Consider the following 72,089-nt stretch of genomic DNA (forward strand, 5'->3'; position numbering starts at 1 on the left):
CGTTGAACGAAGCCGAAGTCAAGCGAGCGGTACCTACGACGACACGAGGCTTACCTTCTTTCCAACTCATTTAACACCAAGGGAAGTGCTTTCTTAATATAAGCACATTCTCTTTTCTTTCGACTACCAATGAGAAACAATTGCTCTTTCCAAAGTATAAGGGAACAACTCACTTTTCCTTCATATTTCTTTCCTTCATTTCCCGTTCACCAACCTCCAATCCCAACATAATAAAATAATGTACTTTCAAGGGAGCATTACTCCCTAATAATGTAGCATTATCTACCAAACTACTAGAGCTATAACATGCCATTATTTTTCTTTCAAAAATAGTTCCTAAAATATCTACCCGAAATTCTTTAGAGGCAAACATAGATGAACTATCAAATTGCGAGTCCTTTCAAAGAGCTTTTGTTTACCGCCTTCCTTCGCAAGGAGGTCTGTCACCTAATTCTGCTCACAATAGATAGGTTTGATGATTGGATTCCCCAGACTGTTATTTACTTAAATCAGTATTGAACTGAACAATGCGTCATAACTCAACTTACTCATGTTTGAGCAGTTTACATGGTGAAATAGGCGTGCTAGATAAGTTAAAACTAAGACAAAAACATATCATTAAATATAGACCAAACTTAATTTAGCTTAAGGTGGTAAGATTATTAAGAAAATGGTAATTCGAAAACAAAGTCACTATTTTAGTTGTTGTAAATCTTACGGAAAATACTTGATCACGAAACTTATAAGGAATTCTTCAAAGTTTGAGGCGTGTTAAAGACACTGTCCTTAAGGATATTTCACCCGGTTTGGGTGTATCCCTCAGGATTTAACAAGCTCTTCTAGTATAAAATTAGGAGTATAAACTGACAAAGATTTATAGATAGAAATCCAACAAAAGGAAGGAGAGTATTTTCTGTATACTTAGTCTCTCTCAATAAAAGGAATAATCTTGTCCTTTTTCATAAGAAGAATGGAAATGTATATATGGCTAAGGAAAGATAACAATATTTTAATGGGCTAACGGCTAGAATATAAATAATTACCCATTATGTGAAATAATAAAGACACGCTAAATGCCAATAGAAATGAATTTAGACATTTTAAAGCAAGAATTTGAACACTTCCTTTTGAGATACTAAGTCATTTTCTAATAATCCCCCACGTATCTCAAAAGGAATAGAAGGATAGAATATTTTGCTGGATTCTTTTATATATAAGTACAATGCATCGAATCTGGTGTCTTGTAGACTATGAACCATACCTATATAAAATAAGATTAAGCTTACAGAACAATTGGTGAAGTTTAGAACTTCTATGAACCAAAAATTCTTTTGTAAGCCTATAATCTTATCTATCACATTATACTCACACAATCTTTGTTGTTATCGCGGTTCTGCGCTAAAAGGCCATGTGCACGCCTGGTTTTCATGAGTGCTCTAGAAATTTTGTCACAAATTTTATAGGAGCGGCCCCACTCTACACTCATATAGGTCCATCCATCAAGTGTATTTTGCAGCGCAATACACCACCTATAAAAGGCTATGGATTATTGGATTAAGAGTTTAATAACTTAGCCTCACATTTCTTGCAATCTTGCACTATATACACACACACCATAGGAAGAGACATAATTTAATAGTGCACTTTTTATCAACTAATAACTTGTTATTACCCATATGAACCTATTTCATGGGATCTCCAATCACATATGTTGGGTTACCATCATTGTTGATATATCTCAAATTAGCAAAAGTCTCAACCCCTCTATGTTTCACTTATAAGTCAAAGGATCGGCCAAAACCTCTTTTGACTACACATTATATGTATGAAAAAATTCTCATCTCTAAGCAATAGCTTTATCACATTATATCTTAAGAAAATGTGTCTACTCTTCCCATTCAAAGATTTATTTTTCTTACAATGGTTATTGCGCCTTGGCAATCACAATTCATTGACATAATTATTGTCGGTTTAACTCACCAAGAGGTTGCTTAATCAACCTCACTTCCAGGCAATTTTAATACCACAACACCCACCAAAAGGTGATCACACAATCACTATTGAGTTTTTATCATATTAATCAGAGATTCAATATCATCACTGTATCCTTCTAATACAATGAAAAATCTACATACAGAATACTAACTCATAGTACTTCTCAAGTTAGGCATAAAATTATCTCAAGTGCCTTTTAAAATATTCAACACATAATAGAATTTATTTTCTTTTGGTATCTTTCATATTCAAATACCAAAGTAAAATTTTTAAACATAAAAGCAACTTTAACTTCTATAGAAATATTTTAAATAGGAAACGGGTTATAATTCAACAATTTTCTCACACCAATATTTAAGAAACCCAAAGTAAAATACTGTGACCCCCACATTTTCGAAACTTTTAAGGTAGAGGGATAATATTTTTCATAATTTATAAGAAGTATTACCAAAATAAATAAATCATTCTTCTTGTTCTTCAACTTGGGTGTAGGACACGAAATTAACTTTGTTAGCACATATACGCTTAGTAGCACACGAGTCTAACATCCAATCCCTTGCATTAGCCATAAGATTTGCTTGAGAAATGTCCACAACAATTATATCATCCGCTTAGTCAAATTTATTTTTGACTTTACAAGATTATCATTTCTCTCGAATCCTCTTCTATATTGAAAAATTTATTATGGCTTATTGTCACGAACCAAAACCTAACCCGTCGTGATGGCACCTATCATGGTACTAGGCAAGCCAACCTTTCCAAAACACTTTTAAAATTTAACAAAAAAGAGTTAAGACATTTAAAATAACCAGAGTTTTCTATAAAACGGGGGTAAAATCCAAATAAAATATAAGTGCGAAAAAATAGCCCGACATCGGGGTGTCACTAAGTCATGAGCAACTAGACTCTAAATCTAAAAGACAGTGTCTAAAATAGTCTGCATCTAGATATCAATACAGAGAAATAAAGATAATAAGGAAGGAGCACAAGTTCTGCGAACGCCGGCAGCTACCTCGTAAATCTCCTGAAAATCACCTGCGCAGGAGCTCAATGACCTCCACGTCCGGTCACACCTGGATTTACACACAAGATGCAGGAAGTAACGTGAGTAATTCCAACTCAGTAAGTAATAGAATTAAATAAGTAACTGAGAAGTTGTGATGAGCTATACAAATACAGTTTATTTCAGTAAGAAAAATAGGCATGCTTTCAATCCGATGTTTTAAATCAAAATATTTCGAGCCCAGGTACAACAATATAACCCCTCCAGAAAATTTTACAAAAACAATAATTAGCAACGAAGTGCAACAACAAATAAGAAAAAGTACAGCCTCACAGGTCTACTGTCACTCATCTATCTCAACAGCTCAGTCACTCGACTCTCAGCCTCAATACCCACAATCAAATGTACATGCGCTCACTCGGGGTGTACAGACTCCGGAGGGGCTCCTAAAGCCCAAGCGCTATATTGCTGCGGCGTGCAGCCCGACCCAAATACTGCTGCGGCGTGCATCCCGATCCATATATTGCTGCGGCGTGCAACCCGATCCAAGTACTGCTGCGGCATGTAACCCGATCCGATATATGGCCTGAAGGCTTGTTGCGGCGTGCAACCCGATCCAATATTGCGGTGGCGTACAGTCCAATCCAATATATCTCACATAGCTCTCAACCCAGCACTCAGGCCTTATCTCAGTCACTAGCCTCTCCAACCTCACTGAATATCACAATAAATAGCCCAAACAGAGAATATAACAAGTATCCACAAGAAACGAGAGGGAATGGAGATATAACACACATGTAGGACTGTGACTGAGTACAAGACAGCAATTAGCAGTCAATTCAACAAGTATTCGACCGCTGCGGGTCCCAAAATTGATATCATATGTCCAAGTCACAATCCCTCACGGTGCACGCTCACACGTCTGTCACCTAGCATGTGCGTCACCTCCAATATTCACATCCTACAAATTCTCGAGGTTTCATACCCTCGAAACCAGATTTAAGACTGTTACTTACCTCAATCCAAGCAAAATCCTACTTCGCGATGCCTTTGCCTCTCAAATCGGCCTCCAAACGTTCCGAATCTAGCCACAAGTAATACCACACAATCAATAAAGGCTAAAGGGATCAATTCCACAAGAAAACTACTAAATTAGAGCCAAAATCCAAAATCGACTCAAACCCCCCTCCCCCCGGGCCCACATCTCGAAATCTGACAAAAGTTACCAAACTCGAAAGCCTATTCACTCACGAGTCTAACCATACTAAATTCATCAAAATCAGACATTGTTTGGTCTCTCAAATCCCCAAAATTCACTCTCCAAAATACCAAGCCTTAACCCCCAATTTCACTCCCAAACCACACTAATTAGATGATGAATAAAGCCATGGATTCACGAAATTAGACCAATGCGGGTTAGAATCACCTACCCCAACGTCCTTCTTGAAAACCTTCGAAAAATCGCCTCTCTCCCGAGCTCCCCAAGTCCAAAATTGAAAATGGAAGACAAAACCTCGAGCTGGGGTTTTCTGCCCAATTAAAACCGCACTTGCGGTCCTAGTTCCGCACCTGCGGAACCGCATCTACAAACCGGGCTCCGCTTCTACGGAAATTCATTAAAAGCCTGACTGTGCTTCTGCGATCACGTGACCGCATCTGCGGTTACCGCAGATGCGGGACCCAACCCGCACCTGCGATCCATCTGCGCTTCCCAAACTGCTCCTGCGACCACCACAGATGCGGGATTTCCATCGCACCTGTGGTCTGAGCCCAGGTCTCCCTTAGCCACACCTGTGGCTCTTCTTTCGCTCATGTGTCCTCGCACCTGCAGTTCCCACTCCGCAGGTGCGGAAAGCACCAGTAGCAGCAGCTTCAGCTGCACTTCTCCAACTCCAAACCTTCCGTTAACCACCTGGAATCACCCCGAGGCCCGGGGGACCACAACCAAACATACCAACATATCCCAAAATATCATACGAACTTAGTCTAGCCTTCATGTCACTCAAAACAACATCAAAACACCAATTACACCAGGTTTCAAGCCTAAAGAACTTCTAAACTTTCAAATTCCACAAACGATGCCGAAACCTACCAAACCACGTCTGATTAACCTCAAATTTTGTACACAAGTCATATTTAACTTTACGTACCTACTCCAACTTCCGAAATTGGAATCCGACCCCGATATCAAAAAGTCAATCCCTCGGTCAAACTTCCCAAAAATTTGACTTTCGCCATTTCAAGCCTAAATTAGCTACAAACCTCAAACTCACAGTCTGGACACACTCTTAAGTCCAAAATCACCCAATGGAGCTAACGGAACTGACGGAACTCCATTCCGGAGTCGTATTCACACACTTCCGACTACGGTAAAATTCCTGAGACTTAAACCTCCATTTAGGGACTAAGTGTCCCAAAACACTCCCGCTCTAACGGGTCTAGAAACATACCTAGAGTCTCAAATAGGTGTGGATATCTGCTCTGCATCTCCCGCTCACTCTCCCAGGTGGCCTCCTCCATAAGCTGACCTCTCCACTGCACCTTCACCGAAGTTATATCCTTTGACCTCAACTTCCGAACCTGCCGATCTAAAATGGCCACCGGCTCCACATCATAAGTCATATCACCATCTAACTGAACTGTGCTGAAGTTCAAAACATGGGACGGATCTCCAATATACTTTCGGAGCATAGAAACGTGAAACACTGGATGCACACTCGACAAGCTGGGTGGCAAGGCAAGCTTATAAGCTACCTCCCCTATCCTCTGAGGCACCTCAAAAGGCCTAATGAACCGGGGGCTCAACTTGCCCCTCTTCCCAAACCTCATAACACCCTCTGTGGGTGATACCTTCAGCAAAACCTTCTCTCCGACCATGAAAGACACATCACGGACCTTCCTATCCGCATATCTCTTTTGCCTAGACTGCGCCGTGCGAAGCCGCTCCTGAATTAATTTCACCTTTTCTAATGCATCCTGGACCAAGTCTGTACCCAAGAGCCTAGCCTCACATGGCTCAAACCATCCTATTGCAGATCTACACCTCCTTCCATATAAAACCTCATACGGAGACATCTGAATGCTTGACTGATAACTGTTGTTATATGCAAATTCTGCAAGCGGTAGAAGCTGGTCCCATGAACCCCCAAAGTCAATGACACAAGCGCGTAACATGTCCTCCAATATCTGGATAGTGCACTCGAACTGTCCGTCCATTCGAGGGTGAAAGGATGTGCTCAACTCAACCTGAGTAACCAACTCTCGCTGCACGACCCTCCAAAACTGCGATGTAAACTGAGTGCCCTATCTTAAATGATAGAAAGTGGGACACCATATAAGGGAAAAATCTCTCGGATATAAATCTCAGCCAACCATTCTGAAGAGCAAGTAGTACCAACTGGAATGAAGTTCGCGGACTTGGTCAGCCGATCCACAATAACCCAAATAGCATCGAACTTCCTCGAAGTCCGTGGGAGCCCAACTACGAAGTCCATGGTGATCCGCTCCCACTTCCACTCTGGGATCTCTAACCTCTGAAGCAAGCCACCCGGTCTCTAGTGTTCATACTTAACCTGCTGATAATTGAGACACCGAGCCACAAACCTAACTATATCCTTCTTCATCCGCCTCCACCAATAGTGCTGTCGCAAATCCTAGTACATCTTCGCGGCACCCTGATGGATGGAATACCGCGAGATGTGGGCCTCCTAAAGAATCAACTCCCAAAGCCCATCCACATTGGGTACACATATCTGGCCCTGCATCCTCAACACGCCATCATCACCAATAGTCACATCTCTAGCATCACCTCGCTGAACCTTATCCCGAGGAACGAGTAAGTGGGGGTCATCTTACTGACGCTCCCTGATACGATCATAAAGAGAAGACCTGGAGACCACACAAGCCAGTACCCGACTCGGCTCCGAAATATCCAATCTGACAAGTTGGCCAGCTAAAGCCTGAACATCCAATGCCAAAGGTCTCTCTACTGCTGGAAGATATGCTAAACTCCCCAAACTCTCCACCTGACTACTCAAAGCATCGGCCACCACATTGGCCTTCCCTGGATAGTACAAAATAGTGATGTCATAGTCCTTGAGAAGCTCCAACCATCTCCGCTGGCGCAAATTAAGATCCTTCTACTTGAACAGGTGCTGCAAACTCTGGTGATCAATAGAGATCACACAATGAACCCTGTACAAATAGTGCCGCCAAATCTTTAAGGCATGCACAATAGCCACTAACTCAAGATCATAGACATGATAGTTCTTCTCATGAGTCTTCAACTGACGCAAGGCATAGGCAAAGCATCACAATACACAGTGTAAGAACCTGAAGCTGACGGTAGAACTAGAACTGGAGTCGTGGTCAAAGCAGTTTTGAGCTTTTGAAAGCTCTCCTCGCACTCATCCGACCACCTGAATGGAGCACCCTTTTGGGTTAATTTGGTCAAGGGCGATGCAATAGATGAAAATCCATGCACGAACCGATGGTAATAACCAGCCAAACCAAGAAAGCTCCGAATCTCTATAGTTGAGGACGGTCTAGGCCAACTCTACACCGCTCAATCTTCTTCGGATCAAACTGAATACCCTCACTGGATACCACGTTCCCCAAGAACGCCACTGAACCAAGCCAAAACTCACACTTGGAGAACTTTGCATAAAGCTTCTCCTCCCCCAACCTTTGTAACAAAATCCTCAGATGTTGGGCATGCTCCTCCTAGATATGAGAGTACACCAGGATATCATCAATGAATACAATAAAGAAAGAGTCAAAATAAGGCTGAAACACTTTGTTCATCAAATGCATGAACGATACTAGGGCGTTAGTCAGCCCAAAAGACATCACAAGGAACTCATAATGACCATATCAGGTCCTGAAAGTTGTCTTAAGAATGTCTGAGCCTTGAATCTTCAGCTGGTGATACCCTGGCCTCAAATCAATCTTGGAGAACATCATCGCTCCCTGAAGCTGCTCAAACAAATCATCAATACGCGGCAAAGAATACTTGTTCTTGATTGTGACCTTGTTCAACTACCTGTAATGAATGCACATCCTCATGGAATCATTCTTTTTATTCACAAATAGCACCGGTGCACCCCAAGGTGACACACTAGGCTGAATAAACCCTTATCAAGGAGTTCCTGAAGTTGTTCTTTCAACTCCTTTATCTCCGCCGGTGCCATACGATATAGTGGAATAGAAATGGGCTGAGTGCCCGGCACCAAATCAATACCAAAGTCAATATCCCTATCAGGCAGCATGCCCAGTAAGTCTAAAGGAAACACATCCGGAAAGTCACGCACCACCGGAATCGAATCAATGGCAGGAGTTACTGCACTAATATCCCTCACAAAAGCCAAATAGGATAGACAACCCTTCTCAACCATGCACTGAGCCTTCAAATATGAGATCACCCTACTAGGTACATAGTCTATAGAACCGCTCCACTCAACCCTCTGCAAATCCGACATCACCAATATCACCGTCTTAGTGTGACAATCTAGAACGGTATGGCATGGAGAAAACCAATCCATGCCCAATATCACATCGAGGTCAACCATACTGAGCAGTAAAAGGTCTACTCGGGTCTCCAAATCCATAATAGACACCACACATGACCGATATACGCGGTCCACAATAATAGTATTGCCCACATGAGTAGATACATGAACAGATGAAACTACAGAGTCACGAGGCATATCCAGAAAATGAGCAAAATACGAGGTAACATATGAATAAGTGGAACCATGGTCAAATAATACAGAGGCATCTCTGCGACAAACTGAGACAATACCTATAATCACAGCATCTGAAGCAATAACATCTGGTCTGGCAGGGAGGGCATAGAAACGGGCCTCGCCACCCCCTTATGTGCCCCCTCTCGGGCGACCCCTAGCTGACTGGGCTCCTCCCCTAACTGACTGGGCTGGTGGTGGAGGAACTGATGCTGATGACAAAGACTGGCTCGTCTGCGAAGCGGGACCTCCCACTAGACAGGGACACATTTCTCATGTGACCAAACTCCCCACACTCATAGCAACACCCCGGCATAGACGAACCCTGACCCGATGGAGCACGAAAAGAACTCTGCGCTGGAAGGGCACCAAGAGATGAATGGCCATGCTGATAACTGTGAGAACCATGGCCAGATGATGCACCACGGTGAACTGGACGAGCTGTTTGAGCATGTCTGAATGGACGGCCTCTACCGTGCGGAAACTGACACCTAGAAGAAGTACCACTAATTCCAACCTGTCCACGAGGCCTTTTATCCTCCCTCTCAACCCTCTCCTGACCGCGAACCATCTCAATCTGTCGAGCAATGTCGACAACCTCATCAAAAGTAGCACCAGACACTCTCCCTCTGCTCATAAGCAATTGCAACTGATAGGTGAGGCCATCTATAAACCTCCTAATCCTCTCCCTGTCTGTGGGAACCAACCAGATAGCATGACGGGCCAACTCTGAGAATTGCATCTCATACTGCGTCACAGACATATCACCCTGATAAAGCTGCTCAAACTGTCTGCGCAGTTCCTCTCTGCGGGACTGAGGCACGAACTTCTCCAGAAAGATAATGGAGAACTGCTGCTAAGTAAGGAGTGTTGTGCCGACTGGCCTACGCCTCTCGCAAGCCTCCCACCAATTGAATGCAGCCCCAAAGAACTGAAAGGTAGTGAACGACACCCCACTGGTCTCCAGAATACTTGTTGTATGGAGTATCCTCTGACACCTGTCCATGAAACCCTGTGCATCCTCTCCCTCTGCACCACTGAAAGATGGAGGTTGGAGTCTCCCAAACCTCTCCAATCTACGCTGCTCATCCTCGGGCATAGCAGGAACCACATAGTCCTGAGCAACTGCAACCGGCTGGGCTGGTGGTGCCCACGGTGTCTGGAATCTCTGTACCACCTGCTTTGGTGTGCGGGCAGTGGGAGTCTGAGCACCTCCCCCGGCCTGAGAAGTGGCTGCTGCGGCCGAAACAGAGACCGCCTGAGCAAGACTGGTACACGCGGTCAGAATCTGAGCTAAGGCCTCCTGAAGGCCTGGAATCACAATAAGCACAGGTGGTGCCTGGGCTAGTCCCGCTGAAACATCTACAACTAGGATGCGGTCCTGAGCTGGAGAAACTGGTGGATCTGCAGGTACTGCCCCAGCTGCTGTGCGGCTGCACCTCTGCCCCTACCGCAGCCTCTATCGCGACCTCGGCCTCTCGCGGCCCTGACTGGTTGTTGTCCATCCTGTCCCGTAGTACGCATCCTCACCATCTGTAAGAGAATGAAACAACAGATTTTTAGTTACTAGAGTCAACAGATTCGCACGACAAGAATCCAAGAATGTGGAGTTTCCTAAGGGTTCTACAACCTCTCGAAGATAAGTACAGACGTCTCTGTACCGATCCGTGAGACCTATGTAACCTAGGCTCTGATACCAACGTGTAACGACCCAAAACCTAACCCATCGTGATGGCGCCTATCGTGGTACTAGGCACGCCGACCTTTCCAAAACACTTTCAAAATTTAATATAAATGAATTAAGACATTTAAGATAATCAGAGTTTTCCATAAAACGAGGGTAAAACCCAACTAAAACATAAGTGCGAAAAAATAGCCCGACATCGGGGTGCCACTAAGTCATGAGCAACTAGACTCTCAATCAAAAAGATAGTGTCTACAACAGTCTGCATCTAGATATCAATACAGAGAAAGAAAGATAATAAGCAAGGAGCACAAGGTCTGCGAACGCCGGCAGCTACCTCGTAAATCTCCTAAAAATTAGCTGCGCACAAACTCAATGACCTCCACCTCCGGTCACACCTGGATCTGCACACAAGGTGCAGGGAGTAACGTGAGTACTTCCAACTCAGTAAGTAACAGAATTAAATAAGGAACTGAGAAGCAGTGATGCGCTACACAAATACAGTTCATTTCAGTAAGAAAAATAGGCATGCTTTCAATCCGATGTTTTAAATCAAAACATTTCGAGCTCAGGTACAACAATATAAGCCCTCTATAAAATTTCACAACAACAACAATTAGCAACGAAGTGCAACAACAAATAAGAGCAAGTACAGCCTCACAGGGCTACTGTCACTCATCTATCTCAATAGCTCAATCACTCGGCTCTCAGCCTCAATACCCACAATCAAAGGTACATGCGCTCACTAGGGGATGTACAGACTCCGGAGGGGCTATATTGTTGCGGCGTGCAACCCGACCCAAATACTGTTGCGGCGTGCAGCCCGATCCATATATTGATGCGGCGTGCAACCCGATTCAAGTACTGCTGCGGCGTGCAACTCGATACGATATATGGCTCGAAGGCTTGTTACGGCGTGCAACCTGATCCAATATTGTTGCGGCGTGCAGCCCAATCCAATATATCTCACATAGATCTCAACCCAGCACTCAGGCCCTTTCTCAGTCACTCGCATCTCCAACTTCACCGAATATCACAATAAACAGCCCAAACAGAGAATACAACAAGTATCAACAAGAAATGAGAGGGAATGGAGATATAACACACATGTAGGACTGTGACTGAGTACAAGACAATAATTAGCAGTTAATTCAACAAGTATTTGACCGCTGCGAGTCCCAACAGTGATATCATAAGGCCTAAGCATGGTTTCTAACATGAAAGGTAGCCAATTGCTCAAGGCGAGGAAACATAAGAAATAACAATGGCTATTCGACTTTACAATCTCACGGGACGGACCAAGTCACAATCCCTCACGGTGCACGCTCACATGCCCGTCACCTAGCATGTGCGTCACCTCCAATATTCACATCCTACAAATTCGTGGGGTTTCATACCCTCGAAACCAGATTTAAGACTGTTACTTACCTCAATCCAAGCAAAATCCTACTTTGCGATGCCTTTGCCTCTCAAATCGGCATCCAAACATCCCGAATCTAGCCACAAGTAATACCACACAGTCAATAAAGGCTAAAGGGATCAATTCCACAAGAAAACTACTAAATTAGAGCCGAAATCCGAAATCGACTCAAACCCGACCCCCCGGGCCCACGTCTCGAAATCTGACAAAAGTCACCAAACCCGTATGCCCATTCACTCACGAGTCTAACCATACTAAATTCATCAAAATCCGACATCATTTGGTCTCTCAAATCCCCAAAATCCACTCTTCAAAATCCCAAGCCCTAACCCCCAATTTCACTCCAAAACTCCACTAATTAGATGATGAATAAAGCCATGGATTCATGAAATTAGACCAATATGTGTTAGAATCACTTACCCTAACGTCCTCCTTGAAAACCTTCGAAAAATCGCCTCTCTCCCGAGCTCCCCAAGTCCAAAATTAAAAATGGAAGACAAAACCTCGAGCTGGTATTTTCTGCCCAGTTAAAACCGCACCTACGGTCCTAGTTCTGCACCTGCCACTACAAGAAAGTACGGAATTTGCAACAGTATTTTAGCAATAATTGATATATTGTTGGCTAAAATGGATAAATGGCAACAACTTGATAAAATTGTTGCTATAGTATAGATGTTTTGGCATCAAAATTTTCTTATTGGCAAACATGTTAATTTGGTTGCGATATTCTATGATTTAGCAACGACTATAGTATTGTTGCCGAATTTTAATAAATGGCAACAACTAAAATAGAATTTTTAATATAATAAAATTAAATTATAAAGGGAATTGGCGACAATAAAGTTTTTTGTTGGCAATACACATTAAAAATTGCCATTGAGATGCGTGGGTTGTGGCCTAAAATTTTCAATTTTTCGCCAAAATCAAACGCGGCAAACCTTTCACCTTTTAATTACTTTTCCAGGACTTTTAGCCCACTCTCTAGTAACCAATCTTGCTAGGGTTTTTCTTATCAGTTCTACTTGAAAGAACCCTTCCCCTGCCGCGTCCTCCTTGTTGCGTCATGTTGCTACTGATTGGAGAAGAAACGGTAAGAACTCTATCTTCAATTTCTTTACCCGATTGCGTTTTCACTAAATTATGGAAAACTAATTTCTGTGATTTTCTTTTATTAATGAAGTACGTATGAGTATCTTAAATTCTTCTATGTCAGGGTAGGATTTGTACCTTTTCTCCTCTAATTCCTTATGCTTCAAAAAGCAACTTTGCATACGTTTTTCTTTTATTGTTGTCCAGTTTCTTTTCCCTTTTTTTTAATGGACCTTTTTCTATTGTTGGCATAACAAGAATGTGAAATATTATTTCTGCGAAGGATTATGTGACAAGATATTAGATTGAAGGTTAACAGTTCCACACATCTAGTTTTAAATACCAATTTCATGAGAAGATTATCAATTACTTGTTATTTGTGGTATTGGATCTGTTTGGTCAGGAATTGCTTTATGCCCGTCGTGATGGCGCCTATCTCAATACTATACAAGTGAAAAATCTCAACAAACCATAATTTCTCTCAAGATTGAAAATATAATATTTAAATACAATACAAACACTTCCCAAAACCTGGTGTCACTGAGTACATGAGCATCTAATATGAATACAAGTCTGGAAAATACTCATACTATAATAGTCTGAGACCAAATACAGTAAACAAAGAGATAGAGAAGGAGAGACAAGGTCTGCGAAACACGGCAGCTACCTCAAAATCTCCTGAAAATCAACCGCACGAAAGGATCAACACCCGCTATGTTCGGGAACACCTAGATCTGCACACGAAGTGCAGGGTGTAGTATGAGTTCAACCAACTCAGCAAGTAACAATAACAAATAAGGAACTGAAGATAGTAACGAGCTACACAGTTATGGTTCATTTCAAGTAATTCCAGCAAAGAATAGACATGCTATCAAATCTGGCAGATTAATGTCAAATCAATTTTTATACAGTTCCTGTTCATGTAATATATATATCAACAATCTTTAAGAGATTTCACAAGAATGACAGATAGCAACTAAGTGCAACAACAAATGAAAATCAAGTACAACCTCTTAGGACAACAATCACTCACTGGGCTCCAAGCCCTCATCACTTCCTGGGCTCCCAGCCCTCATCACTCCCTAAGCTCCCAGCCCTCATCACTCTCTCAATGGGTACCCGCGCTCACTGGGGATGTACAGACTCCGGAGGGGCTCCTAAAACCCAAGCGCTATAATCTGCACGGACAACTCACGTGCTGTACGGATAACTCACGTGCCATAATATAAATATCTGGATCTGCACGGCCAACCCACGTGTTGCACGGCCAACTCACTTGCCGTAGTATAATATAAGGATCTGCATGGCTAACTCACGTGCGGTTATATAATATAAGGATCCGCACGGCCAACTCACGTGCTGTAGTATAATATAAGGATCCACACGGCCAACTCACATGTTCTAGTATAATATAGGGATCTGCACGGCCAACTCACGTGCTATAGTATCAATATCTCACAATCAGGCCCTCGGCCTCACTCAGTCATAAATCTTTCCAGTCTCTCGGGCTCTCAATAACCATTAAATCAGCCCAAACAACAATAATATGATGTATCAATAATAATAACAGAGACTGAGATAAAATGTGCAAGTAAAAACTGAGACTAGGTACATATAGCATTTAGCAGGCAATTCAACAAGTACGCGACCGCTATGGGTCCCAACAGTACTATCACATAGCCTAGGCATGATATCTAACATGATTTACAGTCAAATTTTATCAACACATAGAGAGCACATAGCTAAAAATAAATTATTCAACTTTACAGTTTCCCGGGACGGACCAAGTCACAATCCCTTCGGTGCACACCCACACGCCCGTCACCTAGCAAGTGCGTTACCTCCAAAATAATCACATAATACCAAAATTCGAGGTTTAATACCCTGAGGACCTGATTTAAAACTGTTACTTACATCAAGCCGTGAAATTCCTATTCTGCAATGTCCTTTCCTTGTGAATTGGTCTCCAAACGCCTCGAATCTGGTCATAAATATTTCGTTTCAGTCAATAAAGTTCATTGGAATTAATTCCATAAGAAAATAATGAATTTCCATAAAAATCCAAAAATTAGCTCAAAAATCACCCGTGCGGCCCACGTCTCGGAACTCGACAAAAGTTACAAAATCCGAAAGCCCATTCAACCATGATTCTAACCATACCAATTTTATCAAAATCCGACCGCAACTCGACCCTCAAATCTTCAATTTAAACTAAGAGAGTTTTCAAACTTTTCCAACTTAATTCACCAATTAAATGATAAAAACAACCATGGATTCGTGTAATTTAACCAATATTGAGTTAAGAACACTTACCCTATTGTTTTCCTTGAAACACTCCCGAAAATCGCCACTTCCCGAGCTCAAATCCGTCAAAAACTGAAAATTTCAGAACTTAAACTCTCTGCCTAGACATTTGCTCTACGTGATCGCGAACATTCCCACACGATCGCGAAGAACAATTTTTCATCGCCTAGATTGTACTCTACGCGATCGCGGACTTTTCCACACGATCGCGATGCACATCACAGACATACGCAATCACGGACTAGTCCACGCGATGGCTAAGCACAAAACGCGTGACTTCTACTCCGCTTCACTTACTCTACGTGAATGCGACCTTCTTCACGCGTTCGCGAGTCACAAAATTCCAGAGCTACGCGATCGCGAAGCACAAAATGCCACTGCCTCACATTAACCCTACGCGATCACAGATATCCCCACGTGATTGCGTAGAACAAAACCCTCACTGACCAAATAAGCCTACGCGATCGCAGACGCATTCACGCGATCGCGTAGAAGGAAGACATCATCAGATATCAGAAAATTCCAACAGCTGTTCAAGTCCAAATTTTTGATCCGTTAATCATCCAAAACTCACCCGAGCCCCTTGGGACCTCGACCAAATATACCAACAAGTCCTAAAACATCATACGTACTTAGTCGAACCCTCAAATCACCTCAAACAATGCTAAAACCATGAATTACACCCCAATTCAAGCCTAATGAACTTTGAAATTTCTAATTTCTACAAACGACTCCGGAACCTACCAAATCATGTCCGATTGACCTCAAATTTTGCACACAAGTCATAAATGATATACCAGAGGTATTCCAATTTTCAGAATCGGATTCTGACCCCGATATCAAAAAGTCAACCCCCCGGTCAAACTTCTCAAAAATTAAACTTTTGGCATTTCAAGTCTAATTCCTCTACGGACTTCCAAATAATATTCCGGACATGCTCCTAAGCCCAAAATCACCATACAGAGCTATTGGAATCATTAAAATTCAAATCCGAGGTTATTTATACATAGGTCCATATCCGGTCCACTTTTCTAACTTAAATTTTCAATTATGAGACTAAGTGTCTTATTTCACTCCGAGTTCCCTCCGGACCCGAACCAACTAACCCGATAAGTCATAAATCAATTGCAAGACATCAATTGAGAAGTAAATGGCATCAGAGAGTGCTTTCAGTCAAGCAAGACTTCAACTCGGTGATTATAGAGCGTCTATGAGGGAGAGCTTGGAAAAATCAGTACTTTTCAGAGATTGGATCCGTTCGGAAAGAAGAAATTTTGGACTTGCTGAATCACAACCAGAGGTAGACGAAGCTTATGAAGAAATGCTAGCTGAACTTGGGGGGGATGATGCTTCGCCTGGAAGCGGTGATGACCAAGCTTCATTTCCGCCACCACCAACGAAAATTCCTCCGGACCTTGAAGGATTTATGAAATTTGTAAGAGATACCATGTAAATTAATATGTAACTTGTATTTTGGCACATCTTGATTAGTTTCTTTTTCTTCTCAATGGTGGTATTAGCACCTTGTTGTGCTCATTCCATAGGGGGAGGAAGACTAAGAAAGATATTGCCATGATTTTTTAATGCTATAATAAAAATATAACGCATTGCTTTGAATATCTCTTTACAATATTTTTGTCTTTTTATATACCTTAAGCTATACATATAGTATAATATAGTATATACTATACTATATATATATATATATATATATATATATATATATATATATATATATATATATATATATATATATATACATCTTACTATATACATAGTATATAAGCCATATTCGATAGTATACATCTTACGATATACTATATATACATCTTAATATAGTAAGATGTATATATAGTATAGTATATATATATATATAGATAGATAGATATCTTAAGCCATATTCGATAGTATATAAATATATATATCGAATATAGCTTATATATATACCATACTATATATACATCTTAACTTAATATAATAAGATGTATATATATATATATATATATACATATATACTATATATATACTATACTATATATACATAGTATATAAGCCTTATTCGATAGTATACATATTACGATATACTATATATACATCTTAATATAGTAAGATGTATATATAGTGTGTGTGTGTGTGTATATATATATATATATATATATATATATTTATATACTATATATATTTATATACTATCGAATATGGCTTAAGATATCTCTCTCTCTCTTTCGATATCTTAAGATATCTCTCTCTCTCTTTCGATATCTCTTAATATAGTAAGAGATATCTTAAGCCATATTCGATAGTATATAAATATATATAGTATATATATATATATATCTTAAGATGTATATATAGTATATAAATCGAATATTAATGTATAAATCTTAAGATGTATATATAGTAAATCGAATATAGCTTATATATCTTAAGATGTATATATAGTATAGTATAGTATATATATATTATAACGCATTGCTTTGAATATCTCTTTACAATATTTTTGTCTTTAAATTTGAATTAAAAAATTTAGGTGACAATTCTATAATATAATTTACTAGGAATTGCCTTAGATATTTTTATTATCATTTTTTTCTCTAACTTGTATAAAAATAATTTAAAAAATAGAAAGTTTCCGTTGGGCCCTCTTAGGACCGTTTGGGCCCGCTTAGGCCCGGGACCGGCCCACTTAACACGGGACCGCTAGTTCGTGGTCCCGGTCCCGGACCGGTTCCAACGAGAAGCCTGCAAAGACCGGGACCGCTTAGGACCGGCTCGCCGAGGACCGGCCCACTTAGGACCGGCCCACTTAGGACCGGACCACTTAGGACCGGGCCCGCGAAGCCCACTTAGGACCGGGCCCGGCCCACATACCACCCCTAGTCTAGACTGTGCCGTGCGAAGCCGTTCCTGAATCACTTTGACCTTCTCTAAAGCATCCTGAACTAAGTCAGTACCCAATAATCTAACCTCACCCGGCTCAAACCAACCCATCGGAGACCGACACCGTCTCCCATATAAAGCTTCATACGGAGCCATCTGAATACTTGACTAGTAGATATTATTGTAATCAAACTCTGCGAGTGGCAGAAATTGATCCCAAGAATCCCCAAAATCAATGATACAAGCGCGTAGCATATCCTCCAATATCTGAATAGTGCGCTCGGACTGTCCGTCCGTCTGAGGGTGAAATGTTGAACTCAACTAAACCTGTGTGCCCAATTCTCGCTGCACTGCCCTCCAAAACTGTGAGGTAAACTGCTTACCCAGATCTGAAATAATGGACACCGGCACACCGTGTAGGCGAACAATCTCGCGAATATAAATCCCAGCGAACCGCTCCGAAGAATAATTAGTACCGACTGGAATAAAATGCGCAGATTTGGTCAACCGATCTACTATTACCCAAACAGCATCAAACTTTCTCAAAGTCCATGGGAGTCCAACTACGAAGTCCATGGTAATACGCTCCCACTTCCACTCCGGAATTTCAAGTCTCTGTAGCAATCCGCCCGGTCTCTGGTGCTCGTACTTTACCTGTTGACAATTTAATTACCGAGATACAAACCCAACTATATCGTTCTTCATTCGCCTCCACCAATAGTGCTGCCTCAAATCCTAATACATCTTTGCGGCACCTGGATGAATAGAGTACCGCGAACTATGAGCTTCCTGGAGGATCAGCTCACGCAAATCACCTACATTAGGCACACATAGCCTACCCTGCATCCGTAATAAACCGTCGTCTCCAATAGTGACTTCCTTGGCATCATCGTGCTGAATTGTGTCCTTAAGAACAAGCAGATGTGGATCATCATACTGACACTCTCTGATGCGATCATATAAAGAAGACTGAGAAACCACATAGGCCAAAACTTGATCCGGCTCGGAAATATCCAATCTAACAAACTGATTAGCCCAGGCCTGAACCTCCAAGGCTAAGGGCCTCTCTGCTACCGGTAAGTATGCTAAGCTGCCCAAACTCTCTGCCTTACGATTCAAGGCATCGGCCACCACATTGGCCTTTTCGGGATGATAGAGAATGGTGATATCATAATCCTTAAGCAACTCCAACCACCTTCATTGCCGCAAGTTAAGATCCTTCTGTTTAAACAAATGTTGTAGACTCCGATGATCGGTATACACCTCACACTGGACACCGTACAAGTAATGCCGCCAACTTTTCAAGGCATGAACAATAGCTGATAACTCAAGATCATGGACTGGATAATTCTTCTCATGTACCTTTAGCTGTCTGGACACATAGGCAATCACCCTACCGTCTTGCATAAGTACTACGCCGAGACCAATCTGCGACGCGTCACAATACACAGTATAAGACTCTGAACCTGTAGGCAACACCAATACTAGAGTTGTAGTCAAAGCTGCTTTGAGCTTCTGAAAGCTCTCTTCACATTCATCCGACCACCTGAACGGAGCACCTTTCTGGGTCAATTTAGTCATAGGCAATGAAATAGACGAGAAACCCTCCACGAAACGACGATAATAACCAGCCAAGCCGAGAAAACTCCGAATCTCAGTAACTGAGGATGGTCTGGGCCAATTCTGAACTGCCTCTTTTTTCTTCGGATCCACCTTTATACCTTCACTGGACACTATATGTCCCAAGAATGCCACCGAACTAAGCCAAAACTCGCACTTAGAGAATTTGGCATAAAGTTTCTCCTCTCTCGGCCTTTGTAATATAATACCCCAGGTGTTGTGCATGCTCCTCCTGGCTACGTGAGTACACCAGAATATCATAAATGAATACTACGACAAATAAATCAAGATATGGCTGAAATACACTATTCATCAAATGCATAAATGCTGCTGGGGCATTGGTTAGCCCAAAAGACATCACAAGAAATTCATAGTGGCCATAACGAGTCATGAATGCCGTCTTTAGAATATCCGATTCCGAATTTTTAATTGGTGATACCCAAACCTCAAATCAATTTTGGAGAACACCCTCGCTCCCTGAAGCTGGTCAAATAAATCATCAATACGCGGTAATGGATATTTATTCTTGATTGTAACTTTGTTCAAGTGCCTATAATCAATGCGCATCCGCATAGTACCATCTTTCTTTTTCACAAACAGAACCGGTGCACCCCAAGGTGACACACTAGGCCTAATAAACCCCTTTTCAAGGAGTTCCTGAAGTTGCTCTTTCAATTCTCTTAACTCAGCTGGTGCCATACGATACGGAGGAATAGAAATTGGCTGAGTGCCCTGCACCAAGTCAATACCGAAATCAATATCCTTGTCGGGTGGCATACCCGGCAGGTCTGTAGGAAATACATCCGAAAAGTCTCGCACGACCGATACTGAATCAATAATAGGAGCATCTGCATCAACATCTCTCACAAAGGCCAAATATGGCAAGCATCCCTTTCCAACCATACGTTGGACCTTCAAATAAGAAATTACCCTGCTAGGAACAAGATCTAGTGAACCCCTCCATTCAACCTTTGGCAACCCCGGCATCGTCAACGTCACAATTTTTGCGTGATGGTCTAGAATAGCATGACACGGAGACAACCAATCCATACCCAGGATTGCATTGAAATCAACCATATCGAGTAATAAGAGATCGACTCTAGTATCCACTTCCCCAATAGTTACTACACACGACTGATACACATGATCCACAGTAATAATATCGCCCACCGGTGTAGATACATAAACAGGTGAAACTAAGGACTCACAGGGCATATCCATATAATGAGAAAAATACGATGATACCTATGAATAAGTGGAACCCGGGTCAAATAATATAGAAGCCTCCTTGTGGCACACTGAAACAATACATGTGACCACTGTGTCTAAGGCAACAACATCTGGCCTGGCAGGAAAAGCATAGAATCGAGCATGCCCGCCTCTTGATCGGCCTTCCCCTCTTGGGCGACCCCTAGCTGTCTGACCCCTACCCCGAGATGGCAGGGCGGGTGGTCTAACTACTAGTGCTGGTGCTGTCGGTCCTGAACTCTGCTATGAAACCCCACTCAACAGCCTAGGACACTCTCTCTTGAAATGGCCAAATTCTCCGAACTCGAAACAACCCTTCCTCTAACGGAACTGTTGCTCCTGATAACTCGAGGGATGACCTGCAGAAGCCTGTGTGGACGAGGCATGATGGTAGTGCACTAAATGAAGACTGGCCTGAGTGAGCACTGTAAGAACCATGGCTAGCGGATGCACCACGATGAGCTGGATAACCCGTCTGAGCGTGTCTGTAAGAACGACCCCTACCACGGTGAAACTGACCCTCTAAAGGAACACCGTTGTAATCACCCAGACCACGAGGCCTCTTAGACTCTCTCTCTCTCCACATTCCTGGCTACGAACCATCTCTATCTGCCGATCAATGTCCACTACCTCATCAAAAGTAGCACCAGATACTCTCTCCCTAGTCATAAGTAACCGCAGCTGATATGTGAGGCCATCAATGATGTCACGCCTCAACCTTGGGGAGCACGACCGGCGCTCAACCGAGTGAACCCGGTCAAGCAAGCCTATTAAACCTTCCCTACCTGACTCATTCATAATCCATAAAGGGATCGCATCACTATTTGTAAAACAGGGGGGAGATCGGTTATATAAATATATAAACATTGCTAGTTCATTTTTCCTTATATACATTATGCCATAGTTTAGTTCCAAAAATACAACTCGATCCAACAACCACCCCAACATACATACATAACCCATATAAATGTCTACGGAGCCTCTAATAGTACAAAAGAGCAACATGACAATGCCGGCAACAAGGCCCCGGCTATACCTCAAAATATAAAAACTTATACAAAAGAAGGACTACATGACACCTGGAGAAATGGGGCTCACCAAGACTGCTATGAGGAGAGAAAGAGAGCACGACTATCTGCGATCGGCACTATCTGCGATGCAACCACCTACATCCATTAAAAGATGTAGCGCCCCCGGCAAAAAGGATGTTAGTACTGTCAAATAACACTAGTATGTAAGGCAAACACCAATCTTAGTAGAATGAACAGTGAAACAAAGAGAAGACAGTCATAATAATCAATAAGAGTTTCATAGAAATACAAAGAAAACACCAAGTAAGGGTCACATAGTTTCCGATTCAATCTTTCCATCTTTTTAGATTAATTATCTTTAGTGCCAAAGCCACAACTCACAATGCCACCGTGTTTTTACACGGAGTCCGTTCTCGGCCCGACTGGCTAAGCCATCTTAAGTGAGACATATCCATATCCACAATGTAAATCAATAATTCTAACACAAATGCCACCATGTGTACAGCATGGCATCTGATCTCGGCCCGATCGGCTAAGCCATCTCACTTGAGACACAACCTCTTTAAATTGTTCACTCAATTCACATTTCTTTCCCATCTTTCGTTACATGGCACAAACAGTCTCATTTATTAAGTAGTTCTTGGCACTTGGGAACATTTTACAATTCAAGTCTTTCCCTTTTTATCCGTTCAAATAACATCATCATTTATGTCGATAAGTACCATCACATAAGGCATTACACATATAAGGGAAGGGACTTGGAAAATCATAATAACATTCTCAAGTAGCATGATGACGTGGTAAACATCTAAAACAATTAGGGAACATGAATCTTTCAACCCAACACACTAAGGCAAACAATTCTAGTATGATCAAGTCGGAACTTACACTAATTATTCGGACACCAGGAGTTCGATTCTAAGAAGAAGAGAGTTAGCCATACATACCTCAATTGCACTTCTTTAGACTCTACAATTATTCGGACCCCTTAGCAACCTCAATCTATTTTAGTAATATACAAATTGAGCCCAAAATTAGGAAAACATTCATGGTTCTAATTCACTTTTTTTTTCCACTCTTTATCACATGCATGCAAGATGAACCACCCTCATACCCATGAAGTATCACACTAATACCCCATTATAGCTATGTTTGAAATTAAGAGTTGGGGTGATGAAGTCTTACCTTTTTGGATGAAGAATTTCGTGCTCTACTTGAATATTTCCAAAGCTTTAAGTGATGATTGAAGATCAATTTGATGAAAAATTAGGCCCTCCCTCTAGAACCCTCTCTCTCACTCTAGAAATATCAGAAATGAGCTTCAAAATAGACTAAAGGGGTGTTTTAACAGAATAGGGGTTAGGTTTTAAATTAAGAAAAATGTGCCCCGACACAGGTCTGCGGTCACATATGCGACTGCATAATGGTTATGCGGTCCGCAAAGTGACCGCAGAAATGGCCCTCAGGGGACTAAACATTCGGCTTAGGTATGCGACCAGTATGCGGTCCGCATACTTGTTCTGCGGTCGCATAATGCACCATAGAACTCCCTCCGCAGAAATCCAAGAGAAATTATGCGACCGATATGCGGTCCGCGTATCGATTATGCAGTCGCATAATCGACCGCAAAACTGGCCTCAAATTGGCCAAACTTACTGCTTCACTCTGCGGCCATTATGCGGTCCGCAGAGTGATTATGCGGCCGCATAATGGGCCGCAGAAACGCTTTCTTCTGCGAAATATTTTCCTCTAAGTCCGTAGGAATCTATCTTGGCACCACGAAACACCGAGTTTTTTGTTAAAATTTTTATGGGTCCTTACATCCTCCTCCACTTAAGATCATTCGTCCTTGAATGAGGATCAAGGTTCACTTAATATAGCTTCAGTTATGCCACATACCATCAGCCCCAAATTTGCCTAACTTCCTAATTTTCTGAAAATTTTGCTAGAGTTTCCTTTGTATTTAGGCCTATCCACCTGTCAGAGAGCCCCCGAAGCACACCTTAGCAACATATATAGAATTAAATGACACAACAAAATACAAAATAACACCAACCGAAGCCTCATGGGGGACATATAGCTAGAAATGAGTGTCTTTATATTAGCCGAACAAGTGATACAAACTTTAGGGGAAACAACTTCATAGAACTATTACATGGCTATTCAAACAAATGAGGGTACTTCTCTTTCATTTCATTCTCGGCTTCCCAAGTAGCTTCTTCGACTTGTTGGTTTCACCATAACACCTTCACGGATGCAATTTCTTTGTTTCTCAACTTTCAGACCTGCCTATCAAGAATAGCAACCAGAATTTCTTCATATGACAATTCTTCACTAACCTCGATGGTCTCAACCGGCACAATAGCGGACGGATCTCCAACGTTCTTCTTCAACATGGACACATAGAATACCGGGTGTACTAATGACATCTCAAGTGGTAGTTCAAGCTTGTACGACACCTGACATATCCTTTGAATGATTCAATATGGCCCGACATACCTTGGACTTAATTTCCCTTTCTTTCCAAACCTCATGATCCCCTTCATGGGAGATACCTTCAAGAACACTCAATCATTTTCTTTGAAGTCTAAGACTCTGCGACGAACATCCGAGTAGGATTTCTGATGACTCTGAGAAATTTTCAACTGCTCTTTTATGATCTTAACCTTTTCCATAGCCTGATGCACAAGGTCTGGTCCTATTAGTTCAGCTTCTCCAACCTCGAACCACCCAATTGGCGACCTACATCTTCTACCATACAAGGCCTCAAATGGCGTCATCTGAATACTGGCATGGAAGCTGTTGTTATAAGAAAATTCTATGAGCGGCAAATGATCATCCTAGCTACCCTTGAAGTCAAGTACACACGCACGCAACATGTCCTCAAGCGTCTGAATAGTCCGCTCTGTTTTCCCGTCAGTCTGTGGATGGAAAGTCATGCTAAGATTTACCTGCGTACCCAAACCTTGCTGAAATTTCTTCCAGAAATTAGCTATGAATTGGGCCCCTCGATCAGAAATGATGGAAACTGGAGTGCCATGAAGCCTGACTATTTCCTTGATATACAATTGAGCATATTGTTCCGCAGTGTCGGTGGATTTAACTGGTAAGAAGTTTGTTGATTTCGTGAGTCGATCCACGATCACCCAAATTGAGTCAAACTTACGCGGAGTGCGCGACAACCCTACCACAAAATTCATATTGATCATTTTCCATTTCCACATTGGAATTTCTATACTCTGTGCTAACCCACCGGGCCTTTGATGCTCGACCTTCACTTGTTGACAGTTTGAACATTTTGCCTCAAAGTCCGCCACACCCCTCTTCATGTCATTCCACCAGTAAACTTCCTTGAGATCATGATACATCTTTGTAGAGCTTGGGTGCATGGAATATCTAGAAGTATGAGCTTCTGCCATGATTCTTTTCCGAAGACCATCTACATTTGGAACACATAGTCGTCCTTGGTACCATAATGTACCGTCATCCATGCCAAGAGAAAAAGCCATAGTCTTATGTTTATGAATCATTTCCTTCAGCTGCACCAACACTGGATCACTGTATTTCTTTACTATAGTAACGCACGAATCTATCTTGGCACCACGAAACCCCGAGTTTTTGGTTAAAATTTTTAGGGGTCCTTACAAATGAACCTCCTAATCCTCTCCCTATCTGTGGAACTAACCAGACTGCGTGACGAGCCAACTCAGAAAATCTCATCTCGTACCGTGTCACGAACATATCACCCTGGCAAAGCTGCTCAAACTGTCTGTGCAGCTCTTCTCTACGGGACTGAGGTACGAACTTCTCCAAAAAGACCACGGAGAACTGATGCCAAGTAAGGGGTGCTGCGCCAATAGGCCTACGTCTATCGTAAGTCTCCCACCATCTGAGTGCAGGCCTAGAAAACTAAAAAGTAGTGAATGAGACCCCACTGGTCTCCAGAATACCCGCTATCCGAAGCATCCATTGTCACCTATCCAGAAAATCCTGAGCATTCTCTGACTCAGTACCGCTAAATGGTGGAGGTCAAAGCCTCTCAAATCTCTCAAGTCTCCTCTGCTCATCATCTGCCATAACAGGAACTACCGGGGCCTGAGCAGCTACAACCAGCTGGGCTGGTAGTGCCCCCGGTATCTGAAGTCCCTGTACTACCTGGTCTGGAGTACGGGCAACGGGGGTAATTGTACCTCCCCCAGCCTGAGAAGTGGCAGGTGCGGCCTGAGCCGAAACTACCTGAGCAAGGCCAGTGCAGGCTGCCAATATCTTGGCCAAAGTCTCCTGAATGCCTGTAATCTCAATGGGCACAGCTGGTGCCTGAGCGATCCTGCCGGCTAACCTATATCTGGAATCTTCTCCTGTGCTAGAACAACTGGTGGTACTACAGGTGCTATTCCAACTATGGTACGAGCTACACCTCGACCTCTACCTCGGCCCCGGCCTCTACCACGGCCCCGGCCTCTCACGGCCCTAATTGGTGGCACTGGTGGCTGACCGTCCGACCCGGTAGTACGTGTCCTCACCATCTGTGAGAGAATAGAATAGCCAAAATTTAGTTTCCAGAATCAACAAATTCGCACGACAGAATATAAGAAAGTGAAATTTTCCTAAAGGTTCTGCAGCCTCTCGAAGATAAGTACAGACGTCTCCGTACCGATCCGCAAGACTCTACTAAACCTGCTCATAACTCGTGAGACCTATGTAACCTAGGTTCTGATACCAACTTGTCACGACCCAAAATCTCACCCGTCGTGATGGCGCCTATCTCAATATTAGGCAAGCCGAAAATCTCAACAAATCACAATTTCTCTCATGATTGAAAATATAATATTTAAATACAATACAAACACTTCCCAAAACCCGGTGTCACTGAGTATATGAGCATCTAATATGAATATAAGTCTGGAAAATACTCATACTATAATAGTCTGAGACCAAATACGATAAACAAAGAGATAGAGAAGGAGAGACAAGGTCTACGGAACACGACAGCTACCTCAAAATCTCCTGAAAATCAACTGCACGAAAGGATCAACACCCGCTATGTCCGGGAACACCTGGATCTGCACACGAAGTGCAGGGTGTAGTATGAGTACAACCAACACAGCAAGTAACAATAATAAATAAGGAACTGAAGATAGTAACGAGCTACACAGTTATGGTTCATTTCGAGTAATTCCAGTAAAGAATAGACATGCTATCAAATCTGGCAGATTAATGTCAAATCAATTTTTATACAGTTCTTGTTCATGTAATCTGTATATCAACAATCTTTCAGAGATTTCACAACAATGACAGATAGCAACTAAGTGCAACAACAAATGGAAATCAAGTACAACCTCTTAGGACAACAATCACTCACTGGGTTCCCAGCCCCCATCACTCCCTGGGCTCCCAGCCCTCATCACTCCCTGGGCTCCCATCCCTCATCACTCTCTCAATGGGTACCCGCGCTCACTGGGGGTGTACAATCTCTGGAGGGGCTCCTACAGCCTAAGCGTTATAATCTGCACGGACAACTCACGTGTTGCACGGATAACTCACGTGCCATAATATAAACATCTAAATCCGCACGGCCAGCTCACGTGTTGCACGGCCAACTCACGTGCTATAGTATAATATAAGGATCCTCACGGCAAACTCACGTGATGTAGTATAATATAAGAATCTGCACGGCCAACTAACTTGCTGTAGTATAATATAAGGATCCGCACGGCCAACTCACGTGTTGTAGTATAATATAAGGATCCGTACGGCCAACTCACGTGTTGTAGTATAATATAGGGATCTGCACGGCCAACTCACGTGCTATAGTATCAATATCTCACAATCAGGCCCTCGGCCTCACTCAGTCATAAATCTTTCCAGTTTATCGGGCTCTCAATAATCATGAAACCAGCCCAAATAATAATGATATGATGTATCAATAATAATAACAGAGACTAAGATAAAATGTGCAAGTAAAAACTGAGACGGAGTATATATAGCATTTAGCACGTAATTCAACAAGTACACGGCCGTTGTGGGTCCCAACAGTACTATCACATAGCCTAAGCATGAGTTACAGTCAAATTTTATCAACACATAGAGAGCACATAGCTAAAAATAAATTATTCAACTTTACAGTTTCCCGGGACGGACCAAGTCACAATCCCTTCGGTGCACGCCCACACGCCCGTCACCTAGCATGTGCGTCACCTCCAAAATAATCACATAATACCAAAATCCAGGGTTTAATACCCTCAGGACCAGATTTAAAACTGTTACTTACTTCAAGCCGTGAAATTCTTATTCTGCAATATCCTTTCCTCGTGAATTGGTCTCCAAACACCTCGAATCTGATCATAAATAATTCGTTTCAGTCAATAACATTTATTGGAATTAATTCCATAAGAAAATAATAATTTTCCATAAAAATCTAAAATTAGCTCAAAAATCACCCGTGGGGCCAACGTCTCGGAACTCGACAAAAGTTACACAATCCGAAAGCCCATTCAACCATGGGTCCAACCATACCAATTTTATCAAAATCCGACCCCAACTCGACCCTCAAATCTTCAATTTAAACTAAGAGGGTTTTCAAACTTTTCCAACTTAATTCACCAATTAAATGATAAAAATAACCATGGATTCGGGTAATTTAACCAATATTGAGTTAAGAACACTTATCCCGTTATTTTTCTTGAAAAACTCCCAAAAATCGCCTCTTCTCGAGTTTAAATCCGTCAAAAACTGAAAATGAGACCAAGTCCCATTTTCAGAACTTAAACTCTCTGGCCAGACATTTGCTCTACGCGATCGCGAACATTCCCACGCGATCGCGAAGAACAATTTTCCATTGCCCAGATTTTACTCTACGCGATCGCGGACTTTCCCACGCGATCGCGATGCATAACATCACAGACATACGCGATCACGGACTAGTCCACCCGATCGCGAAGCACAAAACGCATGACTTCTACTTCACTCCACTTACTCTACGCGAACGTGACCTTCTTCACGCGTTCGCGAGTCACAAAATTCCAGAGCTACGTGATCGCATCCCGCTTCACCCGATCGCGAAGCACAAAATGTCACTGCCTCACATTAACCCTACGCGATCGTAGATATCCCCACGTGATCGCGTAGAACAAAAACCCCCTACTGACCAAATAAGCCTACGTGATCGCAGACGCATTCACGCGATCGCGTAGAAGGAAAACATCATCAGATATCAGAAAATTCCAGCAGCTGTTCAAGTCCAAATTTTTGATCCGTTAACCATCCAAAACTCACCCGAGCCCCTCGGGACCTTGACCAAATATACCAACAAGTCTTAAAACATCATACGGACTTAGTCGAACCCTCAAATTAACTCATACAATGCTAAAACCATGAATTACACCCCAATTCAAGCCTAATAAACTTTGAAATTTTTAATTTCTATAAACGACTCCGGAACCTACCAAATCACGTCTGATTGACCTCAAATTTTGCACACAAATCATAAATGACATAACAGAGGTATTTCAATTTTCAGAATCGGATTCCGACCCCTATATCAAAAAGTCAACCCCCCGGTCAAACTTCTCAAAAATTAAACTTTCGGCATTTCAAGTCTAATTCCTCTACGGACTTCCAAATAATATTCCGGACACGCTCCTAAGCCCAAAATTATCATACAGAGCTATTCGAATCATCAAAATTCATATCCGAGGTCATTTATTTATAGGTCCATATCCGATCCACTTTTCTAACTTAAATTTTTAATTATGATACTAAGTGTCTCATTTCACTCTGAGTTCCTTCCGGACCCGAGCCAACTAACCTGATAAGTCATAAATTAATTACAAGATATAAATTGAGCAGTAAATGGGGGAATGGGATTATAATATTCAAAATGACTGGCCGGATCGTTACAATAGGTGTATATGTGTAGTAACTCATTCCCTTCTATTGTTTTACTAAGGGATGAATATGGATTCATATGTGTAGATGTGATACAACTTCATTACACAAATGATCCATTCATTTTAGGCTCACAAGCTCAATTTGTGTATTATGTTAAACATGATCAAAATGAGAAATGGCATGCAGTGTTTAGAGTAAGACCACAGAATTTGGAGCCGTATCAACTGATTAACTTGGTTGAAAGGGAGAAGCAGATCTTCAAGTAGAGTGGGACAATAATGTCATTAGAATACAAACAAAAAATATTGATGGAGTGAGTGCTGATGCACCTTCTCTGAATAACAAGGAAGAAGTAGACTTGGAAGCTTTTGATGAATCTGATCATGAAAATGGAGATGACTTTAGTACTGATGAAGAATATTTTTCTGATGAAAATGATGAAATTGAGGATGATGATTGGTTGTAATTTTCAACTAGTCTTCAAGACATTTTTGCTTATGTCAATGCTTTCTTCACATAAGTTCACCTTGCCAAAATGGTTAATTTGTGATTTTCAACTAGTCTTAAAGAATGCAGATATAATGTGATTTTGTGGTGCTATGCAAAATCACCTAATTGATATATTATGGCCATAACATGCTATGCTTTCTGTGTTCGTTTATGTGAGATGCGCAACTGTGGATGCTAAAATACCATAAGTTAAATAGAAATACATCAACAGGGTATAACTAAATTATTTTGTGAACAGTCCCCCAACCTTTACAAATTATAACAGTGCATTGTAGCAGGAAAGATCACTACAACAACAAAAAAGCATAGTTTTGCTTAATAGTTTGATAAAGAAAAAAAATTGGAGTGCCTTGAAAGCTACCTGTAATTGTTATTTGTCTTGGTCCTGATACTGAAAAATTGATTAGTCAGGCCCTGGAATTTGGGCCACTACAAGTATAATAACCATGTATAGTACATGGTAGGATTTCTATAGTAAGTAGTTAGCTCTTTTCTTTTATGTTACATGGTGCAGGTTCTTATTTGATGATTTCTTAACTTTTGCTTGGTTATAAGAAACTTTTTATATCATTCATGATCTCTACTTGTATACTTTATAGTTTTCTTTTATAAAAATTATAATTATAATTTACCTTTTTTTGTAGGACGAAGATGAGTAAACCAACATAGCTGACAATATGGTTCATCTAAAGGTCAAGCTACTGAAAGAAGATTGACTTTTTGGGTTGTTATTAGATTAGAAATTATGACCCTGTCGATGCTCTTTTTTTTTTTTAAGTAAGAACATATGCTTTAGTAGCATTTAGTTTTTAAAAATATGTAAATACTTTGTGCATCAGTTGTATTGACCTTTGCAAATAAATATCATATATTGGTTTTTATATATATATATATATATATATATATATATATTAGTGATATTTTAAAAGAAAATATGAATTGTGTATGTAACAACTACACATTTATTATTGCTAGCTGTACAACAGAAAATATAATATTGTTGGTAAAAAGTAGTTTGTGCCCACAACAATACTTGTTGCTAAAGGCCTTTATAATAGGTTATTAACTACGCTCCCGCCAATGTTTTGCCACAAGTAATATTGTTGCGAAAATAATACTACTTTATCGCAACAATAACTTTTGTTGCTAAATATTTTTATAAGCCACAAGTGTGTAACCAAATTATAATTTATGGCAACAATACTTCTTGTTGTGTTAAGTTAGCTTTTAGCAACGACATCTTTTGTTGTTGCAAAAACTTTTCCTATCAGCACTTATTGCAACGGCATGCAACAACTTTCCTGTTGTTTTCAAAAGTACTTTTCGCAACAATATACAATATATGGCAACGAAAAAAATTGTTGCAAATTTTACACTTTCTTATGGTGTGCGGAACCGCATCTACGAACCGGGCTTCGCTTCTGCGAAAATTCATTAAAAGCCTGACTTCGCTCCTGCGATCACGTGACCACATCTGTGGTTACCGCAGATGCGGCGGTTACCGCAGATGCGGGACCTAAGCCGCACCTGCGATTCATCTGCGCCTCCCAAACCGTTCATGCGACCAACGCATATGCGGGATTTCTATCGCACCTGCGGTCTGAGCCCAGGTCTCCCTTAGCCGCACATGCAGCTCTTCCTTCGCTCCTGCGGTTCCCACTCCGCAGGTGCGGAAAGCACTAGTAGCAGCAGCTTCAGCTGCACTTCTCCAACTCCAAACCTTCCGTTAACCACCCGAAATCACCCCGAGGCCCTGGGGACCACAATCAAACATACCAACATATCCCAAAATATCATACGAACTTAGTCGAGCTTTCAGATCACTCAAAACAATATCAAAACACCAATTACACCCGGATTCAAGCCTAAAGAACTTCTAAACTTTTAAATTTCACAAACGACACCGAAACTTACCAAACCACGTCCGATTGACCTCAAATTTTGCACACAAGTCATATTCAACATTATGGACCTACTTCAACTTCCGGAATCAGAATCTGATCCCGATATCAAAAGGTCAACCCCCCGATCAAACTTCCCAAAAATTTAACTTTCGCCATTTCAAGCCTAAATTAGCTACAGACCTCAAATTCACAGTCCGGACATGCTTCTAAGTCCAAAATTACCCAACGGAGCTAACAGAACTCCATTGCGGAGTCGTCTTCATACACTTCTGACTACAGTCAAAATCCTGAGACTTAAACTTCCATTTGGGGATTACGTGTCCCAAAACACTCCAAAAACTAAAAATAAAACCTCCCGGCAAGTCACAATAGCAGAAATAGATATGGAAGAAATAGTAAATAGGGGATCGGGGCTATTACTCTCAAAACGACCGGTCGGGTCGTTACATTTAGTGTGCTCCAATAAATAATTATTATTTCAAATAAAGTTTGATCTCAAATAAATAACTCATAGTTATATGAAGAAAAATCAATTATTATTTAATATTCACCCAAATGATCAAGAGATAAGCAAAGATTATTTTTAGAACATAAAGTACTTACACCAAAATACAATATACTTTAGTTCTCCAATATATAATGTCGCCACAAGAATCACAAATTTCGTAAGGCTCTACCATATTTACATTAAGAAATTATTCTCAGCGACATAAGGGCGGACAAAAACGATTAACAACAAAATACATACATGAGTTCTTTTAGATATACGTATAATAACTATTTTGATAAAGTCATATTTAACGACACTCAATTATTCATTCAGGATCTCTAGCAACATAAGTAAACTGTAAAATATTGATGCATTGAGAAATTAAGTTTTACCACTGCTAAAAACAAATAACATATTTCCTCTTTAAAATGTTAAGAGAGAAATTTGAAACATTCAAGATAAAAGGAACTACAAAAGCATCACTTATAAGACTAAAGAGATAACTTGCATTCTCTTTCACAATACAAAATGCACATAAATAATAACACGCTACAAATTCACTACAACAAATAACGCATAGCCCGAAACACTAATAAAATTAGAGGAGATTATATTTATCATCTTATGGCCAAAGTTTATCTGCCTATTAATATTTTCACAAGAATAAGCGTAAAAGAATAAATGTTGAAGAGGTATATATTAGTTCAATTATGCATACCTGATAATTAGATATAATGTTACACAAAAATATATCAAGTGGAAGATATTACTGCATGTTTTTAAAGTCCATCAGAATTCCATAAGTAGTAATATTCTCCATAAGAACAAAGTGAAACATCCTTAAGATTGTCGTAAATCTTATGGAAAATACTTGATCACGAAACTTGTAGGGAATTCTTCAAATCTTGAGGCGTGTCAAAGACACTCTCTTTAAGGATATTTCGCCCGGTTTGGGTGTATCCCCAGGATTCAATAAGCTCTTCTAGTGTAAAACTAGGAGCATAAACTGACAAAGATTTATTATTGGTAGAAATCCAGCAAAAGAAAGGAAAGTATTTTCTGTATACTTAGTCTCACTCAATAAAAGGAATAATGTTGTCCTTCTTCACAAGAAGAATGGAAATGTATATATGGTTAAGGAAAGATAAGAATACTATAATGGGCTAACGGCTAGAATATAAATAATTACCCATTATGTGAAATAATAAAGACACATTAATAACCAATAGAAATGAATCTAGATATTTTAAAGCAAGAATTTGAACACTTCCTTCTGAGATACTAACTCATTTTCTTACATTAGTAACCGTTTATCTGTTACTAGTAGTTGGAAGATTCAGTGTAATAAGAGGACTCCTCTTTGCTTTGTGGTCCACCATATATCCAAAAAGTCATTAAGAGTTAGCCCATCTTAAGATCTTGTATTGAATTATTCGGATCTTTGGATAATGTCCCATCACTTGACGATAACTTTAACAGTAACATACCTAGTATACTTTTACAGTATCGCATTTGAGAAGGGTAACGTATATTCAGACCTTACCTTTAATTATCTTATAGAAGTTGAGATGTTAGTTATGATAGACCATCAACTCAAGACAAGCATTTCTCAATATGCTTGAATAAGAAAAAACAGTAATAAAAAATTCATATTAAAAATAGTAAAGGCAAGAACAGTAATAAAGCAAATTAATAACAAAATTCGAGTACAACTTTAAGTTCATCCAAATTCAACACCAATTAGTTCAAGCTGCAAGAGTAGCAAAAGTACTTTATTGTATTTGTTATTTGCACCAACTATTCGAAAATGACTTCAAGATATTTCTTCACTCGGCAATATGGACCTTTTGCATGAAACAAATAATACTATAACTAAACTAATCACTGACTACGTCAAGCTGAACACGCATCATCTTTCATAGTATTACTATATTATAGCACATAGAATTAGTCCGAACACATGATATAATAATAATAATAATAATAATAATAATAATAACATTTTGCATAGTATTGCGACATAATTTTTTAACAAGGAAATTGAACACTCACTAAATGGAGAATTTATGACAAGTACTCGACATAGTCAAATCTTTTCATCTATCTTATTTTATGGGTTTAATTCAATAGCGTCGATTTGCCATTACAGCGATAGTTATTAATTTGCTGGCACTAAGAAAAAATGTATGAGTTCGTGTATGGCCACTACTTCTCTCTTTTTCTCTTTTTCTCTTTTTAAATAATAGTACAGACTAAAAAGGGAACAATTTAGAAAGAAATTAACGTGACGTGGTCCTTATAAAAAGAAGTACTTAAATAAACTAATACTTGAATCTTTGATATCGAGGACCACAATCATTCCAATGGCTCGTTTACTAAAAAGTAAAAAAGATAATTTAATTAAACACTTTACATGGAAGTTTCTTTGCTTCTTATTAAAAAAAAAAAAAAAAAAAAAAAAGACCCATCAGTTGTTATATTTAATTGCAACGCTACTACCAACCTGAGGTCCTCAACAGACTATACTATTGTTTACTAGTTCTAATTATTAATTATAACTATGCTCTGAAATCCTTTAAACTGGAAGTCTATGGGTAGAATATTGTTATTGACCATTCAGATTTGAACGTTTAGTAAAATCGTCATTTAGCTATTTTGAAGAAAACTATATTAAAGTTATTGTAGTTGTGTGTATATTGAGAATTTTGATTAAACTCGGTATTTTACACCAAAATATATGAGTTTATCCTAGTATTTTATATATTGAGATGAAATACATATTCACTAATTACCATTTAGTGATAAAATCTTTAGCCGATGTTTGTCATGTTATTTTAAATTCGGGTAAAATGGATTTACGTAATATGTGTTTCCCTCTAAGAGACTGAATTTAACCAATTATATTACAATCGGTTTTTTATAAAGTAAGAGAAGAGTTTCTATCCAAATCATCTAAGTCCGAGGTATCTACCAAGTGTGTTTCTTATCTTTCAAGTCATAAATTTAACATAACTATAGTGATAAACTTTTGGAATTAAATATAAATAAGATATAAGATGTATATGTTATGAAATATAGCTCAAAGTAACAATATAGAACAAGGAAAAACAAGCTAAGAGATATTCTTATTTTTTTTTCAATTGTGTGCATTTTCCTATCTATTACAAGTCCTTTATATAGGCATGAAAAGTGAAGAAAAATATGTCATTGAATATTTCATTAAGCATTTGAGATGAAGATCATGGAGGAAGATCATGGAGGAAGAGTAGACATTCACCATAATTTGATTTTTCTTATAATATTCCCCCTTGGATGTCCATAGATAATGTACCTCGTTAAGACCTAATTAGGAAAAACCCTCTAAAACATCCTAGTGAAGGAAAAAAAGTACACATGTTTATAAATACGCCTTTTGGTTGGCTCGTTAAAAACCTTTAAGAAAAATTCAGTGGGACAAAATCATGTAAGGGAAAAAGAGTACAACACGTATTAACTCCCCTTGATGAGAACATCAATTCACATCATTGAGCCTTCGCATCCCAATCTTGTATACTAGTTTCTTGAAGATTGACGTCGGTAAAGATTTGGTGAACAAATCAGCCATATTATCACTTTGAACGAATTTGTTGCATATTGATATCACCATTCTTTTGAAGATCATGTGTGAAAAATAACTTTGGTGAAATGTGCTTTGTCATATCTCCTTTTATGAATCCTCCCTCCAATTGGGCTATGCATGATGCATTGTCTTCATACAAAATTGTGGGTAGTTTGTTATACTTTAAACCACATTTGTCTCAAATAAAATGTATTATAGACCTCAACCATACACATTCTCGACTTGCTTCATGAATAGCAATTATCTCAGCATGATTAGATCAAGTAGTCACGATTAATTGCTTAGTCGATCGCCAAGATATTGCAGTGCCTCAACATGTAAACACATAGCCTGTTTGAGATCGAGCCTTGTGTGGGTCAGATAAATACCCATCATCGGTATAACCAACAAGATCAGGATTGCAATCATTGCCATAAAATAAGCCCATATCGGTAGTCCCTTTTAGATACCGCAATATGTGTTTGATTCCATTCCAATGTCTCCTTGTAGGAGCAGAGCTATATTTTGCTAAGACATTAACTGAAAAAGTTATGTCATACCTTGTAGTGTTAGCAAGATACATTAGTGCACCAATTGCACTAAGATATGGTATTTCAGGACCAAGAAGCTCTTCATTATTTTCATGGGGTCAGAATGGATCTTTATTTATATTAAGTGATCTCACAACCATCAAAGTACTTAATGGATGTGCTTTATCCATATAGAATCGCTTTAAAATCTTTTTAGTGTATGTTGATTGATGGACAAAAATTCCATCTTTCATATACTCAGTTTGTAGACCAAGACAAGATTTTGTCTTTCCAAGATCTTTCATTTCAAATTCTTTCTTTAAACAGTCTACTGCTTTAGGAAGCTCCCCGGGAGTTCGAATGATATTTCAATCATCAACATACACGACGATTATAACAAATTCAGATCCAGATCTTTTTATAAAGACACAATGACAAATTGAATCATTCTTGTACCATTCTTTCAACAGGTACTCACTCAGGCGATTATACCACATGCGCCCTGATTGTTCAATCCGTATAAGGATTTTTTAAGCTTTATTTAATAAATTTCTTTGAAACCTTAATATGCTTCAGAACAATTTAAATCCTTCAATGATTTCCATTATACGCATATCAAGTTTTTCATGTTTTGCTAGATTAAAACCTGAAATGACGACATCCACCACAGGAGAACACGTCTCTATATAATTAATGCCAGGATATTTACAAATCTTCTTGTGACACAAGTCATCTTTATGTCTATCGACTTGACTTTTTTTTCACACAAGAACACATTTATACCTGCACTGGCTTTATACTTTCAGGTGTTGGGACTGTTCGTCTAACTTTATATTTTTCAGGTGAAATCAATTTTCATTGCGTATTTTTCATTTGGCCAATCATTTATCTGTCCAAATTTCATGACAGATTTGAGCTCAAGATCCTCGTAAATATTAATAATATTGAGCGCTACATTATTTTAACAATATCGTTGACGATCATTTTATATCGGTTCTATTATTACCCAATAAAGACATGACTTATTGAGATCTCTTTATCTCATTATTTTCAGGTACCTGAGCCTCTCCCATGAGGTCTTATGAAGTGTTATGTCGTGGTGCTATTTTAGAGCACTTGTGTCCTTATTATGACCATCTTGAACATTTGTTCATCTCCTTCTTCAAGGAGTTTTATCTTTGGAACCTGTCACGACCCAAAATTCTCACCTTCAGGATCGTGATGGCGCCTAACATTTTATTTGCTAGGCAAGCCAACGTTAAAATAATCTTAACTATTTTTAAGCAAATTTAATTAAATAGAAGTCAAATTACTGAAATAAAGTGCAGAAGACTATAAATACCGAATTATCAAAATACATCCCTGAATCTGGTGTCACAAGTGCACGAGCTACAAGGATAATACAAATAAAGGTCTGAATAAAATTCAAGCTGTTTGAAAGATAGTACACAGCAGATAAAATAGAAAGGGACTTCAGAACTGCGAACGTTGTGCAGTTATACCTCAAGGCTCTTCTAAATAGCTGAATATGAGCACGTCTATGGTACGCTACTGGGACCAACTCCAAAATCTGCACAAGAAGTGCAGAGTGTAGTATCAGTACAACCGACCCCATGTACTGTAAGTGCCGAGCCTAACCTCGATGAAGTAGTGACAAGGCTATGACAAGACACGTACATAATCAACTTTTATAAGTATATACAAATACAAAGTAACAATAATACAATAAATAACATTTTATCAATTGGGAGGAAACATGCTAAGGGGAATGATATAATAATTTTAGCAGGAGAAGTGTCACTTAGCAGCCAATTAATTCATCAATAATAAAATGAGCAAATGATAATATGAAAGTGGCACGGCAGCACTCTTCGTGCTTTTACTCTCATTTGGCACGGCATCACCCTTCGTACTTTTACACTCTCTGAAAATGACACGGCATCACCATATGTGCTTTTACACTCACAAATGGCATGGCAACATCCTTCGTGCTTTTACACTCACAAATGGCACGGCAACACCCTTCGCGCTTTTACACTCTTCCTTACCATGACAATGATATTATGAATAATTAAAATGGCATGACATCAGCCTTCGTACTTTTACACTCTTCCTTACCATGAAAATAATAATATAAATTCGGAAGAGTATTTAAATACGGGAATATACACTTATCAATCAATTCACTACCAGAATACCGACTTTACCTTCCAAAATATTCAACAATAATTAAATGAATAATAATTTCACGACTAATAATCAAATAATCAATAATAAACTTAAGCAGGAATATCTTAATTAAATAGACAATTATTCACAATAAACAAATTCCACACGCATGCTTTGACTCACCCATAACGCATAAATACTCGTCACCTCACATATACGTTGTACCCGCACATCAAATCATGTAGAAAATAGACAAATAAGTCCTACTCTCTCAAATCAAGGTTAACCACAACACTTACCTCGCTTGCAACCATATTCAAGAATTCAATAAACCTTTGCCTAGCGAACTCGTGTTCGAAATCTTTAAATCTAGTCATAAACAATTTACTATACTCAATACAAATCGTAGGAATTAATTCCATATGAATTTACTAATTTTTCGGATTAAAATCCGAAATTCATCTCAAAATTTATCAGTGCGGCCCACGTCTCGAATCACGGAAAAACTTATGAAATCCGAACACCCTTTCCGAGATGAGTCCAACCATATAACAATTACCAAATTCCGATGTCAAATGGACTTTCAAATCTTAATTTTTTATTTTTGAAAAGTTTTACAAAAATTCCAATTTCTTCCATATAAATCCGAAATAAATGATTAATATAGACATGGATTTATGAAATATAATCACTTTTGGTTATAGAACACTTACCCAATTAAAAGGCGTGAAAAATCCCCTTGGAATCTCCTAAATCCGAGACTCAAAACTCAAAAATGAGTAACAATGGCTAACTTCCGATTTTATGGGTTCTGTCCAGGCCTTTCCGCATCTGCGGACGCTTGACCGCATCTGCGGTTTCCGCTTTTGCGAAAATGGGGCCGCTTCTGCGGGATGGGCGCTTCTGCGGACAAGAAGCCGCTTCAGCGGACAAGAAGCCACTTCTGCGGCTTCGCAGATGCGGTAAAAGTTCCGCACCTGCGCACACTACCCAACCCCTTTCGCTTCTGCAAGGCAAAACTCGCTTCTGCGAGCTCGCATCTACGGGCTAAAATTCGCAGGTGCGATTACACCAGAAGGCAAAATTTCAAATTTTTCCTTAAGTCCAAATTTTGATCCGTTAACCATCCGGAATCCACCCGAGGCCCCCAGGACCTCAACCAAATATGCCAACAAGTTATAAAACATAACACAGACTTAATCGGGGTCTCAAATCACATCAAACAATATCGAAATTACAATTCACACCTCGATTCGAACTTTTAAGTTTTCAAACTTTTCAATTTATAAATCTTGTGCCGAAACATGTTAAATGAATTCAGAATGACTTCAAATTTGGCACACAAGTCATAAATGACATAACGGAGCTATTCAAATTTCCAGAATCGGATTCCGCCCCCAATATCAAAAATCAACTCCATGGTCAAATTTGAAAATCTTTAGCCTTTAAATTTCTAGTTTCTGTTAAATGGTCATAACTTGAGCTAGGGACCTCCAAATTAAATTCTGGGCATACGTGCAATTACCAAATCATGATACGGACCTATGGGAACTGTCAAAACACTGATCCAGATCCGTTTACTCAAACTGTTGACCAAAGTCAACTTAGTTGAGTTTTAAGGCTCTATTTCACATTTTAATCCATTTTTCATATAAAAACTTTCCGAATAATTATACGGACTGCGCATGCAAGTCAAGGAATGATAAATAGTGCTTTTCGAGGTCTTAGAAAATAGAATTAATTATTAAATTTAAAGATAAGCTTTTGGGTCATCACATTCTCCACCTCTAAAACAAACGTTCGTCCTCGAACGGAATTAGTAAACTACCCGAGTTGGTTAAAAGGTGTGGATAATTACTCCACATGTCCGACTCGGACTCCCAGATAGATGCTTCTACCGGCTGACCTCTCTATTGCACTCGTACTGAAGGGTAACTCTTAGACCTCAACTTTCGGACCTGCCGGGCTAGAATAGCCATCGGCTCCTCCTCGTAAGTCAAATCTTTGTCCAATTGGACTGAGCTGAAATCTAATACATGGAACGGATCACCATGATATTTTCGGAGCATAGACAACACCGGATGAATCGCTGAGAAACTAGGTGGTAGTGCAAACATGTAGGCTAACTCACGCTGTACAGCCCTCCAAAAGTGTGAGGTAAACTGTGTACCTCGATTTGAAATAATAGACACGGGCACACCGTGAAAGCGGACAATCTCACGGATGTAAATTTCAGCTAACCGCTCTGAAGAATAGGTAACTGCCAATGGAATGAAATGTGCTGACTTAGTCAACCTGTCCACAATGACACAAACTGCGTCGAATTTTCTCTGAGTCTGTGGGAGCCCAACAACAAAATCTATAGTGATACACTCCCACTTCCACTCAGGAATTTCTAACTTCTGAAGCAAACCACCATGTCTTTGATGCTCGTACTTAACTTGCTGACAATTCAGACACCGAGATACATATGCAACTATATCCTTCTTCATTCTCCTCCACCAATAATGTTGTCGCAAATCTTGATACATTTTGGAGGCACCTGGATGAATAGAATACCTGGAACTGTGGGCCTCTTCCAGAATTAATTCACGAAGCCCCTCCACATTAGGCACACAAATACGACCATGCATCCATAGAACTCCATCTCCCCCCACAACAACCTGTTTGGCATCACCGTGCCGCACCATGTCCTTGAGGACAAGCAAATGAGGATAATCATACTGCCTCTCTCTTATGCGCTCATATAAAGAAGACCGAGTGACTGTGCAATCTAAAACCCGACTGGGCTCTGAAACATCTAACCTCATGAACTGATTAGCCCAAGTCTGAACATCTGTAGCTAACGATCTCTCACCAACTAGAATATATGCAAGACTGTCCATACTCACAGCCTTTCTACTCAAAGCATCAGCCACCACATTGGCCTTTTCGGGGTGATACAAAATAGTGATATCATAATCTTTCAACAACTCCAACCATCTTCTCTGCCTCAATTGAGATCTTTTTGCCTGAACAGATACTGCAGGCTATGATGATCAGTAAATACCTCACACGAGACACCATAAAGGTAATGTCTCCAAATCTTCAAAGCGTGGACAATGGCTGCCAATTCTAAGTCATGAACAGGATAATTCTTCTCATGAACTTTCAACTGTCGCAACGCATATGCAATCACCCTGCCATCTTGCATCAATACTGCACCAAGCCCAACGCGAGATGCATCATAATACACCATATAAGATCCTGAACATGTGGGTAATACCAACACTGGCGCCGTAGTCAAAGCAGTCTTGAGCTTCTGAATGCTCAAATCACACTCGTCTGACCGTCCGAATGGAACACCTTTCTGGGTCAGTCTGGTCAATGGGCTTGCTCTAGATGAAAACCCCTCCACGAACTGACGATAATAACCTTCCAAACCCAGGAAACTCCGGATCTCTATAACTGTAGTAGGTCTAGGCCAATTCTGAACAGCCTCAATCTTCTTAGGATCCATTTTTATGCCTTCTGTCGATACAACATGCCCCAAAAAGGCAACTGAGTCTAACCAAAATTCACATTTTTAAAATTTGGCATATAACTGATTATTCTTCAAAGTCTGAAGCACACTCCGAAGATGTTGCTCATGCTCTTCTCGACTGCTGGAGTAAATCAAGATATCATCAATGAATATAACCACAAAAGAATCCAAATAGGGTCTGAACACCCGATTCATCAAATCCATAAATATTGCTGGGACATTTGTCAACCCAAATGACATCACTAGGAATTCGTAATGCCCATACCGAGTCCGAAAAGATGTCTTAGGGACATCAGATGCCCTAATCTTCAACTGATGGTAACCAGACCTCAAGTCGATCTTTGAAAACATCTTGGCACCCTGAAGCTGGTCGAATAAGTCATCAATTCTTGGCAGTGGATACTTGTTCTTGATAGTAGCCTTGTTCCACTGCCGATAATCTATATACATTCGCATTGAACTATCTTTCTTCTTTACAAATAATACTGGTGCACCCCGAGGCAAGACACTGGGTCTAATGAATCCATGATTAAGAAAGTCTTGTAACTGCTCCTTCAATTCTTTCAACTCCGGCGGGGCCATACGATATGGTGGGATAGAAATAGGCTGAGTGCCCGGAGCTAAATCAATACAGAAGTCAATATCTCTATCGGGTGGCATCCCCGGCAGATCTACAGGAAATACATATGGAAATTCGGACAACTGGAACTAAATCCATAGAAGGAACTTCTGCGCTGGGATCGCGAATATAAGCCAAATAAGCTAGACACCCCTTCTCGACCATACGCCAAGCCTTCATACATGAACTAACCCTGTTGGTGGAACGACCAAGATTTCCTTTCCACTCTAATTGAGGTAACCCCGGCATGGCAAGGTTCAACATCTTGGCATGCCAATCCAATATAGCATGATAAGGTGATAGCCAATCCATACCCTAAGATGACATCAAAATCTACCATATCAAGAAGTTGAAGATCCACACTAGTCTCAAGACTCCCAATAGTAACCACACACGAATGATAGACATGATCTACCATGATAGAGTCTACCACCGGAGTGGACACACACACAGGAGCACTCAGAGAATCATGAGGCATCACCAGATATGAAGAAAAATAAGATGATACATAGGAATAAGTAGATCCTGGATCAAATAGAACTGAAGCATCTCTATGGCAAAGTGGAACAATACCTGTAATCACAGCATAGGATGACTCGGCCTCAGGCCTAGTTGGAAAAGCATAAAATCGGGGCTGTGCCCCACCACTTCGAACTGCGTCCCTGGGATGGCCTCTAATTGGCTGGCCTCCACCTCTAACAACCTGACCTCCACCTCTAACGGTTTGACCTCCACTTGTAGCTGGCTGAGCAGGCGGTGAAGCAACCGGTACTGGAATCATACATGAGAGCCCTGCTGCTGCATGCTACCCTAAGATCTGGGACAGAATCTAGCAATGTACCTCGAATCACCACAAGTATAACAGGACCTTGGCTGCTGTGACTGCTGACCCTGAAATTGTCCCTGTCGACCTGAGTAAGCACCCTGAGAAATCTGGATCGGAGGTGCACTGATATGAGCTGGTGGTACACTGTAGGATGCTTGGAGTGCTGAATGAAATGGCCTGGGAGGATAACCCCTACCAAAATTACCCCTGCCTCCAGACGAGGCACCACTGAACCCACCGAACTGACGAGGCCTCTTATCAGACCCCTGCCCTTTCTCCTGTGCAAGAACCACCTCGATTCTCCTAGCAACATTAGCAGCCGCCTGAAAAGAAATCTCATTTCCGGTCTCCTTGGCCATCTGAAGCCTAATATGGTGAGTAAGTCCCTCAATACACCTCATTACTCTCTCTCCCTTAGTAGGAAGTAAAAGGAGAGCATGACGGGCTAGATCTACAAAACGGGACTCATATTGAGTAACAATCATACTGACCTGTTGTAGACACTCAAATTACCTGCGGTAAGCCTCTCTCAATGTGATAGGGAGGAATTTCTCTAGAAATAGCCGTGAAAACTGCTCCTAAGTCAGTGTAGGCAACCCAGCTGGTTTGGTCAACATAAAATCTCTCCACCACCTCTTGGCGGAACCCGTCATATGAAATACAACAAAATCGACCCTATTGGTCTCAACTATACCCATGTTCCGCAGTACCTCATGGCAGCGGTCAAGATAATCATGTGGGTCCTCATAAGGTATACCACTAAAGTGAACTAGAAAGAGCTTAGTAAACTTATCCAGTCTCAATAAGGCCTCAGAAGACATGGCGGGCCTATCATCAGTATGTGCCGCAATAACTGGCTGTACTACCCCAACTGGTAGGGATGCTGGAGCCCGATACTGTGGAGCCATCTGCTCCGGAGCAGGGGTAGTGGAAGTCTGTGCTCCTCCCCCGGTATTTGAGATGGCTGGTTCCACTGGAAATGTACCATTCTGGGCCACGCCCTCCATAAGACTCACCAAACTGACTAGAGTGTCCTGAAGTACTGGAGTAGCTATAAATCCTTCCGAGACTTGAACTGGTCCTACCGGTACAGTCTGAACGGGAACCTCCTCCTGAAGATCTACCTGAGGTTGTACAATAGGTGCTGCTGCTCGAGCTCTAGACTGAGCTCTACCTCTGCCTCTGCCTCAGTCTCTAGCACGACCTCGGCCTCGAGCTCTACCCCTGGTCATAGTTGCCACTGGGGGTTCTGGTCCCTGTCCATCAATTGATGTATTATGTATCCTCGCCATCTACGAGAGAATAAGAATAAAATGGTTATCGATGATAGAATAAGATCGCATGACAGAATAAGAAAGAAGTGATATTATTCCTAAACTTTATAGCCTCTGAAAGATAAGTACAGACTTCTCTGTACCGATCCTTCAAACTCTACTAAGCTTGCTCGTGACTCGTGAGACCTATGTAACCTAGTGCTCTGATACCAACTGTCACGACCCAAAATTCCCACCTTCAGGATCGTGATGGCGCCTAACAACTTCCTAAGCTACCCAACGTTTAAATAATCATAACTATTTTAAAGCAAATTTAATTAAATAGAAGTCAAATTACTGAAATAAAGTGCGAAGACCATAAATACCGAATTATCAAAATACATCCCCGAATCTGGTGTCACAAATGCACGAGCTACTAGGATAATACAAATAAAGGTCTGAATAAAATTCAAACTGTTTGAAAGATAGTACACAGCTAAGATAAAATAGAAAGGGGCTTCACAACTGCGAACGTTGTGCAGTTATACCTCAAGGCTCTTCTGAATAGCTGAATATGAGCACGTCTATGGTACGCTACTGGGACCAACTCCAAAATCTGCACAAGAAGTGCAGAGTGTAGTATCAGTACAACCGACCCCATGTATTGTAAGTGCCGAGCCTAACCTCGACGAAGTAGTGACAAGGCTATGACAAGACACGTACATAATCAACTTTTATAAGTATATACAAATACAAAGTAACAATAATACAATAAATAACATTTTATCAATTGGGAGGAAACATGCTAAGGGGAATGATATAATAATTTTAGCAGGAGAAGTGTCACTTAGCAGCCAATTAATTCATCAACAATAAAATGAGCAAATGATAATATGAAAGTGGCACGGCAGCACTCTTCGTGCTTTTACTCTCATTTGGCACGGCATCACCCTTCGTACTTTTACACTCTCTGAAAATGACACGGCATCACCATATGTGCTTTTACACTCACAAATGGCATGGCAACATCCTTCGTGCTTTTACACTCACAAATGGCACGGCAACACCCTTCGCGCTTTTACACTCTTCCTTACCATGACAATGATATTATGAATAATTAAATTGGCATGACATCAGCCTTCGTACTTTTACACTCTTCCTTACCATGAAAATAATAATATAAATTCGGAAGAGTATTTAAATACGGGAATATACACTTATCAATCAATTCACTACCAGAATACCGACTTTACCTTCCAAAATATTCAACAATAATTAAATGAATAATAATTTCACGACTAATAATCAAATAATCAATAATAAACTTAAGCAGGAATATCTTAATTAAATAGACAATTATTCACAATAAACAAATTCCACACGCATGCTTTGACTCACCCATAACGCATAAATACTCGTCACCTCACATATACGTTGTACCCGCACATCAAATCATGTAGAAAATAGACAAATAAGTCCTACTCTCTCAAATCAAGGTTAACCACAACACTTACCTCGCTTGCAACCATATTCAAGAATTCAATAAACCTTTGCCTAGCGAACTCGTGTTCGAAATCTTTAAATCTAGTCATAAATAATTCACTATACTCAATACAAATCGTAGGAATTAATTTCATATGAATTTACTAATTTTTTGGATTAAAATTCGAAATTCATCTAAAAATTTATCAGTGGAGCCCACGTCTCGAATCTCGAAAAAACTTACGAAATCCGAACACCCGTTCTGAGACGAGTCCAACCATATAAAAATTACCAAAATCCGATGTCAAATGGACTTTCAAATCTTAATTGTTTGTTTTTGGAAAGTTTTACAAAAATTCTAATTTCTTCCATATAAATCCGAAACAAATGATGAATATAGACATGGATTTATGAAATATAATCACTTTTAGTTATAGAACACTTACCCAATTCAAAGTCGTGAAAAATCCCCTTGGAATCGCCTTAATCCGAGACTCAAAACTCAAAAATGAGTAAAAATGGCTAACTTCCGATTTTATGGGTTCTGTCTAGGCCTTTTCGCATCTGCGGACGCTTGACCGCATCTGCGGTTTCCGCTTTTGCTGAAATGGGGTCGCTTCTGCGAGATGGGCACTTCTGTGGCTTCGTAGATGCGGCAAAAGTTCCGCACCTGGGCACACTGCCCAACCCCTTCCCTTTCGCTTCTGCGAGGCAAAACTCTCGTCTGCGAGCTCGCATCTGCGGTCTAAACTCCGCTGGTGCGATTACACCAGAAGGCCAAAATTTTAGATTTTTTCTTAAGTTCAAATTTTGATCTGTTAACCATCCGGAATCCATCCTACCGAAACTGTCAAAATACTGATCCGGATCCGTTTGCTCAAAATGTTGACCAAAGTCAACTCAATTGAGTTTTAAAGCTCTATTTCACATTTTAATCATTTTTTCATATAAAAACTTTTCGAAAAATTATACGGACTGCGCACTCAAGTCGAGGAATGATAAATAGTGCTTTTTGAGGTCTTAGAACACAAAATTAATTATTAAATTTAAAGATGACCTTTTGGGTCATCACATAACTGATTAGTCTATTATGATTCATGCATGCCATAGACTCTATCATTATGAACTTTATTTTATTTGGAGCATTAGCAGTTGGAATATGACATTTAGCTTTGTGTCAGCAAATATGCATGGCAATATTTTGCAAATGAATTATCACTTGAACTTCAAGTTCACATTTTCTCGTATGAGGATCTAGATGTACTCATAATAATTCATTACATGCATTACTTTTTCCGCTGTCCATTTTCTCCCCCTATTGTTGGGATCACCAACACATATCCCTAGCCTTATTTGGGGATCCATCTTTGTGCATTGTGGTGGAACAATTAAATCATATAACACATTCATATTTCTAGATGAAAATTATTTGGTTCGTGACCTTGAATCGATTGTGATAGGGAGAACTTATCATAACTTGGCTAGATGCGTATAAGTGCTGATGTATATTAAATAATATATCACATATCAAATTTTATTTTGGCAATTTTGTTCTTATAACCAATGGTTTAGCTATAATTGGAGGCATATAATTTATGCTAAACCAACTTGGATTTAAACCAACATTATCAAGATAAATCATCATAATTTATATTATGGAACTATGCTTTAATAATTTGAGCAATCAATCTTGCAAAAGCCAAACTGCAAGTTGATAACAAATTCATATGTGACCATAGAATAGATGCATCTATTAAAATCATATAATAGTAAACGGCCCACATGGAAGGTGACTGAGCCCATATATTTATCACATTTTATTTGTTCCAAAAATCAAAGGATTCAATCCCAACCTTAACTTCTATATCATGAGAATAAGCAGCACAAGAGAATTCTTGAAGAAACTTCTATTTCTTCAATATATGCCAATGTAATTCTTAATTAATTTTTTCGTATCATAATTGAACCGGGATGGTCAACCGGTCATGTCAACTAATATTTGTTTCAGTAAACCTCTAGTTTACTTGTGACATATGATTCCATCATCATGCTTATATTTGTGTAGTACAAATAGAAAGAAAATCGGGTATCCTTTCATATTTACCCATTATGATTATAGAAATATGAAGATATTCAATATTCCTTTCATTTATAGTCTCAATATGCCAACCATTTTGACTTATACATCTGAAACTCAAAAAGTTTCTTTTGAGACTTTACAGTATCAATGTCGTGAATAATTTTATTCATCCGGGTAGTAACAAATTAATTTTTCCAGAGCTCTTAACAACTTTTATACTACAAGATCTTTTGTCACACCATTCATATGGTAAATGTCTCCTTCACGGAGAAAATTATAACATAATAAATTTTCATTGTCAAAATCATCATAAGCAAAATCATTTCTTGCTTTAATTTTGCCTTTAATAACCTTTTATAAGGTACAAAAATATTTTTTTTGGCGTATCACATGTACGCGACCAATAACATATTCATGTAACTACACAATAATATTTATTCTCTTTATTTCACTCAAACCTCCCTTAGAAGTTAGTTGTGTGGTATTCATCTAATCATGCATTGCATGTCTTTATTCATTATTTTTATCACATATTACCACATTCACCTTTAGGACTGGGTCTGCATTCTCAATGCTTATCACAAGTCATATTCTCTTCAAGGAATGGATCATAATCAGCGATGTGCTTTATTATTTTTCATACCAATTTGATGGTAAACATTACATTCACATTTTGAAGGACTATTTTGAGAACCCTTATTGTTCTCCTTTAATAATCATAGTGATGATTATTATTATTTTGATCTTTGGAATGCCCACATTCATTGTTCAACCACTTGTCTTTATTTAGACTTATTATGCGTCGCTACCACATTCACTTCAAGAATGGAGCAAATCAAGCGGGACAATATTCATGCCTTTTCATGAAAAATATATTATTTTTCTTTTGCCATCATTATATCTTCAATATGGTATGGTGGAACTCAAACCCAATGTCTTACCAATATAAAGGCATATTAAGCCATAATGAATTTGGGACTCAGACCCAACTCTTATCATCATGGAGCGTCAGGACTTGATCCTGATGTCTTACCCTCATGGTGCATTGTGGCTTGAACTCATTGAAGTTGATATCATTAATAGCAAAGGACAAAAACAATTTCAAATACGAAGGAAATGCTTACCTCTTGAGTTAAACTCTTCATAATGTCATTTGGATATAATTCTCAATAATAGACTTTCGTTTACTCAAATCAGCTAAGTAATTAGTGTCAAACTGATATATGAAAATACAAAATAATATTGAAAATTCACATGTAATCTTTGCTGCAATAAGCTTTCTTCAAGATAAAAGTGATATGACCAGAATATTAAAGAAAAATAATGTATCAAACAGAATAATAGTAATACTAGTTACCATGCACTTTTGTGAAAACTAAGTATTATGCTCTTTAGAAAAATAAAAAGATATAACAGAACCTTTAAGTCAATGAGGGAATCAAATATAAAATAGTGGACAAATCTCTGTCTACTATCTACTACTGTATACTTTCCATATAGAAATGATTCAACATGTTAATTTGATAAGAACTATCATCAATGAAAAATTTGGTGTAGTACATACTTCTTGTACTAATATTTTATCTTATCAAAATAAAATAGTTACGAATATTATTATTATTATTATTATTATTATATTATATTTGACAATAAACTAATGTATAATCATTATACTAGGTATACTAAAATCGTATTATAAGGTAAAACCATAAGCATACATAATAAAATATAATTTTAATTTTGTAGATTATTTAGTATACCGCATGGCACCTATTATTTAGTTCATGCAAATTTAACAAGGTGACATCCTTAGCAGCCATATAAATACTAATTTTCTAATAACCAGACCATTTCTTATTCCAAATAGTGGCATAAACTTATCTGGTTTAAAACTCGGACTTGTTGTAGCAGAAAGACGTGCATGTAACACTACATACCTTTGTGAATAAAATCTGTATTTAATTTGCAAATATGACTCAATAACATATGGACTATAATGGTAGTATTAATGTCCCAATGCATGTGTTAATACATGTAGATATATGTTAAGTTAGAGTGTTAATACTATCAGATATATGATCACTTTAATCTATTTAACCTGTAGTTGTTTAATCCACCGATTCAAAAAATACAAATTATCCAATATGTTATTCTAGAAAATCTTGTCTTATTGGTAGGATCAATGTGATAGAAAACTATGATGTTTGATAGGGTACTCCATATTACCAATACATCTATTTGACCTAAGGAATTAACCAACATGTTTTCAGGTACAGTATTGTAACGTGATAGGTATATCTAATATCAAAATCTAAAAGAATTGTTAGGCTTGATAATTTTGACAATAGATCATCGAGATATACCTTACCAGAAGTGGAATTCAACCTTGAGGTTAGAGACTTTGTGCTGATAACGTGTTATGAAATATAACTCAAATTACAATATAGAACAAGGAAAAACAAGCTAAGAGATATAGAGAGAAAGAGAGGAGAGATTCTTATTTCTTCTTCAATTGTGTATATTTTTCTATCTATTACAAGACTTTATATAAGCATGAAAAGTGAAGAAAAATATGTCATTGAATATGTCATTAAGCATTTGAGATGAAGATCATGAAGGAAGAGTAGACATCCACCATAATTTAATTTTTCTTATAACATTATAATTTTTTTGCACTGCTGTCACAACCCAAAATCCCAACTTATCATGATGGCGCCTATCTCGATATTAGGCAAGCTGATAATCTCAATAAACCACAATTTCTCTTAAGTTTGAAAATATAATATTTAAATACGATACAAAATCCCACAAATACTGATACGAACACTCCCCAAAACCTGGTGTCACTGAGTACATGAGCATCTAATATGGATACAAGTAAAAAACAAATGGTCTATAATAGTCTAAGACCAAATACAGAAAACAAGGAGATAGGGAAGGAGAGACAAGATCTGAGAAACACGGCAGCTACCTCTGAATCTCCGAAAAATCAACTGTGCGAGAAAATCAACACCCTCTATATGCAAAAGCATTGGATCTGCACACGAAGTGCAGGGTGTAGTATGAGTACAACCAACTCAGCAAGTAATAATAATAAATAAGGAATTGAAGATAATGACGAGCTACACAGTTATAGTTCATTTTCAGTAATTCCAACAGAGAATAGACATGCTTTCAAATCCAGCAGTTTAAGTCAAATTAATTTATACAGTTCAATTTTATGTAATCCGGATGTAATATCTTTCAGCGAATTTTACAACAATGACAAATAGCAACTAAGTGCAACAACAAATAAAAAGCAAGTACAACCTCTCAGGCAACAGTCACTCAACTCGTCACAACAGATCATCCACTCGGCTCTCAGCACTCAGCACTCACACTCAATGGGTACCCGTGCTCACTCGGGGTGTACAGACTCCGGAGGGGCTCCTACAGCCCAAGCGCCATAATATGTACGGACAACTCACGTGCTCTAATATCTTCCACGGACAACTCATGTGCCATAATATCCTTACCTCACCGACAGGCCCTTGGCCTTACTCAGTCCTCAACCTCTTTAGTCTCTCGGGCTCTCAGAAATCACAAAGATCAGCCCAAACAAAGATATCATCGTGTATCAACAAATATCCGAAAAGACTGAGGTATAATACGTATGAAAAATCATGACTGAGTACAAGACAACAATTAGCAAATAATACAACAAGTACGCGACCTCTGCGGGTCCCAACAGTACTATAACATAGCCTAAGCATGATTTCTAACATGATTTACAGTCAAATTTCTTTAACACATAGAGAGAATATAGCTAACAATAAATTATTCAACTATACAGTTTCCACGGGGCGGACCAAGTCACAATCCCCTCGGTGCACGCCCACACGCTCGTCACCTAGCATGTGAGTCACCTCCAAAAATAATCACATGACACAACATTCCGGGGTTTTATATCCTCAGGACTAGATTTAAAACTGTTACTTACCTCAAGCCATGAAATTCTTATTCTGCAATGTCCTTTCCTCGTGAATTGGCCTCCAAACACCTCGAATCTAGCCATAAATAATTCGTTTCAGTCAATAAAATTTATTGGTATTAATTCCATAAGAAAATGCTATTTTTCCATAAAAATCCGAATTTTAGCTCAAAAATCGCCTATGGGGCTCACGTCTCGGAACCCGACAAAAGTTACAAAACCCGGAAGCCCATTCAACCACGAGTCTAACCATACCAATTTTACCAAATTCGACCCAAACTCGATCCTCAAATCTTCAATTTAAACCAAGAGGATTTTCAAACGTTTTCAACTTAATTCACCAATTAAATGATAAAAACAACCATGGATTCGGGTAATTTAACCAATATTGAGTTAAGAACACTTATCCCGTTATTTTGCTTGAAAAACTCCCGAAAATCGTCTCTTCCCGAGCTCCAATCCGTCAAAAACTGAATTTAAGAATTTTCAGAATTTAAACTCTCTGGCCATACATTTGCTCTACGCGATCGCGAACATTCCCACGCGATCGCGAAGAACAATTTTCCATCACCCAGATTTAACTCTACGCGATCGCCGACTTTCCCGCGCGATCGCGATGCACAACATCACAGACCTACGTGATCGCGGACCTAACCACACGATCGTGAAGCACAAACGCGTGATTTCCATTTCTGCTCCATTTCCTCTACGCGAACGCGACCTTCTTCACGCGTTCGCGAATAACAAACCCACATAGCTACGCGAACACATCCCGCTTCACGTGAACGCGAAGCATAAAATATCACTTCCTCAAATTAACCCTACGTGATAGCAGATATCCCCACGCGATCGTGTAGAACAAACACCTCCACTGACCAACTAAGCCTACGCGATCGCAGACACATTCACGCGATCGCGTAGAAGGAAAACAACATCAAATATCAGAAAATTCCAGCAGTTGCTCAAGTTCAAATTTTTGATCCATTAACCATCCAAAACTCACTCGAGCCCCTCAGGACCTCAACCAAATATACCAACAAGTCCTAAAATGTCATACGAACTTATTCGAAACCTCAAATCACCTCAAACAACACTAAAACTATGCATTACACCCCAATTCAAGCCTAATGAACTTTGAAATTTATAATCTCTACAAATGGCCCCGGAACCTATCAAATCACATCCGATTGACTTCAAATTATGCACACAAGTCATAAATGACATAACGAAGGTATTCCAATTTTCAAAATAGGATTCCGACCGCGATATCAAAAAGTCAACCCCCGGTCAAACTTCCCCAAAATTAAACTTTCGGCATTTCAAGTCTAATTCCACTACGGACCTCCAAATAATTTTTCGGACATGCTCCTAAGTCCAAAATCACCATACTGAGCTGTTGGAATTATCAGAATTCAAATACGAGGTCTTTTACACACAGCTCCATATCCGGTCAACTTTTCTAACTTAAATTTTTAATTATGAGACAAAGTGTCTCATTTCATTCTGAATTCCTTCCTGACCCGAATCAACTAACCCGGTAAGTCATAAAATAACTATAAAGCATAAATTGAGCAGTAAATGGGGGAATGGGATTATAATACTCAAAACGACTGGTTGGGTCATTACATTCTCCCCCTCTTAAACAAACGTTCATCCTCGAATGGGTTTAGAATAATACCTGCAGTCTCAAATAAGTATGGATATTTGCTCTGAATCTCCTGCTCAATCTCCCAAGTAGCTTCTCCGATTGGTTGGCCTCTCCACTGTACCTTCACTGATGCTATGTTCTTTGACCTCAGCTTTCGAACCTGTCTGTCTAAAATAGCCACCGGCTCCACATCATAAGTCAAATTACCGTTTAGCTGTACTGTACTGAAATCCAGAATATGAGACGGGTCTCCGACATACTTTCGGAGCATGGATACATGGATACATGGAACACTGGATGAACACCTGATAGACTAGGTGGCAAAGCAAGTTTATAAGCCATCTCTCCAATTTTCTTAAGTATCTCAAAAGGCCCAATATACCGAGGGCTCAACTTACGTTTCTTCCCGAACCTCAACACACCCTTCATGGGTGAAATCTTAAGCAGAACCTTCTCCCCAACCATGTAAGTAACATCACGGACCTTCCTATCGGCATAACTCTTCTGTCTAGACTGCGCCATGCGAAGTCATTCCTGAATCACTTTGACCTTCTCTAAAGCATCCTGAACCAAGTTAGTACCCAATATTCTAACCTCACCGGGCTCAAACCAACCCACCGGAAACCGACATCGTCTCCCATTTAAAGCTTCATACGGAGCCATCTGGATGCCTGACTGGTAGCTATTATTGTAAGCAAACTCCGGGAGTGGCAGAAATTGATCCCAAGAACCCCCAAAATCAATGACACAAGCGCGTAGCATATCCTCCAATATTTGAATAGTGTGCTCGGACTGTCCGTCCGTCTGAGGGTGAAATGTTGTACTCAGCTGAACTTGTGGGCCCAATTCTCGCTGCATTGCTCTCCAAACCTGTGATGTAAACTATGTACCCCGATCTGAAATGATGGACAATGGCACACCGTGTAGGCAAACAATCTCGCGAATAAAAATCCCAGCCAACCGCTCCGAAAAATAATTAGTACCAAATTGAATAAAATGCGTAGATTTTGTCAACCGATCTACTATCACCCAAACAACATCAAACTTTCTCAAAGTCTATGGAAGCCCAACGATGAAATCCATGGTAATACGCTCCCATTTCCAATCCGGAATTTCAAGTCTCTGAAGCAATCCTCCTGGCCTCTGATGTTCATACTTTACCTGTTGACAATTTAGACACCGAGCTACAAACCCAACTATATCTTTCTTCGTCCGCCTCCACCAATAGTGCTACCTCAAATCCTGATACATCTTCGCGGCACCTTGATGAATGGAGTACCGCGAAATATGAGCTTCCTAGATAATCAGCTCACGCAAACCATCTACATTAGGCACACAAAGCCTGCCTTGCATCCGTAATACACTGTCATCTCCAATAGTGACTTCCTTGGCATCACCGTGCTGAACCGTGTCCTTAAGGACAAGCATATGTGGATCATCATACTGGCGCTCTCTGATGCGATCATATAAAGAAGATCGAGAAACCACATAAGCCAAAACTCGATTCGGCTCGGAAACATCCAATCTAACAACTTGGTTGGCCAAGGCCTGAACATCCAAGGCTAAAGGCCTCTCCGTTACCGGTAAGTATGCTAAGCTGCCCAAACTTTTCGCCTTACGACTCAAGGCATCGGCCACTACATTGGCCTTTCCGGGATGATAGAGAATGGTGATATCATAATCCTTAAGCAACTCTAACCACCTTTGTTGCCGCAAATTAAGATTCTTCTGTTTAAACAAATGTTGTAGACTCTGATGATCGGTATATTCCTCACACTGGACACCGTACAAGTAATGCCGCCAAATTTTCAAGGCATGAACAATAGCTGCTAACTCAAGATCGTGGACTGGATAATTCTTCTCGTGTACCTTTAATTTCCTGGATGCAGAGGCAATCACCCTACCGTCTTGCATCAGCAGTGCGCCGAGACCAATACGCGACGCGTCACAATACACAGTATAAGACTCTGAACTTGTAGGCAATACCAATACTGGAGTTATAGTCAAAGCTGTCTTGAGCTTCTGAAAGTTGTCTTCACATTCATCCGACCACCTAAACAGAGTACCTTTCTAGGTCAATTTAATCATAGGCGATGCAATAGACGAGAAACCCTCCACGAAGCGGCGATAATAACCGTCCAAGCCGAGAAAACTCTGAATCTCTTTAACTGAAGATGGTATGGGCCAACTCTGAACTGCCTCTATTTTCTTCGGATCCACCTTAATTCCTTCACTAGACACTATATGTCCCAAGAATGCCACCGAACTAAGCCAGAACTCACACTTAGAGAATTTGGCATAAAGTCTCTCCTCTCTCAGCCTCTGTAATACAATACCCAAGTGTTGTGCATGCTCCTCCTGGCTACGTGAGTACACCAGAATATCATCAATAAATACTATGACAAATAAATCAAGATATAACTGGAACACACTATTCATCAAATGCATAAATGCTACTGGGGCATTGGTTAGCCCAAAAGACATCACAAGAAATTCGTAGTGGCCATAACGAGTTCTGAATGCCATTTTTAGAATATCTGAATCCTGAATTTTCAACTGGTGATACCTAGATCTCAAATCAATTTTGGAGAGCACCCTCGCTCCCTAAAGCTGGTTAAATAAGTCATCAATACACGGCAAAAGATATTTATTCTTGATTGTAACTTTGTTCACTGCCTATAATCAATGCACATCCGCATAGTATCATCTTTCTTTTTCACAAACAGAACTGGTGCACCCTAAGGTGACACACTAGGCCTAATAAACCCCTTTTCAAGGAGTTCCTGAAGTTGCTCTTTCAATTCTTTTAACTCAGTTGGTGCCATACGATACAGAGGAATATAAATGGGTTGAGTGCCCTGCACCAAGTCAATACCGAAATCAATATCCCTGTCGGGTGGCATACCCGGTAGGTCTGCAGGAAATACATCCAAAAAGTCTCGCACGACCGGTACTGAATCAATAATAGGAGTATTTGCATCAACATCTCTAACAAAGGCCAAATATAACAGACATCCCTTTTCAACCATACGTTAGGCCTTCAAATAAGGAATCACCCTGCTAGGAACAAAATCTAAAGAACCTATCCATTCAACCGTTGTCAACCCCAGCATCGTCAACGTCATGATTTTTGCGTGACAGTCCAGAATAGCATGACATGGAGACAACCAATCCATACCCAGGATTATTTCAAAATCAACCATACTGAGTAATAAGAGATCAACTCTAGTCTCCAGTTCCCCAATAGTTACTACACACGACCGATATACACGGTCCACAGATCGCCCACTGGAGTAGATACACAAACAGGTGAAAGTAAGGACTCACAGGGCATATCCAGATAATGAGCAAAATACGATGATACATATGAATAAGTGGAACCAGGGTCAAATAATATAGAAGCTTTCCTGTGGCACACAGAGACAATACCCGTGATCACTGCATCTGAAGCAACAACATCTGGCCTGGCAGGAAAAGCATAGAATCGGGCCTGACCGCCACCTGATCGGCCTTCCCCTCTTGGGAGACCCCTAGAAGCCTGACCCCTACCCGAGCTGGCTGGGCGGGTGGTGTAACTGCTGGTGCTGGTGCCGTCGGTCGAGAACTCTGCTGTAGAGCCCTACTCAATAGCCTAGGACAATCTTTCTTGAAATGACTCAATTCTCCGCACTCGAAACAACCCCTCCTCTGATGGAACTACTATTCGTGATAACCCGAAGAATTACCTGTAGAAGCCTGAGCGGATGAGGCATGATAAGAACTCTGCGCTGGTAGTGCACTGAATAAAGACTGGCCTGAGTGAGCACTGTAAGAATCGTGGCTAGCTGATGCACTACGATGAGCTGGACGACCCGCCTGAGCGTGTTTGTAAGATCGACCCCTACCGCGGTAAAACTGACCCCCTGAGGGAACACCGCTGAAATCACTTGAACCATGAGGCCTCTTAGCCTCCCTCTCAACCCGCTCCTGGCTGCAAACCATCTCAATCTGACGAGCAATGTCGACAACCTTGTCGAAAGTAGCACCAAACACACTCTCTCTAGTCATGAGTAATCGCAGCTGAAAAGTGAGCCCATCTATGAACCTCCTCATCCTCTCCCTGTCTGTGGGAATCAACCAAATAGCATGACGGGCCAATTCTGAAAATCTCATCTCATACTGTGTCATGGACATATCACCCTGACGAAGCTGCTCAAACGGCCTGCATAGCTCCTCTTTGCAGGACTGAGGCACGAACTTCTCCAGGAATAGATCGAAGAACTGCTGCCAGGTAAGGGGTGCTGCACCGACCGGCCTACACCTCTCGTAATTCTCCCACCATTTGAAGGCAGCCCTAGAAAACTGAAAAGTAGTGAATGAGACCCCACTGGTCTCTAGAATACCCGTTGTCTGAAGCATCCATTGACATTTATCCAGAAAACCCTGAGCATCATCTGACTCAGCCCCGCTAAAAGGTGGAGGTCGAAGCCTCTCAAATATCTCAAGTCTCATCTGCTCATCATCTGCCATAACAGGAACCACCGGGGCCTGAGCAGTTGCAGCCGGCTGGGCTGGTAGTGCCCTCGGTATCTGAAGTCCCTGTACTACCTGGTTTGGAGTACAGGCAATAGGGGTATGAGTACCTCCCCCAGTCTGAGAAGTGGCCAGTGCGGCATGAGCCGAAACCACCTGAGCCAGACCAGTGCAAGCTGCCAATATCTGGGCCAAAGTTTCCTAAAGGCTTGGAATCTCAATGGGCATAGCTGGTGCCTGAGCTGATCCTATCGGCTCAACTATATCTGGAATCTGCTCCTGAGCTAGAGCAACTGGTGGGACTACAAGTGTTGGTCCAACTGTGGTACGAGCTATACCTCGACCTCTACCTCGACCCCGGCCTCTAGCGGTCCTAACTGGTGGCACTAGTGGCTGGACGTCTGATCCGGTAGTACGTGTTCCTACCATCTGTGAGAGAATAGAATAACATAAATTTAGTTTTCGGAATCAAAAAATTCGCACGACAGAATACAAGAAAGTGAAGCTTTCCTAAGGGTTATGCAGCCTCTCGAAGTTAAGTACAGATGTCTCTGTACCGATCCGCAAGACTCTACTAAACCTGCTCTTGACTCGTGAGACCTATGTAACCTAGGCTCTGATACCAACTTGTCAAGACCCAAAATCCCAACCTATCGGGATAGCGCCTATCTCGATACTAGGCAAGCCGATAATCTCGATAAACAACAATTTCTCTTAAGTTTGAAAATATAATATTTAAATACGGTACAAAATCTCACAAATGTTGATACGAATACTCCCCAAAACCTGGTGTCACTGAGTACATGAGCATCTAATATGGATACAAGTCAAAAGAAAACGGTCTATAATAGTCTAAGACCAAATACAGAAAACAAGGAGATAGGGAAGGAGAGACAAGGTCTGCGAAACATGGCAGCTGCCTCTGAATCTCCGAAATATCAACTGTGTGAGAAAATCAACACCCGCTATGTGCAGAAGCACTGGATCTGCACACGCCCTTCACCTAGCATGTGCGTCACCTCCAAAAATAATCACATGACACAACATTCCGGGGTTTCATACCCTCAGGACCAGATTTAAAACTGTTACTTACCTCAAGCCGTGAAATTCTTATTCTACAATATCCTTTCCTCGTGAATTGGCCTCCAAACGCCTCGAATCTAGTCATAAATAATTTGTTTCAGTCAATAAAATTCATTGGAATTAATTCCATAAGAAAATGCTAATTTTTCACATAAATCCGAATTTTAGCTCAAAAATCGCCCGTGGGGCCCAAGTCTCGGAACCTAATAAAAGTTACAAAATTCGGAAGCCCATTAGACCACGAGTCTAACCATACCAATTTTACCAAAATCTGACCCCAACTCGACCCTCAAATCTTCAATTTAAACCAAGAGGGTTTTCAAACTTTTCCAACTTAATTCACCAATTAAATGATAAAAACAACCATGGATTCAGGTAATTTAACCAATATTGAGTTAAGAATACTTACCCCGTTGTTTTCCTTGAAATAATCTCGAAAATCGCCTCTTCCCGAGTTCGAATCCGTCAAAAACTGAAAATGGGACGAAGTCCCATTCTCAGAACTTAAACTCTCTGCCCAGACATTTGCTCTACGCGATCGCGAACAATCCAACGCGATCGCGAAGAACAATTTTCCATCGCCCAGATTTATGTCACGACCCCAAATTCCCTCCGTAGGATGTCGTGATGGCACCTAGTCTCTAAGACTAGGTAAGCCTATCAATGCGGAATAAAAATCTAAATTTGAAATAAATAAACTACAATTCAAACAATTTCAACAACCAAAACCCGGTAGAAATAAGTCACAAGATTCTAAGAATTTATCCTCAATGTCTCTCTCTCTCTCTCTCTCTCTCTCTCTCTCTCTCTCTCTATATATATATATATATATATATATATATATATATATATATATATATATATATATATATATATCAAGGTCTAAAGAAAATAAGGAAGCAACACAATAATGATAGAAGGGGACTGCGGAGTCTGCGGACGCTGACAGATATACCTCGACGTCTCCGTGCACAGGTAACTCACTGATGACGGGGCTGGTAAGGAGTACCTGGATCTGTAAAAAAAGATGTGCAGAAGCATAGTATGATTACACCACAGCGGTACCCAATAAGTGCCAAGCCTAACCTCGGTGGAGTAGTGATGAGGTCAGGTCAGGCCCTACTGGAAAATAATAATGGCATGGTAAAATATTTAACAATATAATAAAATAAAATGACAATGGGAATGAATCAAGTAGCATGTCACCATTTAATTATACAAAATAATGGCAAATAATATCTCGTGGAATCAAAACAGAATTCCTTTCAACTTTAAGAAAATCACAACAAATAATCAAAGGCAAATGTGGCCATAAATCAATATCAACAAGGGCACTCATGAGGTACCGCCTCGTAGTCCCAAATCATAAATAAATTCACAATATCTCATTTCCTTATCTCACCGCGGGAGCCTTTACAATTTATTTTAAAGAAAATATTTTTTCCGAAATAGCATCCCGCGTTTTAGCTATCCTTATCACACCGCATGACTTCTAGTAGTTCCCCCTACTAGCCACGCGTATCAATCCACCCTTATCTCACCGCATCCATTTCAATACCCAGACCTTATACTACCGCATGCATATCAATATCACAATATATCATAATTTGCACCTCAAGTGCTCAAATAATTTAACTTGCCAACATAATTCAATAACAATGTTTTCCACAATAAAGAGCTTACGGCTCATGCCAAAATAAGTCATCAATAATATTTTTCCATAACAAAAAGCTCACGGCTCATGCCAAAATAAATCATCAATAATATCTTTCCACAATAAAGAGCTCACGGCTCCATCACAATGAGTACGAAAATCTTACACAAATATTCAGGAATAAATAATTCAACAAAATAATATTTTAAAATCTTTAATACATTGCTTCAACACCAAATTTAAAATGTCAAATACTTCATATTAATAATATTTAAATTAAAGAAAATCAATTTCAAATAATGCACAGAAGAAAAGAAACCAAGTTCCAACTAAACGGGTAAAACAATTAGCAAGAAAAGGTCAAGAAAATTTAAAGTATACAAATCAAATCAATGATGGAGAATATAACAAGATTTAATAATTTAATTAATATGCAACAGTGATCTTCATAATTTAAAAACATAATCCTTCATATTTAGTCAGTGTACACACTCGTCACCTCGTGTACACGACTTTCATCACATTACAATTAATACCAATCCTAGGGAAATTTCCCCCCACACAAAGTTAGACAATCCACTTACCTCGACTTGCTCCAATTTAATCAAGTAGTATGCCTTTTCCTCGATTTTCTGACTCTAATCGACTCGAATCTAGTCATAATTAATTCGATACAATCAAAAAAAATTAAAGGAATCAATTTCATAAGAAAATATAACATTTTTCAATAAAATCCGAAATTAACTCAAAATTTGCCAATGGGGCCCATGTCTCGGAATCTGGCAAAATTTACAAAATCTGACAACCCATTCAATTACAAGTCCAACCATACCAGTTTCACTCAAATCCGACTCTAAATCAACACAGAAATCTCAAAAAATCATTTTTATGAGATTTCTAAAATATTTTCAAATTTCCATCTCAATACACTAATTAAATAGTGAAAACAATGATATATTCATGTATATTGACCAAATTCGAGTTAGAATCACTTACCTAAATATTTTTCCTTGAAAATCCATCAAAAGTCGCTTCTGCTCAAGCTCAAGTTCGTCAAAAATAGCAAATGGGACGAAATTCCTAGTTTTATAAACTTTCAAATCTGTCCGGGCTGGACCTCGATCATGAACCTTCGATCCCGGGGCTCGATCATTGCCCTCGATCATGGACCTCGGTCATGGCCTTCGATCATGGCTTCTATCATGGCCCTCGACCCTGGGGCTCGATCACAGCCATCGACCCTGGCTATCGATCATGGCTTCGATCTTTATGGCCTTCGAACACTGGCCTTGGTCATAGCCCTCGATCCTGGGCCTCGATCCTGGGACTTCGATCGGTGGCCTTCGATCACTGGCCTTCGAGCTTGCCTTCGATCATGGCCCTCGAGCCTGACTTCGATTATGGCTCTCGAGCCTTGCCTTCGATCCTCGGCTCGATTTCTGGGCTTGATTTCTCGGCTAGATTTCTGGCCTTCGATTTTTGGGCTCGACTTCTGGGATCGATTGCTCAGCAGAAGAAAATTTGCAGCAGCTTTTTGCATCAGCTGTTTAAGTCCAACTTTTGATCTGTTAACCAACGATACTCACCCGAGGCCCTCGGGACCTCAACTAAATACACCAACAAATCCTAAAATATCATACGAACTTATTTGAAACCTCAAATCACATCAAACAACACTAAAATCACAAATCACACCCAATTCAAGCTTAATGAAACTTAAGAATTTCCAACTTTTACATTCGATGTTGAAACCTATCAAATCAAGTCTGATTTACCTCAATATTTTGCACACAAGTCATAAATGACATAACGGAGATGTGAAAAGTTTCAAAACTGGATTCCGACCCCGATATGAAAAAGTCAACTCCTCGGTCAAACTTCCAAAATTTAAATTCCTATTTTAGCCATTTCAAGCCTAATTTCACTACGGACTTCCAAATAAAATTCCGATCACGCTCCTAAGTCCAAGATCACCATACGGAGCTGTTGAAATCATCAAAATTCTATTTCGGGGTCGTTTGCACATAATTCGACATCCGGTCACTATTTGAACTTAAACTTTTAATTTTTCATCAAAATTCCATATCTCGGGCTAGGGACCTCGGAATTTGATTCCGGGCATACGCCCAAGTCCCAAATCACGATACGGACCTACCGGAACTGTCAAAACACTGATCCGAGTCCATTTTCTCAAACTATTACCAAAGTCAACTCGGTTGAGTTTTAAAGCTCTAATTCACATTTTAATCCATTTTTCACCTAAAAACTTTCCAAAAAATTTTACGGACTGCGCACGCAAGTCGAGTAATGATAAATAGTATTTTTTGAGGTCTTAGAACACAGAATTAATTATTAACTTTAAAGATGACATTTTGGGTCATCACACTCTCCACCTCTAAAACAAACATTCGTCCTTGAACGGAGTTAGAAAAAGTATATGAGCTGGTGAATAAGTGTGGATAACAGCTGCGCATATCATGCTCGGTCTCCCAAGTCGCCTCCTCGACCGGATGACCCTTCCACTAAACCTTCACAAAAGCAATGTTCTTTGACCTCAGCTTTCGAACCTGCCTATCTAAAATAGCCACTGGTTCCTCAACATAAGATAGATCCTTGTCCAACTGAACCGAACTGAAGTCTAACACATGAGACGGATCGCAGAGATATTTTCGAAGCATAGAAACATGGAATACCGGATGAACTGCAGAGAGACTAGGTGGTAGTGCAAGTCTGTAAGCCACCTCTCCAACTCTCTCAAGAATCTCAAAAGGTCCAATATACCTAGGGCTCAACTTGCCCTTCTTCCCGAACCTCATCACACCCTTCATAGGCGAAACCCGGAGCAATACCCGCTCACCAACCATGAATGCAACATCACGAACCTTCCGATCCGCGTAACTCTTATGTCTAGATTGGGCTGTATGAAGTCGATCTTGAATCAACTTAGCCTTTTCCAAGGCATCCTGAACCAAGTCTGTACCCAATTAGCCTAGCCTCGCCCGGTTCGAACCAACCCACTGGAGACCGGCACCACCTACCATACAAGGCTTCATATGGAGCCACCTGAATGCTCGACTGGTAAATGTTGTTGTAAACAAACTCAGCAAGTGGTAAGAACTGGTCCGAAGCACCCCCAAAATCTATCACATACGCACAAAGCATATCCTCCAATATCTGAATAGTGTGTTTGGACTGTTCGTCTGTCTGAGGGTGAAATGCTATACTCAACTCCACACGAGTACCCAACGCTCGCTGTACAACCCTCCAAAATCGCGAGGTAAACTGTGTACCCCCGTCAGAGATGATAGATACCGGTACACCGTGAAGTCTGACAATCTCATGAATATATATTTGAGCCAACTGCTCGGAAGAGTAGGTAGTCATCACTGGAACGAAATGAGCTGACTTAGTCAGCCTATCCACAATCATCCAAATTGCATCAAACTTCCGCTGAGTCCGTGGAAGTCTAACAATGAAGTCCATAGTGATTCGCTCCCATTTCCACTCCGGAATCTCTAACTTCTGAAATAACCCACCTGGCCGCTGATGCTCATACTTCACCTGCTGACAATTTAGGCACCGAGCTACATATTCCACCATGTCTTTCTTCATCCTCCTCCACCAGTAATGTTGCCTCAAATCCTAATACATCTTCATAGCACCCGGATGAATAGAGTACCGCGAACTGTGAGCCTCCTAGAGAATCAATTCACGCAAACCATCTACATTAGGCACACATAGCCTGCCCTGCATCTGTAATACACCATCATCTCCAATTGCGTCTTCCTTGGCATCACTGTGCTGAACTATGTCCTTAAGGACAAGCAAATGTAGGTCATCATACTGACATTCCCTGATACGATCATAAAGAAAAGACCGAGAAACCACACAAGCCAAAACTCGATACGGATCTGAAACATACAGTCTAACAAACTGGTTGGCCAAGGCGTGAACATCCAAGGCTAAAGACCTCTTTGCTACCGGTAAATATGCTAAGCTGCCCAAACTCTCCGCCTTACGACTCAAGGCATCGGCCACTACATTGGCCTTCCCGGGATGATAGAGAATGGTGATATCATAATCCTTAAGCAACTCCAACCATCTCTGCTACCGCAAATTAAGATCCTTCTGTTTAAACAGATGTTGTAGACTCCGGTGATCAGTGTAGAACTCATAATGGACACCGTATAAGTAATGCCGCCAAATCTTCAAGGCATGAACAATAGCTTCTAACTCAAGGTCATATACATGATAGTTCTTCTCATGCACCTTTAACTGTCTGGACGCGTAGGCAATCACCCTACCGTCTTGCATCAACACTGCGCCGAGAGCAATACGCTACGCGTCACAATACACAATATAAGACCATGTACCTGTAGGTAATACCAATACTAGGGCTGTAGTCAAAGATGTCTTGAGCTTTTGAAAGCTCTCCTCACATTCCTTGGTCCACCTGAATGGGGCACCCTTCTGGGTCAATTTGGTCATAGATGCAGCAATAGAAGAGAAACTCTTTACAAATCGGCAATAATACCCTGCCAAACTAAGGAAACTTCGGATTTCTGTAACTGAGGACGGTCTGGACCAACTCTGCACTGCTTCAATCTTCTTCGGATCTACCTTGATTCCCTCTCATGAAACTATATGACCCAAAACTCCCACTGAATCAAGCCAAAATTCACACTTTGAAAATTTTGCATATAACTTCTTTTCTCTCAAAATCTGAAGCACAGTCCTTAGGTGTTGTTCATGATCTTCCCGACTCCGAAAATATACCAGAATGTCATCAATAAACACAATGATGAAAGAATCAAGATAGGGCTGAAATACACTATTCATTAAGTGCATAAATGCTGATGGGGCATTGGTCAGCCCGAAAGACATCACAAGGAACTCGTAATGACCATATCGAGTCCTGAAAACAGTCTTCGGGATATCTGGCTCCCGAATCTTCAACTGATGATAGCCTGAACGCAAGTCAATTTTAGAAAACACTCTGGCACCCTAAAGCTGATCAAATAGGTCATCAATACGTGGCAATAGATACATGTTCTTCATGGTAACCTTGTTCAGCTGGCGGTAATCAATACACATCCACATGAAACCATCTTTCTTCTTTACAAATAAGATAGGAGCACCCCAAGGCGATACACTAAGCCGAATAAAGCCCTTATCCAGCAATTCATGTAATTGTTCTTTTAATTCTTTCAACTCTACTGGGGCCATACGGTATAATGGAATAGAAATGGGCTGAGTGCCCGGTAACAAATCAATTCCAAAGTCTATATCCCTGTCGGGTGACATACCCGGAAGATTCGCTGGAAATACATCGGGAAAATCCCTTACTATTGGAACTGATTCCACGATAGGAGTATCAATACTAACATCTCTTACATATGCCAGATATGCATCACACCCTTTCTCAACCATTCATTGAGCTTTAAGAAATGAAACAACCTTGCTAGGAACATGATCCAAGGTACCTATCCACTCTAGCTGCGGTAGACCTGGCATAGCCAACATCACCGTCTTGGCGTAATAATCAAGAATAGCATGATAGGGCGACAACCAGTCCATGCCCAAAATAATATCGAAATCCACCATACTGAGCAATAATAAATCGGCCCTGGTCTCAAAACCACTGATAACAACTAAACACAACCAATACACATGGTCCACAATAATAGATTCACCCACGGGTGTAGATACATAAACAGAAGAACTCAAGGAATCACATGATACGCCCAATTACAGGGCAAAATAAGATAACACATAAGAATAAGTGGAGCCTGGATCAAATAAGACTGATGCATCTCTATGACAGACTGAAATAATACCTGTGATAACAGAATCGGATGCAACGGCATCTGTCCTAGTAGGAAGGGCATAATATCTGGCCTAGCCTCCCCCCTAGGGCGACCTCTACCTGTCCGACCTCCACCTCTGGCTGGTTGTGCAGGTGGAGTGGCAACTGGTGCAGTAATCATGGCCTGAGAAGTGTGAGGACCCTGTGGAATAGGTGGGGCCTGAGAAATCCATGGAGGTGCACCCCTCCTAAGTCTGGGATAATCCCTCATAATATGACGAGTGTCACCACACTCAAAACAAGCCCTCGGAGGATGTGGCTGCTAGGACTGGCTCGGGCCTGATCGACTAGTCTGTCCGCTGAAAGCATCCCGTACATGAGGTACAGTAGACACTGGCGGTGCATAATATAGAACCTGAGGTCTGGGAGTAGCCGAAATAACACTGGAAGCTGGAAGTGCTGAATAAATAGGACGAATCACATAACCTCTACCATGACGGGCTGCAACTGGGGCACGAGAATTATTATATGTGCCAGAATCTCGGGGTCTCTTAGCTTCCCTCTCCTGAGTCCACATACTTTCTAATCTCTTAGCAATTGACACCACCTGTTGGTATGTGATGTCCATCTCTAGCTCTCGGGCCATACTATATCTGATACCAGGGTGGAGACCCTCAATAAATCTGTGAACCCGCTCTCGAACAGTAGCAACTAAGGCTGGTGCATGCCTAGCCAAATCACTGAATCGGACCGCATACTCTAACATGGTCATAGAACCCTGGTGCAGCTGCTCAAACTCTACGCGCCATGCATCTCTAAGACTCTGAGGAACATACTCCCTTAAGAACATATCTGAAAATTGAGTTCAAGTGACTAAAGCTGCCTCAGCCGGACTATCCAACTCATATGCCCGCCACCACTGGTAGGCTGCTCCTCTAAACTGGAATGTCATGAAAGAAACCCCACTGGAATCCACAATACCCATAGTACTAAGGATACTGTGACATTCCTCCAGAAAACCCTGAGCATCCTCTGAAGCAAAACCACTGAAAGTAGGAGGGTGGCACTTCTTGTACCTCTCGAGCCTGAGTTGCTCTACCTCTGAAACTGTTGTCCTAATCTTAGGCCGAACTGGGACAACTGGCTGCACTGGTATAACCTCTGGGGCATGGTCAACTTGGGCTCGTGGTTCTGGAGTACGGGCGGTGGGAGTCTATGCTCCTCCCCCGGCCTGAGATGTGACAGGAGCAAGTGGAATCAACCCTGCCTGAGCTAGAGTGCCAAACAAGCTCAAAACCTGGGTAAGAGTCTCCTGAAGTGCAGGAGTAGTAAAAGGCGTCTCAGGTGCATGCTCTCCAACTGGAGCTACTGGTGGCTCTGGTGCAGCAGCTCGTTCAGGTGCTCTGGCTGCACCACATGGTCTTCCTCGGCCTCTGGCTCGACCTCTGCCCTGACCCCGGCCTCTTGCTGCTCCAACAGGGGGCGCGGGTGTCTGATCATCGGATCCAGTTGTGCGTGTCCTCACCATCTGTAAGAGAATAGAAAGACAATTGTTTAGATGTTTGAAATCAACAAAGGCGCACGATAAGGAATCAAAGAAGTGAATATTTCCTAACAGTTCCATAGCCTCTCGAAGATAAGTACAGATGTCTCCGTACCGATCCGCAAGACTCTACTAAACCTACTTGTGACTCATAACACCTATGAACCTAGTGCTCTGATACCAACTTGTAACGACCCCAAATTCCCTACGTATGATATCGTGATGGCACCTAGTCTCTAACACTAGGTATGTCTATCAATGCGGAATAATTATCTAAATATGAAATAAATGAACTACAATTCAAACAATTTTAACTCCCAAAACCCGATAGAAATAAGTCACAAGCTTCTCAGATCTTATCCTCAATGTCTATATATATATATATATATATATATATATATATATATATATATATATATATCAAGGTCTAAAGAAAATAAGGAAGCAGCACAATAATGATAGAAGGGGACTTCGGAGTCTGCGTACGCTGGCAGATATACCTCAAAGTCTCCGTGCACAAGTAACTCACTGATGATGGGGCTGGTAAGGAGTACCTGGATCTGCACAAAAAGATGTGCAGAAGCGTAGTATGAGTACACCACAGCGGTACCCAGTAAGTGCCAAGCCTAACCTCGGTAGAGTAGTGATGAGGTCAGGTCAGGCCCTACTGGAAAATAATAATGGCATGGTAAAATGTTTAACAATATATTAAAATAAAATGACAATGAGAATGAATCAAGTAGCATGTCACCATTTAATTACACAAAATAATGGCAAATAATATCTCGAGGAATTAAAACAGAATTCTTTTCAACTTTAAGAAAATCACAACAAATAATCAAAGGCAACTGTGGCCATAAATCAATATCAACAAGGGCACTCATGAGATACCGCCTCGTAGTCCCAAATCATAAATAAATTCACAATATCTCATTTTCTTATCTCACCGCGGGAGCCTTCACAATTTATTTTAAAGAAAATATTTTTTCCGAAATAGCATCCCGCGTTTTAGCCATCCTTATCACACCACATGACTTCTAGTAGTCCCCCCTACTAGCCACGCGTATCAAGCCACCCTTATCTCACCGCATGAGTTTCAATACCCAGACCTTATACCGCCGCATGAGTATCAATATCACAATATATCACAATTTCCACCTCAAGTGCTCAAATAATTTAACTTGCCAACATAATTCAACAATAATGTTTTCCACAATAAAGAGCTCACGGCTCATGCCAAAATAAGTCATCAATAATATTTTTTCATAATAAAGAGCTCACGGCTCCATCACAATGAGTACGAAAATCCTACACAAATATTCAGGAATAAATAATTCAGCAAAATAATATTTCAAAATCTTTAAAGGCTGCTTCAATGCCAAATTTAAAATATCAAATACTTCATATTAATAATATTTAAATTAAAAAAAAATAATTTCAAATAATGCACAGAATAAAAAAGTCAAGTTTCAACTAAACAGGTAAAACAATTAGCAGGAAAAGGTCAAGCAAATTTAAAGTATAGAAATTAAATCAATGATGGAGAATATAATAAGATTTAATAATTTAATTAATATGCAACAATGATCTTCACAATTTAAAAACATAATCCTTCATATTTAGTCCGTGTATACACTCGTCACCCCGTGTACACGACTTTCATCACATTACAATTAATACCAATCCTAGATAAATTTTCCCCACACAAAGTTAGACAAGTCACTTACCTCGACTTGCTCCAATTTAATCAAGTAGTATGCCTTTTCCTCGATTTTTTGACTCCGATTGACTCGAATCTAGTCATAATTAATTCGATACAATCAACAAAAATTAAAGGAATCAATTTCATAAGAAAATACTATATTTTTCAATAAAATCCGAAATTAACTCAAAAATTGTCTGTGGGGCCCATGTCTCGGAATCCAGCGAAACTTACAAAATCCGACAACCCATTCAATTATGAGTCCAACCATACCAGTTTCACTCAAATCCAACTCTGAATCGACACAGAAATCTCAAAAATTTATTTTTATGAGATTTCTAAAATTTTTCCAAATTTCCATCTCAATACACTAATTAAATGGTGAAAACAATGATATATTCGTGTATATTGACCAAATCCGAGTTAGAATCACTTACCCAAATTTTTTTCCTTGAAAATCCGTCAAAAATCGCTTCTGCTCAAGCTCAAGTTCGTCAAAAATAGCAAATGGGACGAAATCCCCAATTTTATAAACTTACAAATATGCCCGGGCTGGACCTCGATCATGGACCTTCGATCCTGGGACTCGATCATGGCTTCGATCATAGCCCTCGACCCTGGGACTCGATCATAGCCATCGATCATGGCTTCGATCTTTATGGCCTTCGATCACTGGCCTTGGTCATAGCCCTCGATCCTGGGCCTTCGATCACTGGCCTTCGATCACTGGCCTTCGAGCTTGCCTTTGATCACTGAGCTTGCCTTCGATCATGGCCCTCGAGCCTGCCTTCGATTATGGCTCTCGAGCTTTGCCTTCGATCATGGCTCTCGAGCTTGCCTTCGATTATGGCTCTCGAGTCATGCCTTCGATCCTCGGCTCGAATTCTGGGCTTGATTTCTTGGCTCGATTTCTGGGCTTCGATTTTTGGGCTCGACTTTTGGGCTCGATTGTTCAACAGAAGAAAATTTGCAGCAGCTGTTTAAGTTCAACTTTTGATCCGTTAACCAACCAAAACTCACCCGAGACCCTCGGGACCTCAACCAAATACACCAACAAGTCCTAAAACATCATACGAACTTATTTGAAACCTCAAATCACATCAAACAACGCTAAAATCACAAATCACACCCCAATTCAAGCTTAATGAAACTTAAGAATTTCCAACTTCTACATTCGATGTTGAAACCTATCAAATCAAGTCCGATTTACCTCAAATATTTGCACACAAGTCATAAATAACATAACGGAGCTGTAAAAATTTTCAGAACTGGATTCCGACCC

Source organism: Nicotiana tomentosiformis, chromosome 4 (assembly GCF_000390325.3).
Source record: "Nicotiana tomentosiformis chromosome 4, ASM39032v3, whole genome shotgun sequence".
Taxonomy (NCBI): Eukaryota; Viridiplantae; Streptophyta; class Magnoliopsida; order Solanales; family Solanaceae; genus Nicotiana; species Nicotiana tomentosiformis.